This window comes from Malus domestica, chromosome 09, assembly GCF_042453785.1.
Source record: "Malus domestica chromosome 09, GDT2T_hap1".
NCBI lineage: Eukaryota > Viridiplantae > Streptophyta > Magnoliopsida > Rosales > Rosaceae > Malus > Malus domestica.
The window spans coordinates 13,316,083-13,388,171 of NC_091669.1; the positions used below are offsets into that span (position 1 = coordinate 13,316,083).

Consider the following 72,089-nt stretch of genomic DNA (forward strand, 5'->3'; position numbering starts at 1 on the left):
TACTCAAGCGATGGCATATGATATAGGGAGAGATCCTTGGCATGTCTTCGTATGACCAGGCGAAGACCTCAGTGTTCTCTTGCAAAAAAGATATCAATGCCAACCGAATGGGCGGTGACAAGATGGTGCCAATTTTAACCATGCGATTTGGATAATCTTTAGCGGGTTATGCTTGCTGGGTGAAAGAGTCATCTCGAGGATCGTCGGGTTAACTGTTGCCACCATGAGGATCCAAGTTGGCTTCGTCTGGGCTAGTCTTTATGACTTGGTCATGTATAGAAAAGGTTTCCTTGGGCACAGGCAGATGTTGTTGCTTGACCGAAATGTTGTAACATGACCATGCACTAAGTTGATTTCCTCTGATGTAACCATTGCCACAAGGGGTGGGAAATTTCATCGACAACATATGTGTGGATACAATGGCCTTGAGATCATTGATGCATGTGCGTCCAAAGATGACATTGTATGTCGTTGAGCAATCAACTACTAGGAAGTTAGTGGTAATGGTAGCTGTGTAAGGGCCTGTACCAATGGTGAAAGGTAAGTGTATGCTCCCTATAGGTTGCACGATATCATCGGAGAAGCTTATCAGATGAGAAATCGAGCGATCGAGCAAGTGTTTAGCTACATTAAGTGCCCTAAAAGCTTCAGCAAACGTGATATTGACCGAAGTCCTCGTGTCTACCAGGATTCGTCTTACTTCAAAGTTGGCTATGTGAGCCTCCACGATCAATGGGTCGTTGTGAGGGTAGATGATACCTCTTTCTTTCTCATGGTAGAAACATATTGGATCCCAGTTAGGCTTTGGATACTTACCCCCCATAATGTCTTCCACGTGAAACACTTGGTGGCCAAGCCTTAAAGCTCGTTCACTGTTTTTCATAGCCCTATTGGAAGATTCAAATATGGGTGTGCCACCGCTGATGGAATATATCACATTCACTTCGCGTTGGTTACGGTTATCTCTTGAAGGGTGAAGGAGGAATTGATCAATTTTTCCTTCATGCGCCAAAGCTTCAATATGATCACGAAGGGTGATGCACTTTTCGCCATCATGGTCATTATGTTCGTGGTAGCAGCAAAACGTGCCCGTGTTCTTCGTGGGCTTATAACCTGACTGCCTCGGCATTGGCTTCAGTATCAGGTGTGTTATGCTGGGGTAAATGGCCACGCATGTAGCGTTCAAAGACGTGTATGTCTCAGACCTCAGGGTAGGGCCTGTCCTGACACGTGCTTGGCCTACTGTGTTGACTGCCTGGGGGCGGGAATTATCGTGGCGATACCCTTGGTTATTGCGATAGTGTCCCTTACTCCTTTTACTAAAATGGGACTGGTGAGGATGTAAATCTTTCCTTTTGCCCTGAGATTGATATGTTTGTTGACTTGGCGAAGTATTAAGTAAGGCAGGAGGAGGCACCGCTGTCGTTTGGAAGGTCGAGGTCTTCTTATTTGGTTGGATCTGGCTTCCACTCCCTACTTGCTGATAAGGGGTGGTTGTGGGGGGTTTCCCTTGATATGTCATTGCCTCAACAGAGGTATGGTTGTAAGCATGTGCAATCACCTTAGAGTAAGTCTTCCAAGTGTTGACATTGCTCATATACTTGAAGAAACAATCATGTAGGCCTGCCGTGAAGGCTTTGAGGGCAGTCTTGTTGTCTGCCTCGGCACAATGGGAATACTCATGGCTGAAGCGGCCAGCATACATACGTAATGACTCGTCTGGATTCTTGTAAATAGTGTAAAAGTCATCCGCAGAGTGCAAGCGATCGGTCTGAAAAATGTGTTGAAAAACAAACAGTTTCTTCAATTCCTCAAATGAGTCTACTGTCTCAGGTGGAAGACAACAATACTAGTTTAGAGCTCCACTAGAGAGGGTGAAGGGGAAAAGAAGACATCGTTCTTCGTCGGTGTGCATCCAGTATGCCATAGTGGACTCAAAGAGGTTAAGGTGTTCAATCGGGTCCTCTTTTCTAGTATAGAGTTGCAAACCAAGCTTCTGCTTTATCTTTGCTTGGAGGGGGGTGTCGAGGATCCTCCTTGTAAGAGAGCTATGCCTAGGTTGGTTCCAATAAGGTATCTCAGCTGGTCGTTCGGCCTTCAACTTGTTTACTTCCTTTAGGAGTTGTAGGACAAGAGGGTTCTGAGTGGAGTCATGTACCACTGGAGTTTTCTTTCGTAAATCTTGATCTCCTCTTGGAAGTAGGAAGGTTTGATCAAGAGCATGTGATTTTTCCTTGGACTCGCCATACTGACTTCTAAGATATATCTGTCAGAACATCTCTGAGTCCCCTATACCATCATGTTTCTCTAGGACTTGTTGCCCCTTCCCCAAATTTGTAGCTAGCCTGGGACATGAGAATGGACCGAGTCTTTCAGAGACCCTTGGGTCATTGATCTTCGAGCTTACATGGATGTGATTGTCTCGACGTTGCTTTAGGAAGTCTCGACAGTCATGAAAGACTATTTTCAATCCTTCCACTCCTTCAGTAAGGAGGTGCCTTCCTCCACTCCTCCTGTTTCGAGTCGAAGCAGCTGGGTTGAGAGAAGTCTCATGTTGGTCGCCATTTCAATGAGTAGCTCGCTCCTCAACAGGAATACCCATGTCGAGGCCAAATGACCCTCCGTGTTGGGGGCACCCAGTTGATGGTTGACTTCCACAGGGGTGATGAGCTCGTGTGTTTTAGTATATCTAGCCTCGTGAAGCATCTTGAAGACCTTCTCATACCACTCTTGGAGGATCTCATTCTTCATCGCTATTTTGTTGTTCTGAGCCTCGAACTCATCGACTTTAGCCTGAAGAGCAAACTTCTTTTATTCCTTCTTTCGTTGCTTCACACCAGGTGCAAGATATGTGTTATTCTGTGTGATGTGGCTTCCTTCACTCCCTATGTTGGAAATGGATGCCTGGTCAAAAGAGAGTGTACGGATGGTGGAAACCAGCTTAACAAAGCTGAAAAGAGTGGGAATAAGTGTCGTTCCCACAGACGGCGCCAAATGTTGATGCACAAAATCAATGAGGACTTTGGTACAACAGAAAGTGTTAAGTTTGTGACCTTCGCTAGATTGCTTCGGTCACTAATGTGGATAAGTATGTAAATGGATAGAGACAGGGAAGCAAACACAAGATGTACATGGTTCACCCAGATTGGCTACGTCCACGAAATAGAGGAGTTCTCATTAATTGTGAAGGGTTTACACAAGTACATAGGTTCAAGCTCTCATTTTGTAAGTATTAGTGAATGATTTAGTACAAATGACATTCGGAAAATATTGTGAGAGAATGATCTCTATTTATAGAAGAGAGTTTCTATTTTCATTCTGACATTGACACGTGTTGTGCTGTGATTGGCCTCTGATGTCGACACGTGTCGCGTTATGATTGGCCTCTGATGTCGACACGTGTCATGTTATGATTGGCCTCCTGGTTGGAGGGAGACTCTTGTGGGTCCTTGGCGGTATAATGTTGATTGGTGCTTAGTAGTTTCGGGGTTGGTTAAGTATGGTACAAACAATTTTAATCAATGGAGTAGCAAAATGAAGGATGAGAACCGAATTTCTCCTTAACAAAATCTCTCCATCAATCAAGGAATCCAACCAAGAAGTCGACACCAAACGAAATAGGTAACATATACCTAATTTATGCATCATCCTAATTTTGAGTCGTAAATCCCAATAATGTCATTATCCTTCATAACTATGTTTTATTTTGTATGGAAGATGCTAAGGAGACTTTTAAAAGTGAGACTTCTCATGGACTCTCGCCATCTTATATTTTTTGCACAATATTTTATAATATTAGCACATAAATTGACGTTAAACTGTGAGGTGATATAAAATCCATGGAGAGTCTCACTTTGAGAGAATCTCGTTAGCATTTCTTGTACCAAGAAATATCTGACTATAAATACTTGATTATCCAACTATTTGTGAAAATTATTATCTTCTACAAATCCGTCTAAGACCTTTATTTATTAACATTTCATTTACTATTATATCAAGCCCATCTTTATTAGAATTAGGTTTTTGAGGTAAATTTTCATTTTCAATGTTCTTTAGAACTACTAGCTAGTTAACGTCTCATTAACTAGGTGCACCTCATGAACCTTGTTCATTTCTCTCTCGTTGAAAAAACATCTCTAAGTTTTTTTTTTTTTTTTTTAAAAAGTGTCTAACCTTGAATTTGTATCTCAACCATCCAAATCTTTGTAATATAATTGGATTTTACTTTTTTTTATTTTTTATAAATCACTTTATAATATTCGCTTCTTACCGTTTAGGGGTTAAAATTAAACTGTTATATCCATATTCTTGAAGTCTAGTTATACTTAAACTTTAATCCAACATATATATATATATATATATATATATCAAAAGACATCCTAATATCCAAAAATGAAAAATGCTAGCAAGATTACACTTTTATATCACATGATGTGGCAAGTAATCTGTACATGACACGTCAATTAATGGTTTTATCCCATTAACTAATGATTACATGAATCATTTACCACATCATGTAATGTGGTATAAATATATGGTCTACTAGCATTACTCTATTCAAATAACATGCAAAACTTTTGCGATTGATATCCTTTATTTTTTTAATTACAAAAGGTGTTGTTATTGACACTAAAAAAAAAATCATCCTACACTTCTTATAAGTATATATATATTTTTTTTATAAATATAAAAAGTTAATTTGACTCTCACAATGACCTTTGTCAATAATATATAAAAATAAACATTTTTTCTCAATAACCTTTTGGAGATATTTTTATAATGCAGTTCATGATTGAAGTGGAAATTGACTACCGCTTATATTTGAATATTTCTATCATGCAGTTCGTAATTCATGATTGATGTCAATAATTTTTTTTTATATTTGTATGGCTTTTTTAATTTATTATTAGTAAGGAGAGAGAGAGTATTCGAAACTATTATAATAATTTAGGAGATGGAGAATTTTGAACCGGCTATAATGCATGTGTGAAAATCCAATATCATGCCTACTAAAATATTAGATTACGTGCATATTTGTATGACTTTGAGTATTCGTCCAAATTATTGAAATGGACTACTGCTTTGTTAATTAATGCAGTTCATGATTACTTGAAATTGTTGGTTTCATGGTTTGTATGACTTTTGAGTATTCGTCCAAATTATTGAAATGGACTACCGCTTTGTTAATTAATGCAGTTCATACTGGCTTGAAATTGTTGGTTTCATGGTTTGTATGACTTTGAGTATTCGTCCAAATTATTCAAATGGACTACCGCTTTGTTAAATTAATGCAGTTCAAGATGGCTTGAAAGTGTGTGGCTTGATGGTTTGTATGCTCTCGATTTTAAATTAAATTTTAGGATAAATTATACAAAATTACTTCAATTATAGGTCAAATCACAATATCATATCCCATGTTTAAAAACTACAATGTCATACCTTATCTTACAAATTTGTTGCAATGTCAGACCTCTGTCACTTTTTTCTGTCAATTTATCTATTAAATGATGATGTTGCTTGAGACGGAGCCCACTTTCTTGTCCAACTAGATAAAAATATTAATTAAACATTTAAAAAAATTAAAGATAAAATTAATTAATATTTGATTAAAAAATGGAACCCACCCCTTACCATCACCGTCATGCCTCACCTTTCTTCTTTCCCAGTTCATTCGTCCCCCCTCCCCAAGATTAAATGTAATGACCCATTCCCAAATATTTTGGATTTTATAATTTTAAAGCATGAATTTAAGAAAATGCCCTTCGGGGCAAAAACGTTGACTTTTGTTGCCACCTTGTCATGTCATATGAGATTCATTTCCTTGGCGTATCCTAATAGTACTCATCGCTACGAACACGCGGGCGCAAAAGGAGTTGAAATTGGATCTAAAACGTGATTTTGTGGTTAGGTGTGTCGATTGGAAGTGGCCTCGTCCTCCCTAGTTCAAGCGGTTCCCCGGTAACAAAATAACTGTGAGTAGACCCCTTCTTAAATTGCATGTTGTTATAAAATATTAAGCTAGCATTCACGAGAAGCATGATTTTACATTTTATAAAATAACAGGTTATGGGTCAACTCGTTAATGAGTCGGATCATTATCAGGTCACCCATTAAGAACCCCTTCACAAGTCGGGTCATTACCGGGTCATCCGTTAAGAACTCGATAAGATATCGTTTGTGAGATCTAGACATAACATGTTCGTTTATTGCATGACCCATTAACCTAATACAAAACGACACGATCAATTAACAAATCTGGTCATTATTGGGTCACCTATTAAGAACACAATAAGATAACGAGTTTGATACAATATAACTCATTAAGATAACGGTCTACGAGATACCATAAAACTAATTAATACTAACTAAGGACTTTGGACCCTTCTACTCAAACATCAACTTCGTCCCTTTTCATCTTGTTAGATACGGCCCCACTCCAATAAGGACTTTGGCCTTTTCCTTCATATTAGGTGGAGTCCTAATTTAACAAGGTCTTGGATGGATTTAACTAGACCATAAGGCTGTGGACGTGCTCATCCCTAGTCAGCCATAGTTGTATTTAGTGTTTTATTTATTCTACTTGGTTGTTGGTGTCAAAACTCAGACAGAATCTGAATTAGATTTAACACGCATTTGCTTCGAATATTGTTTTCGATCTCAGTGCCATGAGATGGTTCAAGAGAAAAAGAGAACAAGCATGCCACTGTTGTAGGCAGTTAACAGACAATGTTTGCATTTAAGTGTGTAAAAAATGCACGTTAATCTAACTTCATAGCCAAATGATTGTAACCAAAGTAAGACCCTAGTTTGGTAAAGTTATTTTCTGTGTCTTGAGTGAAAGAGGGCTTAAAATTCAATGTAACTTCATGTATACTTGCCTAAAATGTAAATGAAAATAGAAACTAAATTGAGAAACAAAATGTAATCATTTCATGATAAAGTCAAGATTAAAAACATTCACAAAAGTTAAATTTAAGTTGATGGGCTAAGTTAAATGTCTTGAAACGTAGACTGACGAGAAATGTAATGCTAGAGAAGTCCATCGAGATCACTGGTGTCAAATTGAACTTATTTTAAAATATGCACCTTAGAGAGGAAATCAGGGTGAAAAGGATTGCACATCAACTAAATCATACCACAAGGTGGCCAAGCTGTAAAAGTTTTAGATCTCATGGATCATATGCAATGTTTGATTTGAAGAAGGATTTGAGATTGTAACTCAAGAGCTAAGAAAGTTCTTGTTAAAGGGAAATTCAACTCATGCTAAAAAGCAGTTAGGTTGATTGAAGAATCACAAAAGCTTTTGTTTAATCGTTGGGATTGAATTTGACGAAGGTCCTGATGGCGTTAGTGACATCAGCATATCGGATGACTCATACGTGTGCATTTAATGGAGCAAAATACTTTTGGTCTTTGGTTGTCTACGTGGCAGATGTCAAGCCTCGATCTCGGGATACGTCCAGGATTGGCACATGACGCCACAACGTACTTGTTTAACTATCTTGCCTTACTTCTGAGATATGACCAAAACTAAACCAACGTTTCAACAACGTAATACCATTTCCTCTTACTTTGTGTTTGCATTTAACGTTTATGTTAGACTTCCTACGTACAATAAGACAGGATCAAGCCATTCATAGGTCACCATTTTATTTAGCTCCAAAATTTATCATGGCATTAACTGGCCGAAAACATAGAGTTCTCCTAATGTGAGTGATGCTCCAATATATCATTTAATTTTCCACATATATCATATTTTTTTACCAACAATAATTCACATTTTAATGAACCAAAGATGCACAATATTAATGTTTAACCACATTAATGAATAATAAGATCAAATATCATTTCACGAAAGTTAAATAAAGCCAACCTCTGTATTTCTCTATGTAGATTCCAAGAAATATTACGGTAACTTCAAGTTACAAATACAAGAGAACACCTTTGAGAAACTCTTATTCATTAATTCATACAAAGGAGGGTTTTCTAACATTGCAACGAATTCATAAGTTGATGTATGACATTGCAATGTTTAAAACATGAGGTATGAGATTGTGGTTCGACCCAAAGTTGAAATAGTTTGGTGTAATTTACCTAAAAACTTTTGACATTGTTCTGTGCAATGTATTTTTTACAATTTAACTACTTTACACTAGTAAAAAAAAAATACACTTTGCGCGACGTCGGTAGCTTCGTCACACAAAGTCAAAAATCGTTGCCTAAGGGTTTGCGCGACGCAACCTCTTCGCACGCTAATCGTCATGCCAAGGCAGTGATGGTAGGGTTTGCACGACGCACGTCCTACCATGCAAAGTGGCTTTGCGCAACGAACGACGCGCAAAGTGAGGGCGTAGTTTTGGCCATTTTTTTTTATTTTTTGATAAATATTGTAATTAAATTCTTAAGAATAATTAATTAACCAAGCAAAAGTATTTAATTGTAAAATATATGAAAATGTACATACAAGATGTTCGAACAAAAAAGAAAAAACTACAAGTGAACTAGGCTTAATACATTAGGCTACTAGGTAACGGCAGGGTAAGGTGGCTCTGAGGTCGAAGGTGGAGCAAGATGAGATGTTGGTAGCGAGATTTGGAGGCCGGACATCTGTATGGCTTGTACAAGGTCTTTCACCATCCCGGCATAGGTCCTCATCTCCTCACCCTGGGCCATCAGCTGCACCCTCATTTGCTCTTCCGAAATTGATGATGTCGATGAGACGGGCACCTAGGACGCCATAGAAGTAGCCTCAACAAGGGGTGTAGGCTCCCTAATCAATGGAGCACTCACTGCTGGAGCAGTAGATGCTGATAATGAGGGAGGCGCATTGGTCACACTCTGACGACGAGTGATCAACTGCGACATCTATACACTTTTTGAACTATAAAAATATAACATTAGAAACTAATCATTTCTTGCATTTGAAACTAGAAGAAAAAAGCAAAGAAAATTGAACAAATAAGCCATGTGTGAAAAAAGCAAAGAAAACTGAACAAACATTAACCAAAGATTAAAAAGTGTAATGAATCCAAGGCAGCATGATTGATTAAAAAGAGTCAAACCTAAAAAGAGTTAACTTGTGACACCTTGATGCTTCACTGTTACATATACCCCACATAATATATGCATCAAAACTCTAAGTGACAGAAGCACATTTTTACCCCCACAAGTGATAAGGACTCCCCACCAAATTCCAGAAGAATTTGCAAATTATGACCCGGATTTAGAGTCCATGAAATGGAAAATGGAAAATGCAAAAACCAAAGAGATAAAGTAATGAACAGTTCTTTTGCATAAAACAAATGAAAAAGAAAATGTAAAGTCAATTAAAAAAACTGAGAGATAAAGTAATCAAAACCAATATATAGCACATCCCAGATACATGGTTTGCAAGAAAATGCACTATGTTCTGTTAAGGTTGAATCAAGCCTGAACAACCAGAAAATTGAGCAAACATACAACATATTTTGTGATTTGTAGACTAAGAGAAAATAAAAGTGATACTTACAAGAAAACAAATGTGATACTTACAAGAAAACAAATGTGATACTTACACGCCTCATCTAACCCAACATTTGAGTTCTTTCGATGGGTGAAATGCATCACTCTTTGAGGAAACACCCCCGCCCCTCCCCACCATGCATAAATAGTAAAACATTACCATTTTAAGAATCCCACAAAACCCACAACCAACTCAACTCTGCATTCAAATAACACATCTATCTTTTTCTTTTGGCACATTAATATATCATCTTTTACATGGTCTTTTAAAGTGGTGATTAAAGATCAGTAAACTTCAATTGCAAGAGCATTAAGTCGAGCAGATGGTGGACCTGAATAGAGGAGTAGTAGTTTCGTATAATTACCCAATAATCCAACTCAATCAAAGTTGTTGAGGCATTTCGTCAAACAGGTTAGGGACAACAATTCAGCATAGACAAGTCCATGGAGGATTATGTAAATGACCATATGAGTACATATCCAGAACACAGAAAAATACTCAAAAACACGTAAAATGTAGATGAAAGCATATAATTATTTAATTACTACTTATGAAGTTTAGCAGTTGAAAGCAAAAACCAACACAAATCATACATCCTAGGCGTTATTCTTGAAGAAACTGATTGGTCTGAGATAGGTGAGAGAATATGCCAAAGAGGGAGATGACGGTAGATTGTAATCCTAAGGATTAGGGTTTCTCTTCGTCCACTCGACTTTTTGAAATACTCCAGTAGCTGGAAGTAAATCCAAGAACAGGACCTTGAAGCATATCCCCTTCGAGAGTATGAACCAAAGCAAAAGATGGAATCCAATTCTGGATGCAATTAGATTTCAACCCCTAAATTTCAAGCCCTAAATTAAATTTCAACCTCTAAACCCTCAGTATACAGTATACTTTATCTTCCAAGTACTAAATTTCACAAACCCTAATCTAGAATTCCATCCCTAAATTAAATTTACCTGATTTGGGGGAGAATCGGTGCACAGTGAGGTGAGGGATGATAGGTGAGTCACTTGTCTGATGTGGGAGGATGAGAGAAATCGGCGAGGAGGGTGATGTTGAGAGAGAGAGTGACTGAGTGAGGGCGAGGAGGGTGAGGTGAGGGTCTAAGATTAACGAGAGCGAGAGTGCCTTAGTGAGGGTCCAAACTTGGGAAGGTAGAGAGAGAGTCTAAGATTAACGAGAGGAAGAAAGAGTTGGGCCAAACTTGGAAATTTGAAAAAAAAAAAAACGAATTTTTTACTATTGTCCCGCCAAAATTATCACAACTGACGCGATATAGGTATACAATTTCACGTTTGCACGACAACCACATTAAGGCGTCATGTAAGGTATTTTTTTTTTTAAATTATTATAAAAATTACTGAAAATGTGACTTTCTTCCTTTCAAATTCGATTTTTTTTTTACATAAATCCCACAATAATTTTTTTTACATACATACATATATATATATATATATATATTATTCAATTTCTTAAGTGTTATAAGTACAAAATAAATAAATTAAAATATAGTTAGTAAATATATGTACCATTAAACTTGATGGGAAACGCATTGTACGAAACTAGTTTCAAAGATCCAACCATCAAACTTGTTTGTATATGCTTCGAGATCGCATACGCCAAAAATCGCAAAAAAACAAATGTAGAGATCAAGTAACTGGACAAAACTTTTCGACAGTTATAAACGAAAAATCCCAATTTAACGGTTATTTTAACTCCGATTTTGATGATTTTTTTACAGCTACACTCCTTGACCCTATATGAATACAACGAATTGATTCGATCGTCAATTTAAAATATTTACACAAGTGAATACCACAAAAGAAAAATGTTATACTTAATGAAAGTATAAATAAACTCCAAGTGTTAGTAAATATACTGTTTTGATGGGATACACATTGTACGAAACTAGTTTCAACGATCAAACCGTCAAACTTGTTTGTATATACATTGAGATCGTATACGCCAAAAATCGCAATAAACAAACATGCAGAGATTAAGTAACGGCACAAAACTTTTCGACGATTATAAACGAAAAATCCTGATTTAACAGTTATTTTAACTCTGATTTTGATGTTTTTTTACGACTACACTCCTTGACCCTATATGAATACAACGAACTGATTCGATCGTCAATTTAAAATATTTACACAAGTGGATACCACAAAAGAAAAATGTTATACTTAATGAGTATAAATAAACTCCAAGTGTTAGTAAATATATTGTTTTGATGGGATACGCATTGTACGAAACTAGTTTCAACGATCCAACCGTCAAACTTGTTTGTATATACGTCGAGATCACATACGCCAAAAATTGCAATAAACAAATATGCAGAGATCAAGTAACGGCACAAAACTTTTCGGCTGTTATAAACGAAAAATCCCGATTTAACGGTTATTCTAACTCCGATTTTGATGTTTTTTTACAGCTACACTCCTTGACCCTATATGAATACAATGAACTGATTCGATCGTCAATTTAAAATATTTACACAAGTGGATACCACAAAAGAAAAATGTTATACTTAATGAAAGTATAAATAAGGGTAAATTACATAGTAGCCCCTCAAATTTGAGATCTATTACAATCGCATACAACAACTTCAAAACATTTCACTTTCATACCTCAATTACTATTTTATTTCAATATAGTACCTCCGTTACATTTTCCATCCATTAATCTGTTAAATGCTGATGTGGCTGCCACATATATGCCACCTGGCTGCCAAATGTTTGCCACGTGGCAAATAAATTTTTTTTTTTAAACCTTAATTTTCTCAACAAAAAAAAAATTGAATCACCCCTCACCCACCCCCCCCAGCGACCTCCCTAGAAACTTGCAACAAGAAGAAGAAGAAGAGAGGATAAAAAAAAGAGAAAAAAAAGCCGAAGAAGAAGAAGAAGGGAAAAAAAAAGGGATACCCATATCCCTCACCCCTCCCTACCCATAATCCATTCCTGAGTCTCTCTCGGATCTCTCACTCTTCTCTCTCACTCTTTCACTCTCTATCTTTCTCTCGGACTCTCTACCCGACAGTGCACCCACGCACGCACCCATTTACATAACCACACACGCACCGACGACACACCACCACCATTGAGCTTCAAAATCCCCGGCGGGAAATCCGACTTGAAGTCGTTGTGGCTGATGTTGAGGATCTTGAGGTTGTAGAGCTTGAAAATGGGGGGCTGGAGAGGGTCGTGGAAGGCGTTGCCGCTCAAATTGAGGTGGATTAGTGAAGAAAGGCGGCGGATTTGTGGTGGGATTTGGCCGAAGAGGTTGCATGGGAGAGGTCGAGGGAAACAGAGGAGGAAAGAGAAGGTACTTTCATGGTTTTTGGGGTGTGGGGAAGGTGCTGGGTGAGAGTGAGAGTGAGAGGAAGAGTGTGTTGGGAAATTTAAGGGAATTGGGGTCTTGATGGCTGCTTCTGGGTTTTCTAAGGGGATAGGGTTTCGGCGACTGGGGGGAAGAGGTGGGATCTAGGTTTTCTAAAGGTTTTTGTTTTTTTTTTTTTTGGAAGATTGAGGTTTTTTTTTTAAATTAAAAATTATTATTTTTGCTACGTGGCAGCCACATCAGCACAAATGTGGCAGCCACGTCAGCATTTAACAGACCAATAGATGACAAATGTAACGGATGTATTGTTTTGAAATAAAATAGTACATGAGGTATGAAAGTAAAATGTTTTAAAGATATTGTATGAAGTTGTAATAAACCTCAAACCTTAGGGGTTATTATGTAATTTACCCTATAAATAAATTCCAAGTGTTAGTGAATATATTGTTTTGATGGGATACACATTGTACGAAACTAGTTTCAATAATCCAATCGTCAAACTTGTTTGTATATACGTCGAGATCGCATATGCCAAAAATAGCAATAAACAAACATGCAAAGATCAAGTAATGGAACAAAACTTTTCGACGGTTATAAACGAAAAATCCCAATTTAACGGTTCTTTTAACTCCGATTTTGATGATTTTTTTACAACTACACTCCTTGACCCTATATGAATACAACGAACTGATTTGATCGTCAATTTAAAATATTTACACAAGTGGATACCACAAATGTCTTTTGCACAAAGCCACCTTCGTCGTGCAAAGTTCCGTTGCGCAAAAGACATTTGAGCGATGTTTTGTGTTTAGCATCGCGTAAACACACTTTTCGTGACGAAATTTGCTCCATTGCACAAATTTCCGTCGCGCAAATAGATTTTTGTACTAGTGTTATTTGTCAAACTGGAAGATATCATGGGTCGTATAACTGATGTGCACATTTGAAGCCCAAACAAGTTAATCAAAGAATCAAACCTAAGTGTGACATAGTGATTCAAAACATTAGGTTATTCCTTCCTTCTTATTGCTTGACAAATTGTTTATTATATTTGTTTTATCTACATTGCAAAATATTAAAACGTTGTCTTTATCAAAGAATTGTTTGATGCTTACATTGTTGGCCAACTCTCTTCCTCATAGCTTTCTTAATACAATTTCTCTCACAAAAAATAAGAGCTGACAGTTACGCTGTGGCCAGATGTTGCTCGAAATTTTGCTTCTTTGTCAATTGAAGCATTGTGTCACAGCCCGTCCCGGAGATATGTATTATTTTATTCTCGAGGACGTGAAAGGACGGTTTTATCCTTAGACGTTGAAATTGTAGTGTATGTGTGTGTGCATATTTTGGTACTTGGATGTCATGTTCTTGGTTGGTTGGTGACCATGTGGGACACACACACACACACACAAACCTCATTCTCTCTCTTCTCTCCCGTGCTTTCTCTCTCTCTCTCTCTCTCTCTCTCTCTCTTTCTCTCTCTCTCTCTCTCTCTCTCTCTCCTCCTTCTTCGTACGGACGACACCCAAAACCCATTGAAACGTGACAGATCGAGGGTGTGAAGCACACCATTGTGTTCATGAGGACCATACGAGTTCAAATGTACCATTTTCAGGTAAGAACACCTTCGAAATCACGTGAAAACTCAAACCTCGAATGAGGTATTGTTTATGCACTAATTGTTGTGAGGTTTTTAGGGGATTTCAAGCTCATAGGGAGCTTTAGAAGGCTGTCACGAAGCTCGGGGTGTATCGTTTGAGTGTTTTGGACGTCGGGATAGTGAGTCTCAACCTTGGCTGGTTTTTCTAGAATTTTCCTGGCGAGATCCCGTGGTTTTTTAGGCTTGAAAGAGGTATAAACTTATTCTATTCTTCATGAACTTCATTTTGGCATAAAGATCGTGAAAAATGGTTCAAAAATGGCCGAGATATCACGGTTTAAAATTTTTCCAGTTTTCTAGTGTCAGCGACGGTCATCGGAGTTCAGAGGTAGGAGACGACGGAATCTTCCGTCAAGTCTAACGAAATATTCCGATGTCATCAGTTAGTTTGGACGGATTCCGTTAGGATTTAACGGAATATTCCCGATATATACCTGACGGCTTTGACTGACGCCGTCAGTATGCCTGTCACGTGGCCGCTTGTGAGGGCGAGTATTGCCGTGCCTTGGCCGGTGCGTGGGTGGTCAAAAAATTATTCTAAGAATATGGGGATGTTCGTGGAGTTGTGTAGATCACGTTGGTATATTCAAACACCCCATTTGAGCATTGTATGAGAAGTTATTAGCTAATTTTGCCTATGTGCTTTAAATAACGTTTTTATAGTTAATTCGCATATAGGTGAGACTTATCTCAAGGACGAGCGCGTTCAAGGGCGACTCGGGGGCTACGACCCTTCGACATACCAATGAGTGGGCTTTTGGTTTTCAATATATATTTATATACTTGATATTTTCCCATAAATATGTGTTTAAATGAAAGTATGCCTTAAATGTCATGCATATGAATTTATATTTCGTATATGAATTGGTATATGATGCATTATATATATAATTGTGGTGTTGTGGATGCTCAGGTAAGCTCAGGTGAGTTATGTTTGGTTATGTGAATTATCAATGGTGCGATATGTGATTGAATAATGTTGAGCTCATAGAACTACACCTAGGGTGATTGTGATTTAGCCAGAGATATGGCAGGCCTATTTATTATGTCACCTCTCGCACCATATGCTCATATTGGATCCAATTTAGGTGCACAGTCCTATCGTATAGACCATCTTAGGTGGTTCTGACTCGTAGGTGACTAGCGATTTATCGCCCAACTATTATGTGTGAGTAGTATTGAGCATGATTATATTACACCCATTATTGTCGTACATACCTTTTCATTTGGTTCCGACTCTTGTGCAGTATAATGCCGTATAGGTCATTGTAGTGACTCCAGCTAGATTGACTTTTGAGCTATGAATTCAGCCGTACAGACTACCATAAGGGTTCTGGCTAACATGTTATATTTATATGAAATTATTCTCACCTGAATTGCTTACTTTGTTATATCTTGGCATAGCATACATATGAATATGATATTGTGAAGCATGATTTGAATTAATATATTTACATATATATTTATGTATATGCTTATCTTCTGATTCTAGGAAAAATTATACATGTTTTATAGCGAGGGGTTAGAAATGTTGATAAATGAAATGGTTTTGTAAAACATTTGTTTTTGCCCACTCACGTTTTCTGTTTTGCGCCCCTCTAGGTTTTAGGTAAGCTTGCTATCGGTGGCCTTGAGGATTTCGGCGGTTCTGACCTATCAAAATAATTGTGGGACATCTTATGGTACTGTATGATTAGTATTTGTCCTACTGGACTGCACCTAAACTTTCTATGCTCTGATTAGGAGTATTTACTTTTGTATCTTACTCCTAACACTTCTCGCTTTCTAGTGCACTCTAGTAGTTTCGATTTTAATTATTCGTATATTTCTTATCCTTAATGCTTCCACACTGTGCACATGTCTACGTCACCCTTAAGTGACGGCCAGCATGCCTTGATCTTGGTCGGGGTGTGTCACATTGTCTCTACCGATTGTCGTGATTTTTACAAGTTTAAAAGTCTAGATGTTCCCAGGTATTTAATTTAAGGGAGACTTTAGATGCGGTCCCTAGTTATGAACAATTTTTGACTGAAACCTTGTTGTTTTTCAATTTTTGATCCAAGTCCCTAAAATTAATTGATAATTTATTTCTATGTACGTTACTATATTTTTTAAATTAAAAATTAAAATTTATAGTTGTTTATAGTAATGAGATTTTAAATAAAAAACCATAATTTGTGGGATTAAAAATATTAAAATATAAATATACTATTGTGTGTGTGTGTGTGACACGTAAACATGGGTACATTCATAAAAAATAACCAAAAAATTATTGTATCAAAACATGGGTACATTCTTCAAAATGGGTACATTTAGCAAAAATAAAAATGGGTACAAATAAATAAAAAAATATGGGTACAATACAAATAAAACTTTAAAAAATATGGGCACAAAAAGAAATTAATATATGGGTACAAATTAAAATTGAAAGGAAAATTGGTACAAATTAAAAAAGGGTTGCAAATTAAAAATGGGTACAAACTAAAAATAAAAATATATAATAAAAAATTTAGCCATAAATATAAATATACTAATTGTAACATTTTTAATATTAAATGAATATATTTAGAAATAAAAAATATTTTATTATTGAAATAATTAATGATATTATTAATACAAAGGACTTTGATCAAAAATTGAAAAGTAATAAGGTTTTAATCAATAGAGTAGTAAAAATAAGGATGAAAACCTAATTACTCCTTAATTTAATTAGAAACTACTCTGTTTACTATTAAAGTTTTTTATTATATTCAAATAATATCTAATACATGCTCTACTAATATTTTCTTAACATGTTGGCCAAATAAATTCACTTGTTTTGATCACTTTTTTACAGCATTTCACAAAAGTAAGTTTAGTTGAATTTGCTTGCCAGCTCGTTTTCTGCATGTATACACACCAATTAAACAATGGTGTTAAGACTATTTCCTATCGCTCTTAGTATATGTTTGAAAATTTCGTAACAGCATTTCATTTAAAGGCAAGCATTTTGCTGAAATTGCATCACAACTCTTCTTCTGTATGTATGCACACAAATAAAACAATGCTTTTCAATTGTTTTATCACTTTCAATATTTATTTTTTTTACAATTTGGTAAACAGAAAATTAGAACATCATTCATTTCGCAGGAAATCAGTGACTTGATTAAAAGCTAATCTGTTTGCTATTGTTTTTTTTTTTTTTTACAGTGTTTTCAATAAATAAGTGTAAGTGTGTTTACAGCTTTTTTATATATAAAAAAAATTGTTATATGCTCTTACAATAAAATAAAGGGAACTTTAACGAAAAGCTTCTGGTACTGTTCACTTTAACGAAAAACCACATTTTTACACTAAAAAGTCAATCCTGGTACTATTCACTTTACCCTTTATTTTGTCCTTATCATTAAAACTCAAAGTTTTCAAGCTCTTTTCATTAGTTTTCCTTAAAATAAAAGCAATTCTCAGAAAATGTATGAACTAATGTACTGTTTTAAACTCTGCAGCTTTTCCAAGTGCACAGAGCCTCTAAAAATACTAGCACCCTCTACAAAACAAGACAGTGAAGCTCAAACCTTACAAACAGCAAAGAAAGTCACAATTGAAGAGCTAGCCCTTTTAGATCCGGATTTATACAAATTTGTTTATCTTATGTTAAAAATATTGATTGCATGTTCACACAATTGGTTAAAAATATTATTTATTAATCTTGCTCATCCAAATCTTTGTTAAATTACTTTAAACAACGAAATATTTCTCTACAAAGCATCTGTCAAGCGATTTGACACATAATACGATTGGTGGTATAATGCTTGCCCAAACTGTGCCAAACAAATGTACAAAAGATCTAACAACTGGGCAACTGATCTGCCAAAAACATGCAAACCAACTACCAACTCCTTGGTAATCTTTAACATCTTATGATTAAATTTTATCACCTGTTGTGCAAAATATTTCTTACATTGTTTTTTCTTTTTTGGTTGTCCCTTATACTACTATTTATTGGCTAAAATTGTTGGTTTGTGATAATTTTTAAAATCTCAATATTATACAATTAAAAATGCATTGCTTCTTATTAGTTAAAATTGTTGCTGTCATAACCTATAATAATGTGACAACCTGTCCTTAAAATTACGTTTTTATTTATTTTAATCGAGGGAATTGACGAAAATGCCCTAGAGGCAAGGATTTTGACTTCTGTTGACCATCGTCTAGAGGAACGTATGACTTATTCTATTGGCGTATTTGTGTAGTGCTCGTTGGTATGAATGCATAAGCGAAGGCTGTTCGCTAGTCCGGATTGTAACGGTATAGTTACAGACATTTGAAAGTGGTTATTTATATTTTAGTTTATAAATTATTTGAACTCCCACCTTGTGGGAAAGAAGCCAATAAGCTTCAAGGATAGATAAAGGAGAAACAATCAGGAAGGGAGAAGGGGAAAAAAATTAAAAAATAAATAAAAATAAACCTTCCCGTCGGGCAATGTACCCCCACACCCAAACCGATCAAACTCCGACGATTTTCGCCATTTTTTTCGTTGAACCACTACCATCCAACACTTGCAAAACACTTAGTGACCTTCCCTCTACCATCTCCACCCATATTTGAGGGTTTTTAGGTCCAAAATCATGAGGAACCCCACCGGAGCACCGGAGGTGCTCGATGGTGATTCCTCCGATCCGGCAAGTTTCACCACCTAAAACTACCCTTAATCAACTTCCCTTGCACCCAGGAACAAGACCCAACAAGTGGTAGAGACGTTAGAACACCGAGGAAGGAGAATCAAAGTTCACCCATTTTAGGGTTCCGGCGGGTTTGAGTGAAATTGGAGCCTTTCCCTGCCAAATTGAACTTGGTCACAGGTATAAAACTTGCTCTACTCTTTGAGATCTTCATTTCTGTAAAATTTGAGAATTTTTGGAGATAGTTAAATTTTTCGGCCAATCAGGGTGGCGGACCGCCGTGTGCGGCGGCGCACGAGCCGAGTCACCCCCTGACCTTTCTAAGCTAAGTTTGACACGTCAATTCCATAGGTGAAGTCCGATTGATGAAATCTCATCATTTGAACATAGTTTTGATAAAGACCGCTACTTGAACATTATGTGAATCGATGATCCGACCGTTGGATCGTCACCAAACTTTAATATTATAGTATGTAATATTTAAGGATATTAGAAACTTACGGATTGGGAATATGATGTACAGATCTTCCCGAATTGGATTTGTAATTTTGTAAAATAAAACGTTGACCGCCACTTGAATTGGCAATTGACGGAGATTCAACTGTTGGATCGTAATGAAACTTTAGTATGATGTTTTAGAAGCATAATGTGGATATTTGGAAGTTACAGATCAGAAATCCAAGATGCGGATCTTTTGGATTGAGTTACGTAGGGTTGTGGACCCTACTGTTGATCTTTGATCGACGGTTGACTTTTTATCAATGGGTCTCAAATCATTCTAGAACGTCCTTGGGATGTGTTTTATGTAGGTTATGTGTTCTATTGATAAGAGTTCTGAGACGTGACTGAATAATTGTTCTAGGTGAGGATCGTTCGTGACGTCTCGATGTTCGTGCTAGGGAGTCGTAGCGCGGACCTCAGGTGAGTGGGTCTTTTTTTTTTATCGTATGTATATCATTGATAATTCCACAAACGATTTTAAATTGATTTATGCATTTTATGCCATGTCATATATATATTTGTATATTCTAAAATACTATGATATGGTTGAGTTTTAGATTGCATTATGGTATAACCATATGCATATTACCTACATATAAACGTTGTGAATCCCTTGAAGTGCTAAGGTGAACGCATGATGTACAGGTAAGTTCAGGTGAGTTTATGGTGTTATTTGAAATGATTGATTGATGGCATGACTATATTTATATTTTATGCAACTTCGGCATTGTCATACATGTTGCAATGATAGGCAACTCCGACATTGTCGTACATGTTGCAACAATAGGCAACTCCGACATTGTTGTACATGTTGCAATAATAGGCAACTCCGACACTGTCGTACAGGTTGCCTATAAGTCGTACAGGTTGTATAGACGACACTGTCGTACAGGTTGCCTATGAGTCGTACAGGTTGTATAGACAACTCCGACTCATTTGTTGCCAATATGTAGTGATTTGGAATATCTTGAATTTACTGTTGATTTACATTTGATTTCATACTTATATGTAGTATGATTTCCTGAACCCTATACAGGTATTACAACGATGGGTTATATCTTTTAGAAGGTCTTTATTAAAGCTTTATTTTTAGGCCCACTCACTCTTGTTTTTATCCCTCCAATTTCTAGAAGCAGAGTTTTCGTATCGACGAGGATTCATGGCAAGTCTTGGTATTGAAGATTACCTTCGAATGTATGATTTTCAATGACATTGTTGTACATGTTGCAATAATAGGCAACTCCGACATTGTTGTATAGGTTGCAATAATAGGCAACTCCGACACTGTCGTACAGGTTGCCTATGAGTTATACAGGTTGCATTAGGCGACTCTGACTCATGTGTTATCATAGATTGATTTATGAGTCGTACAGGTTGCGTTAGGCAACTCTTGACTCATGGGTTACCATAGATTGATGAGCACTTGATTTATTATATTGTTGTCGATATGTAGTGATTTGGAATATTCTTGGATTTACTATTGATTTACATTTGATTTCATACTTATATGTAGTATGATTTCCTGAACCCTATACAGGTATTATAGCGAGAGGTTATATCTTTTAGAAGGTATTTATTAAAGTTTTATTGTCAGGCCCACTCACTCTTGTTTTTATCCCTCCAGGTTCTAGAAGCAGAGTTTTTGTATCGACGAAGATTCGTGGCAAGTCTTGGTATTGAAGATTACCTTCGATGGTATGATTTTCAATCCACTCTATTGTACTTTACCTATGCTCTGATGTCACGTGTGAAATGAGTTCATTCCCGCTCACAGCGCACTCTCGTATTTAGGCACTTTTAGGTTTAAATTTAAGGAAAACTAATGAAAAGGGCTTGAAAACTTTGAGTTTTAATGATAAGGACAAAATAAAGGGTAAAGTGAATAGTACTAGGTTTGACTTTTTAGTGTAAAAATATGGTTTTTCGTTAAAGTGAACAGTACCGTGGGCTTTTCGTTAAAACTCCCTTAAATTTATTCACATTTTCCACATCACTACACTTTATGGCTTCGTCACCTTCTAGGTGTCGACCAACACAGTTCGATTCGGAGCCTTAGTGGACAATCTGGATCAGGGTGTGTCAATAATGTGTTTTTCTTACCCAAAGTTTAATTATTGCTCTATAAAAATGAAAAACCTATACATCTCACTTTTAACAATATTAGAAAGTTCTAAGTTCATATTAGTTGACCAAAATATTGGTGTTATGACAGATTTATAAATCTGTGTTGTCCATTTATTTTTCATGCCACAGATTAAATTATCAATCGGTGAAAACAATACTATGAGAAAACTAACTATTTACTAGAAGTATTCAGCATTTGTTATTTACTCAAACAGTTATCCACCATCTGGTATAATTTGTTTAAATTATTTTCTTTCACTAGTTTTCATTATTCTTTTTCACTTACGGTTACCTCATATCAATTGATTTTAAAGCTATGTTAATCAAGAAAACTAAACACTGAACAGTATTTGTCAGTATTTGTCAATATATGAAACAAATTCTTTTCTTCCATCAGTTTTCATTATTATTTTTCACTTACTTCATATCAATTGATTTTAAAGCTATGTTAATCAAGAAAACTAAACAGTGAACAGTATTTGTCAATACATTTTCTTTCGCTTTGCTCAAGAAATATATATCTGATGATCAATCTTATTTAATTTAAACTTTTATCCGTAGGTACAAACTATACTTGGTCCTCGAGGACGAAACCAATGACATGAACGCTTTGATTATTGGTAAATCTGGTGAGAAACTCTTTGGCACAAGTTGTAAAGACTTGGTGATGAGGACACTCAAACAAACAAACAAATACAAGTACAAACTCTGCTCAAGCCAGATTTGCTTTCAACGAAGCTGTAGTCAGCCCAAGCCTTCATCTCTTTCGGGATCAACCTTCACCCAACGCCTTTGTAAAAGCTCTGCTACCTTGTATAAATCTTGTTGTAGTATCGATTTCTTTCTGTAAACACTCTTTCCTATCCTTATTTCTAAGCTCAAGCCCCTCTATAAATCACAAAGATAGGAAGTTGCAAGATGACCAGTCTTGCCCGACAAGGAGAAACCTTGCATGATCCTCTTTGTTTTTTGTCTTTTCATTCATAAGTCTAGTAATATGTTGTATACTTCCATTTGTATCCAAGTTAGTTCCCGCAAGTTGATAATTAAAAGACTCATCAGTGCTTGAATCCGATTGGAATATGTAGTCACAACTTAAATCAGATCTAAGTTTTAAACCCTCGGGCATGTAAGATTGATCATTCAAAAGTCCTTGGTCTCAAGGCATAAAAAAGAACATTATTCCAAGGCCTACACCTAAGGCCCTACAAAGGCACCTATTTGGATGCATTCTGCTCTTCGGGCTCGGGTAATTAGAAGTATAATAGTCATAACACTTCTGCAACCAATGAAATAAACAGTATATGTTCGAGTACTGGGTTAGTTATTGATGGGAAGCCTCAAGGCCTACACCTAAGGCCCCACAAAGGCACATTTCATAACTAAAACAGCCTCTCGGATATATATACAATTAAAACTCAACATCTGTTTTACATCTGCCATGCTAGAGATGGCAGTGGCACGCCTGAACACCTAAAAGTTAATATTGATTGTGAGCCTCAAGGCCTACACCTAGGGCCCTACAAAGGCACCTTTCAAAGTTAACCATGTCCTTCTCTTTCAGCCTTGCCCGACAAGATTTGCCCGACAAGCTTGCCAATAAGCAGAAGCCCGACAGAAAGCATTAGCCGGCACCAACCTCTCGGGGAGCTGTGTGCTCGTCGGCTAGGAAACATCCCCAACGGAAAATCTAGCCACAAACAAATAGGGCAGAAGAAAATTTTTCATTTGTGGTTTGGAACCAGGAAGAACATGTTGAACACGAACGATGTCTTGATTTACAATGTTTCTGAAGATTCAACTATAGAACCAGCAACTCCACAGAACTTGCTAAGAGATATCGCAGTGTCCTCAACCACAGTTTTATCTTCTACTTCTGCGCCTGACACAAGTGCCCAGTCATTCAAAAGAAAGAGAGAATTAGCTAGAAGATGTCTTTTTGCCGTCCTGAACTGTTAGGAATATAATAGAACCTATATGTAATTAAAGGTTTTACTTTACTTAGCTGTTAAGCTAATTGTACCTATTTATATGATATTGTATTCTTTCAGACGGTAAGATCAATTCATTCAATCAATACACTTCTCTTTCTAGAATCCTCTCTCTCTCTCTCTACCTTTATCCTTTCTCTCACAGAATCATAAGCTTCCACATGGTATCTTCGCCGGTGTCTAACGACCTAGATCCACCACTTCCGTCTTCTTGAATTTTCTCACCCTTTCTCTTCTCCCAAACAGATCTTATCTGCCTGAACTTCTTCAATTTCTTAAAATTTCTTCTCCAATCTTGCTTCTCTGATGGCGACTGGTGTGAATTATGCGGATCCTTCTTCTCTGGCTGGTTCTTCTGGTTCTAATGTCGCGCCCAATGCGTCCAATCCGTCTCTTTCTTCGATCATTGTTCAGAATATCACTGGCATGGTTGCAACGAAGCTCACTCGCCACAACTACATCACTTGGCGTAGTCTCTTTCTTCCTGTTCTAAAACGATTCAAGCTTTTAGGGCTTGTCAATGGAACTGATGTGTGTCCTCCTCCATTTGTGACTGATTCGTCTGGATCTCAAGTTTCTAATCCCGCATTTGAGACTTGGTGCGATCGTGATCAAATCCTGATGATTTGGATTAATTCAACATTATCTGAAGATCTCCTTCCATTGACGGTTGGCATGGACGATTCCAGATCTCTCTGGCACTCTCTCGAACGTCGGTTTTCTGGTGCATCTCGTACTCACATTCACAGCCTTCGTTCGAAGATTCAGACTATCCAAAAATGAGACTCTTCAATGACTGATTACCTCAACTCTCTTAAGGAAATCTCTGATAAACTTGCCGCGGCTGGCGAACCGATTTCTGACTCAGATCTTGTGGCCTACATTCTTTCTGGTCTCTCCACTGAGTATGAATCATTTATTGATTCTATTGAAACACGATCTGACTTTGTCAATCCTGATGAGCTGCATGGATTACTCCTGAGTAAAGAGATTTCTCTTCAAAAACGCAAAACCAGAGAACCGTCTTCTTCTTCAGCACTGTTTCATGCTTATACGGCTCAACCTGGTTTTTCTGGTTCCAACAATTTCAGAGGTAATTCCCGTGGTCGATTTCAAAACAAAAATCGCTACAATTCGAATCGCAATTTTGGAGGCAATCGTCATTACAACAACACTTCTGGCAGTCTTCTTGGTCCTGGTCCTAATTCCAGATCCACATTCTCTGGTCAGCATTTCAACAATTCCTTTTCTGGCCGCTCTCTTCAGTGCCAATTATGTCTCAAATTTGGTCATGAAGCTCTCAACTGTGAGAAGCTCCTTCAGTTTGCATCTCAAAGATCAAATCATGGACCTCCTGTTGGCATGACGGCTACGCCTTCTCCTCCACCGAGCTATTGGTTGACTGATAGTGGAGCCTCTCATCATGTGACACCTGATCCATCCTCTCTTAATTCTGCAATTCCCTACAATGGCAGTGATCAGCTGTTTGTTGGTAATGGTAAAGGTCTGTATATTTCTCATACTGGATCTGCCTTAATTCGTACTTCCAATGCTACATTTAAGCTCAATGATGTGTTGTTGGTTCCCAAAGCATCCCATAATCTGTTATCAGTTTACAAATTTGTCTATGACAATTGGGCTTCTCTGACTTTTGATCCTTTTGGGTTCTATATCAAGGACCCAAGAACTGGGAAGATGCTTTTCCAGGGCCTCTGTGAAGGCGGCTTATATCCTTTCTACTGGACTACATCCAATAAAACCTCAGGAATTGCTCTCTCGCCTACGGCATTAATGATAGCTAAGGCAGATGTTCATCTCTGGCATAAAAGACTCGGTCACCCATCGAGCTTAGTTTTACATAATGTTGTCCATAAACATCAGCTACCTATTATTGGTTCTGTCAATTCAGGGTCCATTTGTCCTGATTGTAAGATGGGGAAGGCATCTAGATTACCATTTTCTACTTTGCCTTGTACTTCCACTAGGCCTTTTCACTTACTGCATACAGATGTTTGGGGTCCTTCTCCCACTCTTTCATGTACTGGTTTCAAGTATTACCTCATTTTGGTAGATGACTACACTAAATACAGCTGGCTTTATCCTATGGTTTATAAGTCTAATGTTTACTCCACTTTCAAGACTTTTGTTCTCAAAGTTACAAATTTCTTTTCTTGCAAGATCCAATGTCTCAGGTCAGATTCAGGGGGTGAGTTCTTAAGCAAGAATTTTCAGACTTTTCTCAATGAACAGGGTATTACACATCAGTTAAGTTGTCCGCATACACCTGAACAAAACGGCTGCGCAGAAAGGAAGCACAGGCATATTGTTGAAATGGGTCGGACTCTTCTCTTCAGAGTGGAATGGCACCAAAATTCTGGGTTGAGGCTTTTCAGACTGCTGTCTACATTATAAATAGACTGCCTCCTCAAGCATCTTCTACTAGCCCTTGGGAAAAACTTTTCAATGCTGTCCCTCAGTATCACACTCTCAAAGCCTTTGGCTGTGCGTGCTACCCATGGCTGCAGATCGTTCCTCAGTTAATAATTTTTTTTTTTTTTTTTGGCAATGTGCAAACTTTAAACTATCTTATACTCATGTCTGCCAACTTTTGTCACAAATTTAAGACAGTGATGTAGAAGAGATCTCAGAAGAAAATGCGCAAGACTTTGATGAAGTTCCTATAAAGTTGTTGCAAAATATATCATCTCCGGCTGCTGCAAAAACATATTCAAGTCCCTCCAAAAAAGACTAGGTAACTACCCTTAATGCTTACTTGTTCTGCAAGTGTTAATTTGTTTGTATACAAATCAAACACATCTATTTTCACTTTCCAATTATTTAAGGATCTTTCCATCCAACTCACTCCAGTCGAAATTTAGCGTTCTTAGCATAATACTTTATTTCGAATTGATATAATATTGTTTGTTTAATTTTCCTCCAGAGCATTTTATTTGTTTCTATCTTATACAAAAAAAATACATACCACGTACTTTTATCTCATTGTCTTTCCCTATTTTCTTACTTGAAACAACACTTGGTTTTATTGTATTTTTCAGATCATGCAAAATGCGGTTATCAACTTTTTTCCTGTCCATTTGCCGCAGAAAGAACACTGAATCTTCCTTTTGAATTGATGTTATTTTGCTCCTTTAATCAAATATGCATCAAACAGTGTTTTTCTTATTTTTAGGTTTGTAAATAACTCTCTCTGATCTAGCGTAGACAATATTTTTTGCATGTACATAGCACAGCATTTTGTAATATTTTGTATGCAAATGCTGGTCCCAATCTGTTATCTAGGTTGATCAATATTTTGGGGCATGTACATAGGCGGTAGGCCAGCATTTTCCAATGCTTTCTGTCTAAATGTTGTCCAGAATGTCTATTTTAGGTTGGTCAATAATTTTTGCATGTACATAGTCCAGCATTTTCTGATCTTTTTTGTATACAAATGCTGGTCCCAATTTGGAATTGGGTGAAAACAATGAAGTATAGTAAATGGTCCCAATCTTTTGTTTATCTAAATTTATCTTGCTGTTTTCTTGCACTCTCTCCGTTTTTCAAGCATGGTAACCAACATACTTTTTAATTCCTCTTTAAAAAGATGATTGCACACAAACATGTAGTTGGATATTTTCTATTGGCTAACATGCATCTAGTCGTTGCCTAATAGACTAATTGGTTGGTAAGTCACATAGTACTATTACTTGGTAGAGAAATGCTAATTAAGAAGACTCTTTTCAAATAAGGACTTTCTATGGGTTCTCTGTCACCTTATTTTTTCGGCACAATGTTTTATAACGTTGACACGAGAATTGTGTCAAAAGCATGAGATGACAGAGAGTCTATGAAGAGTCTCACTTTTGAGAGAGTCTCCTTAACATTTCCCTACTCGGTATATAAACGTTTCTTGTGTGTATAATACAGATAAAATAATGATGAGAAGTTAAAATGCATGCATCCCTCTCCCACCGCACCTTCCATAAAAAGTGTTTGTTAGAATATTTTTAATCCAACATATACCAAAAATATCCTAATATCCAAATGATAAAGGTTAGGGAAATCATATTTTGTATCACATTGATGTAATTTCTAATGTAGCAACTGCTGTGTACTTGACATGTTAGTTAATAAATTCATTTCATTGGCTAATGATTGTATGAAACATTTGCTAGATCATGTGACATGGTATAAATATGTGATCCCCTAGCATCACTCTATTCAAATAACCGACAAAACTTTTGCAAATGATATCCTTTACTTTTAACGATAATACTTGGGTACTCATAAGCGTGTACTCAACTTTTAATTTTGTCCAATATTTTTTTACACGTGTTATTGCTCTAGTCAAGAATTGACATGTTATTAATTTTTCTTGTGCTTTAAAAACCAAAGAACATGTGACATTTTTTTTTATTAGGCCAAATCAGAAAGTGAGTATTATGTCGTTATCGGGTCAATTTTTAAGAACACGTTAAGATAACAAGTTTGACACGACATGACCTGTTAATAACGTATATGAAACAAAAACGAAAAACACAACTTGTTTACCAGATCTCCAAAATACCCTAAAATTAAATATACTAATTAATTTTGCAGTGGGCTAGGTGGTTTTTAACTAGGTCGGGACAATTCTAGTTCCTAGGCCATCTAGAAGTGGCCCCGACTCAACCTTAAGGTCTCTTGCAAGCATAGTGTGGCTAAACTCATCCTCTTCTTTTAATGTAAATAATATCATTTGTTAAAAAAAATAAAAATAAAAAATTCTCGTTTTCCTCGCGAAGGATTGGACCATTTTTCGCTTTGCTAGGCCGAGTTAGGCCCAAACAAGACTTTGATCCCTTTGCCTCTTTGCTGGGCTGGGTCCCACTCAAAGAAAGATTTGGACCCTTCTACTCAAACAATGACTTTGTCCCAGTTCATCTTGTTAGATACGGCCCACTCTAATAAGGACGCGTGCCCTTTTACGGGTTGTTAGGCCGATCCTTCACTGGTTTAGCAACTTTTTGGAGCGTTATTTATTTAGAGCATATTGTCTTGCTTAAAATTGTAGCATTGGCCAAACCGCATGTGAACCATGTATGAAGCCCTCGCCAAAGACAAACCATTTTAGCCACCACTCATGTGCCAAGGACTTGGACCAATGAATTCTATACAGTGTTTTTTTAGTTTTTTATTTTTTAATTTTACTCTTAAAGAAATAATTTTTTTAGTCATGTTTGTGCCCTTGGTAGTTAGAGTTTTGCTCCAATAGAAAGTGAAATCAAATTTCAGAGCTTGAAGATAAAGAATTTTAGAATGCTAGTTATTACGTCATAAATGACCTAGGTGTATTCAAATAATAAATTTTATTTATTTATTTGTATATCTATACATCGGGTCTTTTAAATTTCCAGAATCTTTTTATTTTAGAAAGATTATCTTCGTCTTTGTTTATGTCTCGGTTAGAACAAATTACTATAATTTTACTTGAAAACCTTCTAGGTCTACCAGTATATGTTTGACAAAATGTTTTCCTCTATTCAGCCTAGGAAGCCGCCAAGAAGGAATTTGATCATTCTTTGGGATTGGTGTACGGATGACAGATGCAACGTACCGACCAAGCTAAGCGATTGAGCGACCAAGGAATCACGTCTTGGTCTAGGTCTGATCAATACATTGGGGGCATTGGATTTTATGTTTTTTGTGTTTTTGAGTTCATATGAAAGACGATAATTGATTGAAGATGCAACAGTGAAGAATATAACGCAAATACAGAAATGCAGACGGAGATAGCCATTAAACTAATAAGAATAATTTAAATAATAAAATAACTTTTGTGATTCGGAAGGTTAGTGCACCCTGTGCCCTCCCCCTCCCCGGCAAGGTTAATTAATGAGTTCAAATTTTTCAATCAAATTTTATAAATTAAAATGTGTGATTGTTGATAATTAGATTATTATTTAAGTATTGTTAATATACTTATTTCTTATTATTGATACATTATTTAGTTTGTAAATTTGATTTAAAATTTTGGTCTACCTACTACCTAGCGTTACTCTAATTTGAATCCTCTTCCGGGTTGGTTGAAGTTGCCCTAGTCTCCTTTCATTTGTAAATACTGTCATGTGCAAGCTACCTTAATTATCCTCCATGCATATTGAATCCGAGCTTGTAAGCTTTTATTCGGTTCGGATCGCAAGTTCACCTTACATGGATTTAGGGTTGAGAAGGATCTTAACAGTGTCAGAAGCATCATCACATGTCCGAAATGCTAGGTCAGAAAGATTGATTGCGGGTCTAAGATGTCACTAGGACAAGAAACTCGTCATTCATTTTAAACCACTAGGCCTTTATTTTTTTTACTTATTTTCTTGGTGCAAAATACTAGGTCTGTCAATTTTTTGCATGATTGTTAACATGGCACGAACGATATGAAAATAATAGGTTACGGGTTACCCGTTAAGAACCGCTTCACAAGTCGGGTCATTAGCAAGTCACTCATTAAGAACCCGATAAGATATTGTTTGCAAGATGTAGACATACATGATCGTTTATTGCATGACCCGTTAACCTGATACAAAATGACATGATCTATTAATAAATTTGGTCATTATTAGGTCACCTATTAAGAACACGATAAGATAATGAGTTTAATACGACATGACTCATTAAAATAGCGAATACAACATGAAAGTAACAAATACGACTCGTTTACCAGGTCTACAAGATACCATAAAACTAATTAATACTAACTAAGGACTTTGGACCCTTCTACTCAAACAATGACTTTGTCCCTTTTCATCTTGTTAGATACGGACCCTCTCTAATAAGGACTTTGGCCCTTTCCTCCATGTTAGGTGGAGTCGTAATTTAACAAGGTCTTGGATGGATTTTACAAGACCATAAGGCCGTGGACATGCTCATCCTTGGTCGGCCATAATTGTATTTAGTGTTTTATTTATTCTACTTGATTGTTGGTGTCAAAACTCGGACAAAGTCCGGATTGGATTCAACACGTATTTGCTTCGAATATTGTTTTTTATCTCAGTGCCACGAGATGTGATAAACCCCACCCTAAATTAATTGTATTTTCATATTTACTGGAATTATGAATTTACATTTTTGCCCCTTATCCTCTACCCAATCCGGATCCCCTTTTGGATTTTCTCTTGACCCTCACTCTCTCTGACTGCCAAATGGCAGCTCCCCCACTTTCCTCTCTTCTCCCCCGAGTACTCTTTCTTCGGTCACACTCTCTCCCTCTCGTAGATCCCTCCCCCTCTCCCCGAACCTACGCATAAACACACACCAAAGTTGACAACGACAGCGAGACGGCACCACCATCACCCCCAGTGTCGACTCTCTCTCGCTCCCTCATCCTCTGTGAAGCACAGAAAGCTCAGGAAGTGAGTCGGCGAGCCCGTGACTTTCGAGCCAAAAATTCGGCCAACTCCGGCCACCACACGGTGTGTTGCAAGTACGAACCTCTTCCCTTCTCTCGTACCTTTAATTCTAAAGGTAGATCGTAAGGTAAGGTGGTGATTCAACGTCGACCGAAGCACAGGAGGCTTCGACCTTCTTCCTCGGCGAGAAACGGGCTGGCTTGAACCAAACCCACAAGCCTGAGTCCTTTAGCCCAAAGCCTTGGGCCGGGCATTCAAGCCCATTAGAACCCTAAACCCAACCCTTTTCACTACTACAATATTAGCTTTAGGTGTCGGACGATCATGGCAGTTAATAAGTCATCATGACGGATAAAAGATATCCGACACATAATTTATTTACTGTCGGATTAAAGTTACTTTATGTCGGATATATCCAACATAAATTCCTGGCGGATTTTTCCTAACGGATATAGCCACCATAAAATTATTATAACCCTCAGTATTTTTGAATTCTTTGTTTTTAATATTTTTAACATATTTTGGCAGTTTCTAAGTTAATGGTGGCGGTTATAACCGACAGAAATTGACTATTTTATTATTTTAAAATGTTACATTGATTAAAAATAAATAAATAAATAAACAAATGGTTTAAATTTTTTTTTCACTCACGGTCCCGTTACCTAATCTCTTAATGTTTTGTTTTTTTTTTTTTTTACAATTTTTTACACATGCTATCTCGGAGTATATACAAACATATTTGATGGTTGGATCGTTGAAACTAGTTTCGTAGAATGCATATCCTATCAAATTGATAGATTTAACAAACACTTAAGAGTTAATGTTATACTTCCATTAAGTATAAAACATTATCCACTAGTGTAAATATTTTAAATCGAAGATCGAATTCGTTCAATGCATTCTTATAGGGTCGAGGAGTGTAGCTGTAAAAAATCATCAAAATCAAAGTTAAAATAACTGTTAAATTGTGATTTTTTGTTTACAACCATCGAAAATTTTTGTTTCGTTACCTAATCTCTGAATGTTTGTTTTTTACGTATACAATCTCGGAGTGTGTAAAAATAAGTTTGACGGTTGGATCGTTGAAAAAAGTTTCATAGAATGCATATTGCATCAAAATTGTAGATTAAACAAACACTTAGAGTTAATATTATACTTCTATAAAGTATAAAATAAGATTTTTTGGTATCCACTAGTGTAAATATTTTAAATTGAAGATCAAATTTATTCATTACATTTTTATAGGGTTGAGGAATGTAGCTGTAAAAAATCATCAAAATCGGAGCTAAAATAACCGTTAAATTGTGATTTTTCTTTTATAACCGTCGAAAACTTTTGTTCCGTTACCTAATCTTTGAATGTTTGTTTTTTTTACGATTTTTTACGTATGCAATCTCAGAGTGTGTACAAATAAGTTTGACTGTTGGATCGTTGAAAAACGTTTCATAGAATGCATATTGCGTCAAAACGGTAGATTAAACAAACACTTAGAGTTAATATTATACTTCTATTAAGTATAAAATAAGATTTTGTGGAATCCACCAGTGTAAATATTTAAATTAAAGATCGAATTTATTCATTACATTCTTATAAGGTCGAGAAGTGTAGCAGTAAAAAATCATCAAAATCGGAGCTAAAATAACCGTTAAATTGTGATTTTTCATTTATAACCGTCGAAATTTTTTGTTCCGTTACGTAATCTCTGAATGTTTGGTTTTTACGATTTTTTACGTATGCAATCTCGGAGTGTGTAAAAATAAGTTTGACGGTTGGATCGTTGAAAAAAGTTTCGTAGAATGCATGTTGCATCAAAACGGTAGATTAAACAAACACTTGAGTTAATATTATACTTCAATTAAGTATAAAATAAGATTTTGTGGTATCTACTAGTGTAAATATTTTAAATTGAAGATCAAATTTATTCATTACATTCTTATAGGGTTGAGGAGTGTAGCTGTAAAAAAATCATCAAATCGGAGCTAAAATAACCGTTAAATTGTGATTTTTCTTTTATAACCGTCGAAAACTTTTGTTCCATTACCTAATCTCTGAATGTTTGTTTTTTACGAAAGCAATCTCGGAGTGTGTACAAATAAGTTTGACGGTTGGATTGTTGAAAAAAGTTTCGTAGAATGCATATTGCGTCAAAACGGTAGATTAAACAAACACTTAGAGTTAATATTATACTTCTATTAAGTATAAAATAAGATTTTGTGGAATCCACTAGTGTAAATATTTTAAATTAAAGATCGAATTTATTCATTACATTCTTGTAGGGTCGAGGAGTGTAGTTGAAAAAAATCATCAAAATCGGAGCTAAAATAACCGTTAAATTGTGATTGTTCGTTTATAACCGTCGAAATTTTTTGTTCCGTTACGTAATTTCTGAACGTTTGTTTTTTACGAATTTTTACGTATGCAATCTCGGAGTGTGTACAAATAAGTTTGACGATTGGATCGTTGAAAAAGTTTCGTAGAATGCATGTTGCGTCAAAACGGTAGATTAAACCACTTGAGTTAATATTATACTTCAATTAAGTATAAAATAAGATTTTGTGGTATCCACTAGTGTAAATATTTTAAATTGAAGATCAAATTTATTTATTACATTCTTATAGGGTTGAGGAGTGTAGCTGCAAAAAATCATCAAAATCGGAGCTAAAATAACCGTTAAATTATGATTTTTCTGTTACAACCGTCGAAAACTTTTTTTTCCGTTATCTAATCTTTGAATGTTTGTTTTTTACGATTTTGTATGTAAGCAATCTTGGAATGTGTACAAATAAGTTTGACGGTTGGATCGTTGAAAAAAGTTTCGTAACAAAATTTTGGTGGGGAATTTAAAATTTTTGGAGGGAATTTAAAATTTTGGGGGGATTTTTGCCGCCATTTTTTTTTCTGTGCAACTTTCACGCACACACTTGAACACAAACATTACCTATTGGTAGCCTCTAAGAGTGCCACGTCTATCTCTCTTCTCTCAAGGCATCTTCTGGCATTGAGACCGAAAGCAAAACTTGTGGCAAAATACTTGTTGAACCTAGTCCAGACTCTATGTGAGTTTTGACTCAACAAATACAAGTGGATGAACATTTGAAAAAAAAACTTCTTCTTATTATATTATGACATTTAATATACCAAACCGTTTTTGTTATACACTAAAAAATCTCTCCTCCTTCACATGCATAAAATGCAGGAAATATATATACAAATATATTCCTACCTCCCAAGCTCCAAGTTAAGGTGAATAAGTATTGTATTCTCTATTCCTCAACAGTTAATAATTAAATTGATATTTTTCCATTACCATATGTGTGCCTTGGTAATCAACCAACCAATAAATTATTCTAAGGAATGTGTTTATACAATAATTGTACAATAATCGTACATCAAATATTCTTCATTACCAGCCGAATAACTTAAGTCATGGATAGGTCTATTGGTAGGGAATTTAAAATCGTAACAAAATTTGGTTGGGGGGGGGGGGGGGGGAAATAATTTTGGGAAGGAATTTTGGGGGGAATTTTGCCATCATTTTTTTTTCTGTCAGTTATAACCGACAGTAATGAAAATTTTCTGTCGGTTTATATTTTAAAAAAATGTTTCTGTCGGTTTTAACCGACAATAATGAAAAATTTCCAAAATAAAACTCCTCAATCTCTTCATTGTGCCGGTGTTTCTCCCTTCACCCTTTTCTTCTCCTTCTCTTCTCCCCTTCTCCTTCTCGCTTCAATCACCATGGATGAACAAGGCAGAAGCTATGCAAGCCCTTGAGCACAGAGACAAGCAAAGCGTTGTAAGTCTTTCCAAAATAAAATCCCTCCATCACCATGGATGAACAAGGCAGAAGCTATGCAAGCCCTTGAGCACAGAGACAAGCAAAGCGTTGTAAGTCTTTCCAAAATAAAATCCCTCCATCTCTTCCTTGGAGCTCTCACACCAGAACCAGAAAATGGTGAGCTATCTCTTCTCCTCCACTCTAATCCACACACCCATTGGGTTTCCTTCTCTGTATACTCTTTTAATACGACTTCGTTTCGTTCTTCTTGTTTGATCTCACCTTGTTTTGTTTTGTTCTTGTTTCGACAGCCTTTCAAGAGGTATGTCGAGATCGGAAGGGTGGCTCTTGTCAACCACGGAGAGGACCACGGGAAGCTCGTCGTCATCGTCAATGTCCTTGACTAGAACAGGGTACCCTTCTCCTTCATTTTTCCATTTTTTTATTTTTTTTATTTTTTAACTTCATTGAATTTTATTCTTTGGTTGTAAAGTTCGAATTTTCTGCTGCATTCTATTTTTAGCTTAGAAAAATTGAGGGGAAATAGAAGGACATTTTTTTGGGACTTCATTTGGGTAGAGTTGGAAGTTCAGTGCTACATATTTATGCTTTTTCAAGTATTTTGGAGCTAGTAAGCAGATTTTGATCTCTATGAACTGCGTTGTTATTATTGTTTTCGGAATCTCGGATTAGAGATTTACGACCAACTCAACCATTCCCTAAACAATAAGGTCACTTACTGTGTTGTTTGGAGAACTTGATATGGAAAATGCAGTGGATGCCCTCCAGGCGAACTTGAATACCGAAAGAAATGATTCAGAGAGTGATTTATATTTTTTTTATTAATATATTTTATGTCGGTTTTATCTGACAAGAATGCTTTTATTTATTCATTATTAATAAATTCTCTGTCGGTTGTATCTGACACAAGTTTTGTTGGTTTTAGTAGTTTCTGTCGGTTTTAGCCGACAGAGAATGCTCTTATTTATTCATTATTAATATATTCTCTGTCGGTTATATCCGACACAATTTCTGTCGGTTTTAGAGTATTTTCTGTCGGAAAATTCATTTCCTAACGCTGGCAGATCTGTCGGTTATTATATCCGCCACTGCATCAATTTTCTGTCAGATTTAGCTTAATATCTGACAATAATATGTGCTTTTTGTCGGTTATCATAGCGACACTAATACATGGTTTCTTAGTAGTGTTTGAACCTTACCAAAAACGAAGCCTTCGAGCCAAGTTGACATGGGCCTTCAGCCCAATAAACCTAGGCTCAACCTTGTGGCCCAGTTTCTTTAAGCCCAGGCCTCTGGGTCTTAGAATCCGACCCAGTTGTGAAGGCCAGGCCTAATTAGCCCAAGTTCAGGACTCGAGCCCAAATCGGACCCGGATTCGGCCCAACCCGGTCGGATCCTAAAACCTTGGCTGCGATTGGTTAGTGTGTAGGCCTGTGTGTCGAAGCGTGTGAGGGCAAGCAATGGCCGGCACGTGGTGCATACACGTCTACGCCTACGGCGGCCCCATCGACCTATTTCGGTGCATGGCCGTTGGAGCCGCCACCATGCGACGACGTGTGGGAGAAACCAAGGTTCCCCCTTATATTTTTCGACGTCCTGAGTCCGTTTATGACATCCGTTTCCTGAAATTCAATCATTTGAATAAAGTTTTATAAATTGGACCCTTTATGTGCTTAGGTGCATTTCGTTAGCTGTGTTTCCGTCTTCGCTAGTTTGCATGGCTCTTCGACGGTGAAGTATCTGTTAGTTGATCCCTTCTAAATGCATATTTTATTATTAGAAATGCATACATGAAAAGCATGATTTAATGGTTACGTTTTATGAAATGTTTATGAGTAATTTGAGATATTATGCTTTACTGAGAATATTTTGGAACATCATACCTTATCGTTTTTACCGTTCTTTGTAGTATAAATGATTGATGACTATATATTATTTAAAACATGTTTTATGATATGTTGTTTGAGCTATTGAGCTCCTTAAGATATATGTACTTATGTTGGAAAGTATATATTTAATGTTTTTTTGCTTATCTAGTGGTCACTGTCCTGCTTACGGGCGATGTTCTACCTATGAGCGTATGTTCTGCCTACGGGCGTATGTTCTACTTATAGGCATATGTCCTGCCTTGCCTACGAGCGTATGTTCTGCCTACGGGTGTATGTTCTGCCTATAGGCGTATCTCCTGGCTTCGGGCGATATTGATACCACTATTTAGTACATCATATATAATATATGTTTTATGAAAGGTTTTATGGCATGTTAGGGTTTTTGGAAAACCTATCACTTAATATGCTACTAGTTTTCATAAACTTTGGGGGGTTAGTACATTGTGGAATATTTATGTTCATACTACTTATATATCAACTTGGTCCACTCATGTTTGTTTTGCACCCCCTCAGGACATAGAAACGAGGCTTACGGACCGAGCTACGAGGACTTCTCTTACCAGTGATCCTTGTGTCATCTCCTCTATGTTTGACATCACTTGTAATGGCACTTCTGTACTACCTTTTGCTTGTAATTTGTTTTAGTAGTATGCTCTGAACATGTCATGCATTGTCACTAGTTCATTGTTGGCAGTTGAATATTCTTATATTTCGGAAAGGTTGTATTTTGAATATTATATGCATAGTTGCGCGAAATTTATATGCATGTTTCATATGTTCTTGGCATATGCATTCATTAAATGGCTTGCGTCACCCTCGGGTGTTGGCCAGCACGTGGCCATCTCGCTATCCCCTGGACATCGGAATCGGGGAGTGTCAAGATGGTTCAAGAGAAAAAGAGAACAAGCATGCCACTGTTGTAGGCAGTTAACAGACAGTGTTTGCATTTGAGTGTGTGTAAAAATTGCACATTAATCTAACTTCATAGCCACACGATTGTAAACAAAGTGGGAAGCTGGTTTGGTATCTTTTCTGTGTCTTGAGCAAAATAGGGCTTAAAAGTCAATGTAACTTCATGTATGCTTGCCTAAAATGTAAATGAAAATAAAAACTAAAATGAGAAACAAAATGTAATCATTTCATGATAAAGTCAAGATTAAAAACATTCATAAAAGTTAAATTTAAGTTGATGGGCCGAGTTACATGTCTTGAAACGTAGATTGAGGAGAAATATAATGCTAGATAAGTCCACCTAGATCACTGGTGTCAAATTGGACTTATTTTAAAATATGCACCTTATAGAGGAAATCAAGGTGAAAAGGATTGCACATCAACTTAATCATACCACAAGGTGACCAAGCTGTAAAATTTTTAGATCTCAGGGATCATATGCAAACAATTTCATCATAAACTACAAAATAGAATGACATATATATTATGAAGTATTGGAACATAATGAAAACATGGGGAACAAGCCTATCATTTAAGTATTCAACAAGTCTCTTACAATTTATTGAAAAAAATAAAATTCAAAATGAAAGTTATCTATTTTCTGTCTAAGTGAGTTGCAACCTAGGTGGGTCTAGGTGGGTACTTATGCGGTCTAGGTGGGTGCCTTAGCAGGTTTAGGCGCCCTTTCTTAATTTTCAAACGCCTAGGTATTAATCGGAGCGGTGACCAGCCACGTAGCATTGCCTTTAGAACAATGAGTTCTATTGTAGGCAACGAAGAATGAGCAACCTCGATCATATCGTTGTGTTAGAGCAGGGTTAGATATGTCATTTGGTGTTGACAATGATCGTAATTCGTAGTTGGTGGCCTTCAATTATGTCTTGAGCCAGTTTACACAATGGCGTTAGTGACATCAAAATATCAGATGACTCATACATGTGCATTTAAGAGAGCAAAATATATTCGGGCTTTGGTTGTCTGCGTGGCAGATGTCAAGCCTCGATCTCGAGATACATCAAGGATTGGCACGTGACGCCACAACGTACTTGTTTAACTATCTTGCCTTACTTCAGAGATATGACCAAAACTAAACCAACGTTTCAACAACATAATACCAATTCCCCTTACTTTGTGATTGCATTTAACCTTTGTGTTAAACTTCTTATGTACCATAAGACGGGATCAAGCCATTCACAGGTCACCATTTTGTTTGGCTCCGAAATTTATCATGGCATTAACTAGCTGAAAACATAGAGTTCCAGACAACTCCTAATGTGAGTGATGCTCCAATATATCATTTAATTTTCCGCATATATCATAATTTTTTCAAACAATAATTCACATTTTAGTGAACCAAAGATGCACAATATTAACGTTTAACCACATTAATGAATAATAAGATCAAATATCATTTCACGAAAGTTAAATGAAGCCAACCTCTGTATTTCTCTACATAGATTCCAAGATATATTATGGTAACTTCAAGTTACAAATACAAGAGTACACCTTGAGAAACTCTTATTCATGAATCCAGACAGATGAGGGTTTCAGACCAACTTCAAATAATCGAATAAAAATGGAATTCCAGACTAACTCAAATAAATCCAAACAGAGGAAGGTTTTGGACCAACACAATGCAACCGAATAAGAAGTGGTTCTTTAGACCAACTCAACGTAATCTAGACAGTGGTGGGTTCCTGATCCACTTAACGAAACAATCCCTAGGATTCGTATAACCTTCCAATGCAAATTAACCAAGCGGGACCATAGGCAAGCATCCAATAGTGTGGTCCCCTAATACGGATTAACTAGGCATAACTACCTATAGAACGATGTAACTAAGTAGGTAGTGACCCCCAATGCGTAACAATTCAGAGTCATGCATATATGAATATGGGTATCTTAATGAGGATTAACCAGGCATAACCATCCATGATATAATAGTATGGTTCCCCAATGTGATTAACTAAATAGGACTATTCCTATAATGCTTATGGTCCTTCAATGTGGATTAACTAAGCAGTTCCATAGACATGCATCTAACAGTATAGTCCCCCAATGCAGATTAACCATGCATGACCACCTATGGAAACCACGCAATCAAGTAGACAGTTACCTATCAATGTAGATTAACTAGGTAGAGTCATCCATAGAATTCATATGGTCTTCTAATACGGTTTAACAGGTACGATCATCCATATACCACACTACTATTTGGCGCAGTCACACAATCACACATCACACATACATACCTCATACAAACCACTTCTTACATCAATCCATATGAATCGCAAGTGTAAGCACACACACACTATTGGTTCAACGTAACAATAGATATCTAGTCGCATAGACATACAAGTTCTACAGGATAATTCTAACATGATTCCCAACCCATCTCCTCCTATTGGCATTCGCACATGTCATTAACTCATCTAGTAGCCCAATAAGCACGTAAATCTCGGTAAGGCATCATTTACAGTTAAACCGAGGTGCACATGCCCTAGGATGAATTGTTAACCAAGATAGGCCCACTGGGCTCTACCAAGTCTCAAGTAATGCTAATTCTAGCATTTCAGAACGATTCGGGATATGTTAACCAAAATTCAACCCTCGATCAGCATGGTCATGACCGGTTGGTCAACAAGCCTACGTAATCCAATCAGGAAGATCCCCACAACGGATTTCATATTCGTGAATTCCTAAGAGACTCACATTAGTCACACGTCAACATACTATAATTTCATGACGATCCAACGATCGAATCTTTGCCTACCACAAAGATCAAGTGGATGCCCTTTGTGAAATTAGATTCAAACAATGAAATCTCATTGAATGGACCTAAAAATGAATTCAGGGCATCAATTTTATTCTAGGGAAACAAAGTCGGGTCACTGGTTGCGCGCTGCAGCACCAACATTCCAGCTCTAGCTAATTTGATTATGTCACACGTTTTATGTACAAAACGTTCTTGTTTAACTAAGTCTTCAATATCCCAGCTCCACCAACAATAAAATGATAAAAATCATTGCAAAAATAAATAAAGGAAGCAGAATCAGACGGATAAATCCCATCAATGAGAAGTACTCCAGATCCAGCACACCATCCTTGACTTCAAAGGTTCTTCTGCAATATCCAAGTAAACAGATATTTGTGGCACTAATCTAAGTATAGTGATTAGCATAGTTATATATGTGGCCTCAAGACAACTTTATTTGCATTTTGGGAAAGTTGCCGAGGGATGAGAAATTTGATGTGTTTCTTTGATTGTTTGCCTTATGCTTGAGGGACTTTCAAAGTTTGTGGGCCTTTTATTCTAAATTATGAAAAATGAACTACAAGAACATTATCAATAAATTACTTCCTCATCTGATTGATACACTTTTTGTATATTTTCTGTTTGAAGAAGTATAATTTCTCTGATTTCCAAATAGGTAAATCTTACTTCCTCATCTGATTGATACACTTTTGGTATAATACATAATTTCAACAACTGGCTTTTATGCGTATTAATATATGCTGCATGTAAGAGCTACACGATACAGAGAGCCTAATCACGCTTTGGAAGGCAATGGAACCCACTTGCGGTATTCTGCAAGAGCCCACAGGGGGTAGATGTTTCTATAAGCTGCATAATGTAGCATACAATTCTTCATGAACACTCCAGTGATTTCCTGCCATACATGATTAGTGAATGGATGTTATAAAACGTTGCAAGTAAAATTTTGAGCATACGTATACGCAACCGATATGTTATTTTGTGTTTCATCCGTTTTACTAGTCAAGCTTGCAATGCAAGTAAGGTTGGGGAAATATTTTTATTTTGTTTGGAATGGATGTTAAGGATAGGGTAAGCAAGATACCTGCTGAGGAAAATCACCATTTTCCATCTGAGAGTTGATTATCAACTTTGCTGCACGATGAAGAGGTGCGGGGTCTCTTTCGGCCTGTCCTGCATAAATCAAACCCATCATAGCCCAAGCTGTGTGTACTAAATTTGATCGGTTTCCTTCAAGAGGAACGTACTCCTGTATCACCCACCACAGAGTGAAATATTTTTAGTCTAAGACAATGAGATTTAACTAAGAAACTTGGAGCTAGCTTCAAACATAATCCACCTCCCATATTTTACCTTTTTTGGACATGAAAGGTAGCTCTCTCCCCAACCACCGTTCTCTTTCTGGATTGCGAGTAGAAAATTAATAGCTTTGCGTATAACTGCACAGTTGTTGAAAGTCTTGCCAGCAGCTGTTAACCCTCCAAGAGCAAACCAGGTACCATATGTGAAGCAAACTCCCCAATTCCCGTACCTGTGCAAATGTTTCTTAACTAAGTTGTTTCTCAGCTATAGTTGTTAATCAAAGAAATCAAATTTTTGATTTAATAATATGATATTACCATGAACCATCTTCCATTTGTATATTTTCAAGGTACTGTGCAGCATTGGTAATAAATTGATCTATCTCTTTCTTCCTGTGGCCAGGGTACAACTTCTTAAACAAAACTAAAGCCTGAATTGCTGATGAAGTGCATTCAACATATTCATGCTCAACAACAATGTCCGCGAAGAATTCCGTGGGATTCAACATCTGGGGAGAAAAAAAGTAGTGAGAATATCCAGTAAGTATATACTAATTAAGAATGCCTTAAAAGACTTTAGTTTCTTACACACCTAACTAAGTTCAACAACATTACTCCAATTCTTTAAAATTCTTACTTCTAACCATTCTGCTGCTCCAGCTGGTTCCCAGGCTGCTAAACCACCATTTTTACTCTACAATGAGCCATAAAATGAGATTTGTAATGAGTAGAGAGACCTGATAGACCTTGCAGTGAAGAACAAATGTCTTCAAACGCTACAAGTTTTTTAAGGTTTTTAAACTAAGGCAGCCATGCATTAGATCCAAAATTTGATTACGGCAGGGAAACAAAATGCAACTCGTACTCATATATATGACTGACTGACATAATAGTTGTACCTGCAGGGAAATTAGGACATTGACAGCATCGTATAACCGCTCAGGTTCCATTTTTTCACCAACCAGCTCCGGTGGCATCATCGATAAAAGCAGGCAACACTGTACAGGGGATTATGGTGAGAAAAATGGAAATAGCATTTAAGGTGGATAACTAAGTTGAAGTATTTGTTACCTTTAAACCCTCTGCAGTGCAATCAGAAACTTGCCATCCATGGTCTTGATCAGAGAAAGTCCACGATCCTTTGGAAATGTGGCGGTGCATGCTTTTGAAGTCACCCGATGGATTGTCCTTAACCTTTACAATTCGATTCCAAAACAGTCACTAGTTAGAACAAATTAATCGATGCACATATACATTTTACCAAAAATGAAAGTTCAGTTGACTATATAAAAAACGAACCTGGGATTTCTTGACGAAGTCATGTCCTCTAGCAAGTGTGGGTGCTATTTCATCGGTTAGATTGGAAGCAAGCAAAGCTTGAATGGCAAAACCAGTATCCCACTGTTGACTGCCAAAACTCTGCACGTATTCAGAAAATGTATCAACTTATAATGTTTTCCAATAATTTAGAAGAGTAAACTTTTGCAACAGAGAAAAGGGTAAAGAACAAATCATCGTATCATATACTGTATTAACAAAATGTGTACTAACTTGCATCTTCATCCCATCCTCAGCAACCCATAAATAATCTGGTATCCTGGCAAGATGCTTTTTAAAATAATCACCATTTGGGTCTTCAGCCCAACAAGCCAGCATGCATAACACCTTTTCGACACATCCAATGGTAATGTATCTGCTGTTTTCATCTTCATAATGAATGTGCTTCATTGTTACTTCGAGAGCCCTTTTCCTGATCATCTTGTTAAATGGCCAGCGAGTAAGAAGAGGCTCCGTACATATGTACAGACTATCCCATAGAAAGTCCTGTATCCAAGGATGAGGGTAGTAGATGTCCTCCTGCATTCAAATTACCGCAATCAGTTTATGTACCTAAACAAGAAAAAAATTGACTAAGTAGCCATCTTGTTCAAGTTCAACCTACTTTAGCACAGTGATGACGCACTCCCTTCCAGTTAATTTCGTCATAAGGCTGAGCATAGAGTTCTTCCCTTAATTGTAGTATGAGAGGTGTGATTGGACCAACAAATCTTTTCCCATATAAGTATGACATAGGCATGTAAACCATCCTACAGTAGCACCACATTTTTGCTGCATTTGCATGATGTAGAAGAGATTAAAAAAGAAGACTATAGGTAAAGAGAGACTAATTAAACCTATCAACATGTGAAAGACTGAATTATTTGTACTAGTGGAGTCCGGAATTGTGCTAACCTGGATGCATGGGAAGAAATGAAGGCAGAATCCAAAACTCTGGGGGCATTGGGTTGCTTCCGGACCACTCAAACACACCAAGTATCTGCAAGAATCAACTGAGCAAGATTAATTAAAAGGGGAAACCCTCTTAAATAATAGTAGTGTTCTCAATGCCAAATATGACTCAATCACTCTTTAATAAACCGAAATAGTTAAGGTTATATAAGATTTTGGTCTGCCATATGTAAAATCATATTTGATTTAATCTAGTTAAAAGGTGGGACTCCACCTTTAGAAGATATAAAGTAATAGTTAATTCTAAATTTCACTTCATCTTTCTCTACTGAACAAAAGCTAAAAGTTTAAATAATTATTTGATTATGTATGCATTGGATATATATGGTATAACTTACATTACTAGTTTGGAGTCAAATATGAATTTATAGCATTTTTCTTTTTCTTTTAGATTGCACACTAACAGAGGTAAATTTTAGTAGGGGGTCACCACTATTATAGAGTGTATCAACAATAAGGTTAATTTTGTTAATATTGATCCGCTATCATTAACAGCTATACATCTTTATATATTGTCGATATTGACCTGTTATCAATAACGAATAATCTCAAATAATTCGGTTATATATGGCATGTGTAAATTACCAATATGTTAGACAATTTGCTATAGTGATAGTGCTATTTAAGAACAACAGTTAACCAGGAGCCTAAGCAGTTTGTCTTAGTGCTGCAGATAGGCATACCGAAAGCCAAGTTTTACCCCATGAGGGGATGTGGGTAACACTGCCATGATCAAGAATCCACTTTCTAGCTCTTGCACAAGCATTGTCTTGGCCACCATCAGGTCCTTCTCCAAGAATACGCATACAAATGTAGCTGAGAGCTGTGCAGAACATGGTGCTGTGTCCTTCAATGTGTAATCCCCAACCACCATCTTGGTTCTGAATTACCCAAAACATTAATGCATATTAATTAGCATTATTTATTCAGTATTTTTATTTATACAAGCGGGATTTTGGATGCAGAAATGAAAACTGTTGGCCAACTTAACTGCAACCCTTGTTAGTAGTTTAAGACAAATAAGCACATTGTGAAATTTTTTTAATTTTATCCAAATTGTGTGAAAAAATAACAAAATGTATATATATGTACCTGATGATAGTATATGTAACGCAGAATTTCTTTACGGTGTTCTGCATGAAATACAGTGTTAAGATGCCCTGTAATGTAAACACACATGACCTGCAAATTTTGGGTAAAAAATTGGAAGAAGCAATTAATAAAAACCCCAAATATTTGGAGTTAGGTAAAAACTCGAGAAAATATGTTATTTTTAAGCCCCAAAATGGGAACATGGGATTGCAAGTAAAATATTTTCATAGTCGGTTGCACATTTTTTTAAAGTTGACATTAGGTGTAAACTGTGTAGTCATAGAGAAACTTAGTAATTCCTCTCAAATTTTGAAAGTTGAAAGACTATATATTTAGAGTAATGCTAGGGATATTAAATTCGTAGATAAAATTTTGTAAATTAAATAACATGAAAATTGATCATTGGATTATGTTGATAAACGTCCTCATTTCTACTGGTGACACATCATTTAGTTTGCAAATTTTGTCTAGAAATTTAATCTCCCATATACATTGGGGTGATGCTAGAGAGATTATCTATTTAAACCATAAGACATAGTCGTTAAAGATTGGATTAGTACTGCTTATTTTCTTTTAGTAACACATAACATGATTTACAAATAGGTCTTAAAAGTTAATCTACCTAGCATTACTCATATACATTGGGTTCAAAACGTGACCTCGTAAACTTTAAGAAGCTGGTGTCAATTTATCCATTAATATAAGTAGGGCATTGCGTGGGTATATAACATGATAGTAAATGGTGACAATGTTAAATACTGACCAAAGGAGGAAGGAAAAACAACGGGCCGGCATTTTCGGCAGGCCAATGGCCATCGCTAGCCTGCAACGCTGAAAAGAAGTGGACAGACCTTCTCAATGAAGCTGTGGCCTTTTCATGTGTGATTTCCTCTCCATCCTCAACTTTAACTGGGGGAATTGTTTGTTTGAAGTTATTCTCCCTTAGGAACTGCCGATAAGTGAACAGATAATTAAGTGCGATACTAATGAGAGGATTGAAGTTATGATTAAACAAATTTATGATGACGATATTATAATTAATAAATTTAAATAAACCATAAAGATTTATTGGTGATGCCCATCATATAGGAAAATGAAAACTTTGCACAAGAAACAAGACAGACAAAAAATCTGATTTTTTATATCTCTACTAATTAATAAAACACTCATTGTCAACCAAAATCTTATGAAATTACCAATTTAACCATCTAATTAAAACATAACATGAATAAGAAATATGGGGTAAAAATTTAATTTCACACAACCAAATTTTGCTGTTTTTTTTTTTCAAAACCTCACCTACATGTAATCCTAATATATCTCTAATTAAAAAATAAATAAAAATATAAAGATATAAATAAAATAAAAAAACTTCTCGTTCCCACATTCTCTATCACTCTCTTTCTCTCTCCTTCTATTTCAAAAAAATAAAAAATAAAAAATTTTCTCACACACTTTGTGTGTATCCATATCACAAGAGTCAATTTTAAGTGAATAAGAATATTACTAATCCTAGTATTAAGTGGCAAGAGGAAAATCAATTAAAATAAAGATGTTATTCGTACTTCACAAATATCAATCGCACTCCTTCATAAAACCAAGGAAGAAAATATACATCGGTAAGTGCTAGATAACATATGTAGAATGCTAATATGTTTATACAAAAAAAAAAAATTAAGGTGGAAAAATTAAACTAATTAAAAGTTCGAATGCCATGATGGATACCATTAATCAACTGAGTAACAAATGAGTAAACCTTTTGCAACAACTCCCAAAATAATAAGTCTAACGGTGACTACTCTTTCTTAAGTAATATTTTCTCTCCTCCTCAAATTATTTCACTTTAAAAATAAAAATAAAAGTCCAATACAAACAGATTATGAGAAATGAAATTACTCCCCATAGATCAAAAGTTAAAACTTATAAGGGTCCAACGCTATTCACATTGTCTCCTCTCTATGCATTTTTAAGTGAAGGATATTGTTTGGGTCTTTGGGTGGTTAGAGTATGTTATGGTGCATTCAAGGAACACGCGAGCATCATGCTAGCTTGTTATGGAACTTGTGGATTTTATATACACACGTCATACGCTATATTGGGCTTCCTCATTTTATCTTCTTAGCTTCATTGCATGTCATTCATGATAGAGAATATTTTATGGGTGTACTTGTTCACTTGTAGTTAACGCATTTTTTACATACAAACTTCATTATTAGAATTACGTTTATTCACTTTATATTCTAAAAATCAATTAAGTTAGAGAACATTTAGTCGCTCATACGCATCAAATGAATGGATGATTGATAAATTATTACCAAGATCGTTGATTATGTTTGATATATATATATATATAAATAACTAAATAATCTCCAAATTGATTGATTTTCTATAAATATGATCTTTAAATAATGTGGAAAAGTAAAATAATGTCTTTGATTATTGTATGGTGCGTTAATAATAAGTGGGTGGATAATAGGCAAGTGGACACAAGTATTAATTGCTTCTAATAAATAACTACATCGGTGAAACCAAGTAACTAGAACTCACATTCATTAGAAAAATGGTTTACCGTTTACGTTGCGTAAACTAATTGACGACATAAGTTTGGACGAACTAAAGCATACCTGCATTCGCCATACGAAGTCACCACTGGGCTTAACCTGATAGCGGTTATTGTAGAAATGAAGACGAGCTTCTTCCACCTCAGCTCGCTCTTCAGTAGTTCCTGCTTCAGGATCAAACTCAAATATCTGCCTTCCCACGAAGTTGTTTGTGCTGTAGATGTATGGATCATTGCCACCATCTGCAATCTTAAGCTTCCACATTCTTCAATATTCTTTATTTCTTTCTTCTTATAAAGCACCTGTTGCATGCATGCAATCTATAAGTCACAATATATATATTTATATCATCACTTTAAGGGGAGAGAGAGAGACAGAGAGACCTGTGTATAGAAACTTAACTATGTTTTTAATGGACGAATATATAAATGATCACCTTCCCTTGTGTATATATAGTATATAGATCGGAACCTTAAAAAATATATACCCAGCAATTTTTATTAATGTTTTACCTAGGTATACAAGGTAAGTCAATGAGTGAGTTCAATGCAACACGGCAACCGGAAATTATTGAGCATACAGTCATTGAAGGCTGCGGATCTGTTTCTTGCCAATTTGGTCCTTCCTTTCTTTTTGCTTGATCTGTCATTAATAACCATGTCAACTGGCATTTTGTCGATATTCAGTCGAGTTTAAGTCGCATAAAAGGCTGCAACACCTCGATCCACACTCATATAGATAAGAATGCATGCGGTAGAACTTTATTACTATCAATCATGCCAATTAACAGCCATACCCAGGGACGGCCGCCCAGGCCCAGTGCTGTCAGGGCGACCGTTCGGGATTCAAAATAATTAGGAGCATCAAAATTATTAGAATGATATATTTATATATGTTTTCATAAGATTATAAATCTATAAAATTTGGTTCAATGACAAAGAAATTGAACTAGAATTGGTGGTTTTGTTGTTTGAAATTAATGAAGAGGTATTGGGTTCAAAACGCATGTGTGCTTATTTATTTTTCAATTTTTACAAATTTCTTTTCATCATAAGAGTATAAATATATAAAATTTGACTAAATGATCAAGAAGTTTAATTAAAAGCAACGATTTTTGTTATTTAAAATTAACGAGAGGTCCTATGTTCGAAATGCTAAGTGCATGTTTATTATTTTCAATTTTTACGAATTTTTGTTTGGTTGTTAATTTATTTTTAATTAGTAGCTAGTAGCTATGTAGATTGTTATTTTTAAACATTTGTTCCAATTCAAGTCTAATCTTCAACAAAAAATCATGTGTTGACCAAATTTGCAAATAATATGACGTGTCATTAAAAAAATTAATTTAGTACCCATTTATTACTTATACATATTAATTAAAGACTCAAAAACATCATTATTTTTTTAGTCTCATATTGACAAGGTTCCGTGTTTATAAATTATTAAGTTTGAAGTACTTTTCTAATTATAATTTTATCAATGTCTTACGTGTGAAAACAAATAATTTTCTTATATAAAGTGAGGGCACATTTTTTTGCATCACCCTAGGCCTCAAAAATCTCTAGACTGGCCCTGGCCATACCTCAAAGCTTCCGAGAGATTTTTCAATGTGTCCAGAGAGCAGCAAGGTGTATGTCATTACACAATTAGGGGGAAGTTTTAGTTTTTTAATTTTTCCAAGCGCCCCTCCACTTGTATGATGACATATGAAGTATGTATTCGTATTTCGGATACACTAAAAAATCTCTCCAAAACTTCAACCTCCACTATGCGTTTCAAGGAGAAATTTTTTATTGTGACCGGAACACGAGAGGTACATCACATGTTTTTATATAAGTGGTGAGAAATTTTATTTTTTAAGCTATTAACATTTTAAAACACATATCTCACCATTTATATAGTGACACGTGATGTACCACCCCGTGTACCGGTCACACTGAAAAATTTCTCTGTTACAAGTACCAACCATTATTATCTTGGAAGAAAATGCTGAGTGCTTTCATTCTACCAACCATTATTATCTTGGAAGAAGAAAATGATAAGTGCTTTCATTCTACTAACCATTATTATCTTGGAAGAAAATGATAAGTGCTTTCATTAATTCTATGAAAATCACTTAGTGCTTGTAATCATGTTCATATTATGTACACATTATTGCTCATTGCATTTGGGGCTTAATGATGTTACACATTATTTTCTCAGAGACCACTAGTCATCGGGCTCCTGAACCCTCATAAAACAGTTCTCCACGGTGGGTCTTTTATGTTGGATGAGTTACACAATACAGTCAGTGAAATTCGGGGTTTGGGTGGCAATGGAAGCCGATTGCGGTATTCTGCAAGGGAAAAGGAATCCGCAACCCTTGCCGGATCCTTTTCCTAGGGATTTCATGATCGTAATCGTTCATCGTGCATCGTGTGGTCAGAAATCATTTCAAAATTTAAAATATAAATAGTACCTAACGAAAACTGACCACGCGATGTACAATGAACGATTACAATCACGGAATCCCTAGGATCTCTAAAAAAAAGGATCCGACGAGAATCATTTTCCTTCTGAGCCCACAGTGGGTAGATATTTTTGGGCAGCGAGCAAAGCAGGGGCATCAGAGGAAGGATGGAGACGCAGTCTGTGCCTCATAGGTGAGGAGCCGGCTAACGCAGATCAGCAAAAGGTGGGTGTTGTTCTAGGATAGCACCAAACCAATTGAAAGCCAACTCAAACTAACCCACATGATATATATTAAATAAAGGAAAAATTAGTATCCGGTCCCTAGTTCTTACTGTTCATTGACTAAAACCTTATTAGTTTTCAAATTTTGATTCAAGTCCCTAGTATTAATGTGATAATGAATTTACATGTTTATTATATAATTTTTTAATATAAAAATTAGTAATTAATTTAGGGTTTAATACTCACACCTCTATTAAACTTCTAATTAATTTTCAATTCAAACATTTCCAAAATAATAAAAAATTAAATTAAATTAAGTTTGTACCTATTAGTTTTTTTATATATAAAAAGATTCTCAATTTTTTAATCTTAAATGTACCCATTCATATAATTTTTCAATTTTTTTAATCTTAAATGTACCCATTCTCAAATATATCAATTTGTTATATGTAAAATGTACCCTTTTTTAATATAAAATCCATTCAATTTTTTTAATCCATGTTTAAACTTATATGGGTACATTCTTTTTGGTTGATTTGAGAATGTATCCATGTTTTGGTACAATAACTTTTTTTGTTAATTTTGGTTAATGTACCCATACATATATGTACACACTCACACACACACAATATAATAAAGAGTATAATTTATATTTTATTATTTTTAATCCCATAAATTATGGGTTTTATTTAAAATCTCATTAATATAAACAATTACAAATTTCAATTTTTAATTTTTAATTTAAAAAAAATATAGTAACTTACATTATTACATTAATGTCAGGGACCTCAATCAAAAACTAAAAATTAATAAGGTTTCAATTAAAGAATATTGATAGATAGGGACCGCATCTAAAGTATCCCTTAAATAAAATACAAGAACAAAAATAGAAAAGACACCAAGATTTAAATAGATTCTTCGACAATCAGTGTAACTAGAGTAAGTCCTCGAAGCAGTAAAAGCTCACCCAATAATCCACTATCAATCAAATAAGAGTGTTTAAAAAGTGTTGGTATAGTGTCAATAATATATCAAAAGAAACATTTTTCTCAATAACCTTTTGGACATATTTTTATAATGCAGTTCATGGTTGAAGTGACAACCGCTTATATTTCTATCATGCAGCTCATAATTCATGATTGATGTCAATAATATTTTGTTATATTTGTATGGACATATTTTTATAATGCAGTTCACGATTGAAGTGGAAATTGACTACCGCTTATATTTCTATCATCCAGCTCATAATTCATGATTGATGTTAATAATATTTTGTTATATTTGTAAGACTTTTTTTAATTTATTATTAGTAAAGGGAGAGAGTGGATTCGAAATTATTACAATAATTTAAGAGATGAAGAATTTTGAACCAACTATAATGCATGTGTAAAAATTCAACATCCTAACCATTAAAATATCAAATTACATGCATATTTGTATGACTTTGAGTATCCGTCCAAATTATTGAAATGGACTACCACTTTGTTAATTAATGCAGTTCATGATGGCTTGAAAAGTGTTGGTTTCGTGATTTGTATGCTCTCTATTTTAAATTAAATTTTATCAGAAAATGCTACAACTTCTGTTAAGAGCTCCTTATTTCTGTTACGCGTTACGATCCAGGTCTAAAATATCGATATTATTTTGATATTTTCATCGAAATTTTCGTGTTTTTAGACTACCAATATTTCCGATATGATCGATATTTTAGACCTTGATAGGAACTCTATGTGGTACTAAGTCACTCATGTATCTTACCATGCAATGTATAAAGTGTAAAATATTGTACTAATTCATTATATATAAATGATTATGGTGTGTTTAAATTTCTTTCATTAATTACTACATATTTTCTACACTCACAATATTTGCCAGCTCGCTATATAATCAACTTAAATTAGTTAAATCCAGCATGCAATGCATTTCCTTCTAATTTTTTTGTGATAAACTAATAGATAATTGACTAAATAAACATCCTGCAAAGTTTCAATAAAAATTTCCATGTTTTTCTTACAATTTCCGTGGTTTTTATTCAATTTTTATCGATATCGATAATATCCTGATATTTCCATCGAAATTTTCGTGTTTTTGGACTACCGATATTTCTGATATCATCAATATTTTAGACATTGGTTACGACCATATGTAAGCTCGTGTAGCGAGTGATAAATGTTTTAATTATTATTTTAAATTCAACTAGCAGAGAGCACATATTTTGTGTGTGTAAACAATTTCTCTTAATAAGTGCATATTTTTTTTTAATATTACATAATTAGTGTTTTGTCCTCTTTATGTAAATATTGTGTATCAAAATTAAGGGTAAAATTAGGAAAAATAAGGATATGATTGTCATATTGTCAAAAGGTACAAAATTACTATTTTGCCCTCCTTTTGTCAATAGTGTGTATCAAACAAAAGTGAGGGCAAAATAAGAAACAAAGGGTGACAAGGAGTGTTCTCTTAATGGTATAGAATAGATATAGATATTAATGTTTATAGCCAAATAAATTTCTAGAGCTGGCTCTTACGTTTAATCTTTTACGTTGGATGAGCTACACAGAACATTTCACGCGATTTACACTCGGGAAGGCAACGGAAACCGCTTGCAATATTGTGCAAGATCGCATAGGGATGCCAGAAAGTTTTCTAATTTTTCTGTTGGAGTGACCGACTCCAATACATTTTAGGTCTGATGCCAAAGGCGGCTTGAATGAGTACGGATATCTACGGATGATTCTGTTATTCCCATCGTCTCCCATGACGGTGGAAAATGAAACAACAGGTGTACAGGGAGAGATGGTCTGACTGGGAACTAGCCTTCTTGCTTCTATCTTTGACCTTGGTGGCTTGATATCACTGTCCAATTTATGCCGTGTTCAGATTTTAAGCTGATGGCCAACAAGTAAAAGCTGTTATAGTTTGACCAAAGCAACCATCTCAGCACTCGCATCGAAAATGGGAAACCAAATTCGCATCTAAAATGTAAAAGATGGATTTCATTAACTTGAAAAAATTATAGATGGTTGATCCAAAATAAATAAATATATATATATATATATATTTATTATAGATGGAAACCCATTACCATGAGATACAAACTCATATGTAAAAGGTGAAGCATATTGTTACAACCAACTTGACTACTGATATATTAGAATATCATAAAAAAAATTAAAAATTAAAAATTAAAAATACTACATTATTTAACTTTAAGTAACTAATGTTTAACTGCACTGGGGAAGGAAACATATCCCCAGATATCATCCAACGTTGAAGTCCACAAAATTCATTATAAAGCAATGAAAGGACGGTTTCCAAAAAAACAAGCAATTAAAGGACGGTTTCCAAAAAAAAAGCAATGAAAGGAAGGACATGCCAAAAGGATTCCCCACGAATGAGCTGTAAGTTCCAAGTCCAGAACGCCATTCTTGACATCAAAGGTTGTAGAATTTTTTAGGTCGACGGGTCAAGGGTCCACTCTAACAGCACCGATACGTGTTAGTTAGAATAGGATAATCCTATGTAAATTGCTTTCCTCCTCTCCCTTTGGCTGATGTGGGATGGCTAGCTTTCAACACGCCCCCGCATGTGAGACCCTATTTTTGTGGGTCACATGTGGAGATCCACACATCGGCAACCACTGGAGCCAAATCGGGGCGCACCCAACACGCGGGGCCAAACGAGGACCCACCCAATCACATGACAGTATGAACCCATCCCCTAGCTCTGATACCATGTAAAAAATTTCAAGTCGATGTCGACAGGCCGAGAGCTCGCTCCAACAACATCGATATTATCCCACCTTTACCACCTACTCAATCCGTCAGGTGTGAAGTTTTATCACAAAAAATCTCAATGTTAATTAGAATGAGGTAATCCTATTTAAATTATTTTTCTCCTCTCTCTCTTGCCGATGTGGGATGGCTGGCTTCCAACAAAGGTCGTCTGCAGTACGATTCCAAAATAAACAGAGATTTGTAGCACCAAACCAAAATAGAGTAATTTTCAGTTTGTTAAGTGCATTTCATTGATTGCTCAATAAATAAAACTTACTTCCTAATATACTGATTCGCACAGCGAGGAAAGCATGGGCAGCAGATGAAGCATGGAGACGCGTAGCCTGTGCCGCATAGGTGAGGAGCCGCTGACGCAGATGAACAAAGGTGGGTATTGTGCTAGGATAACACCAAACCAATTGGAAGCCAACTCAAACTAACCCACATGAAATATATCAAATAAAATATAAGAACAAAAATAGAAAAGACATAAGGATTTAACCAGGTTTTTCAACAGTCAGTGTATTTGGAGTAAGTCATCGGAAGCAGTAAAAGCTCACCCAATAATCCACTATCAATCAAATGGGAGTGTTTACAAAGTGTTGGCAATCTCACAACCCAAAGCCTCAATATTCCCAATAACTCTCACTCACCAAAGAAACAAATAAAGAAGGAAATATAGTCAATAATTTTCTCCCTATACAAAACTCAAAGCTAATACATAAATACAACTTTGATTGAGTAAGTGCTAACCAAATAAGAGGAGCACCCTTTCTTCTTCTCTCCAAAATAGGGCTGCAGCACCCCTTATCAAAAGGCAACAAATAGCAACGGCCAATTAAAACCCTAGCCACCTCCCGTGGCTTTTCAAATGGGCTAAATAAAAGGCCCATTGATTGGGCTGGTGATATCAATTAAATCCCAATAGAACTTGGACACATATCCAACAGTTGGCAACGCAGGCATATTAAGAATAGAGACCACAAACATAAGATAATCATTGCCCAGCCCACGAAGAGTAGAGGGAAGTAGAAATGTTGCCCGTCCGTTACTGCAGGAATATAAATTGTATGAAATATTATGTTTTAAAGATATAAATTGTATGAAGACTTTCACATACAAAAATATTTAATCGATAGAGTCCAATTGAAAATTGTAAAATTTTGGCTATCTATGTACAAAAGGGATTAGATCAACACATTCCACCTAAGTAGTTTCTTCAAAATGGACTTTCCTATGAAACTAATAAATTAGAATTAACCAAACTGATGTCATGGATCCCTTTTTAACATATACCAAAATAGCCATATATTTATGCTGACAATAGGTAATCCACGACATAGATAAATTATACTACGACATAGCTTCAATAATGAGAACATAATCACGACATTGATAAATTTCTCGCCCTCCCTTTTTCGGTCTCATTTCGTACTTTCGCATGCAGGCTGCACTACTAAACCCCTTGGTCTTTATTTACAATAGTCAGAGTCGGCAAAATTCTATAGATAGTGGACTAAAAGCCTTTTATTGATATGTGGTTTGTGTGTTGGTTTTCGTCTCCAAAACACCAAGAGATCAAAAATCGAAACAAATTGGAATATAAATCTTAAAACTTTTGAGCCGAAAACACTCTCTCTATAAATTTGAACGAAAATTTCATACAATTATAATTACAAAAACTAAATCATAGTGAAAACGAAGACGACTCTTGCAGGCCGGCCTATACATTAGGCTTGTTCGGACCCTTGCAGCCTTCTTGCTCGAGCCATTGCTTTTGCTCTTCAACCTATCAAAATCAGAAACCAACACAAACACGCAAATAAAGATGGGACACGTGGATAATATCCAACTTCTGTTTGATGGTGACATTTTCTACATGCCGTGCTTGCAGAGAAGGTTAATACGACCACCGTCCAGTTTACCAATAATATTGCATGACATACGCTGGCTGAAATATCGGAAAAAATAGTCAAAATTCTGCTTATGTGGTATGCATGCGGGCAACCACGTCATCAAAGACGGTATGTTAACACGAATGAAAGTTGTTACCGACTTTTGGGTGGTTGCTTTTAGTCTTATGAGTTATGAATAGAGCGAGTCCTTTTTCGCAGATCAAGGAGGAGGAAACGTCATGACCAGCGTCAGCTAGGGTTGGGCAAAATACTGTCTATTTAAAGTTAATGTTTACGGTTATGAGTGACTGTTTAGACAAATAAATGGTTATGGGTATAACCGTTTATTAATGAAATTTAAATGGACGGTTATGGATATTATCTGCAGTTATAATGGGTATCCATCGGTTATGGGTAGTACCCGTGGTTATAACGGATATCCATTTATCCATTTAATTTAATATATGTAAAATTAAAAATAAAATTAAAAATTAAAAACCCTCAGAGAACTCACAACTCAGTCACTCTCTCTTTGTCTCTCAACTTCGACTCGACCTCACCTCAGCGACCTCATATAAAAATGTTTACCAGTGCTTCAGTTATAACGGGTATCTATCGGTTATGTGATGCTTACCACTACATTGGTATATAAAGATGTATTTCCTCGTTTAAAGCAGTGTGAGCCTTCATATAAAAATGTTCCAAGTGAAGAAGATTGGGCGAAGACTAACATGATTGCTGAAAAGTTGGAGATCTGTCACCAAGTGACTGAGTTATTTTCTCGGATCAAGTATCCCACATCAAAAGTTTATTTTCCAAATGTGTGTCAGATTGGGATTGCAATCTGTAAGCGGCTTGAGTCTGACCATGTTGAAGTTAAGTTAATGGCAACAAAGATGTCAATCAAGTTTGGAAAGTATTGGCATAAACTTCATGGTGCTATGGCAATTGCAGCTATCCTTGATCCAAGGTTCAAGATGATACTTTGTGATTGAATGTATTTGAAAGTGTTTAGTTTCATAATATTTTGGAGCTTTGAATTCTAGTATTCAAGATAATGACTACTTTTTGTTCTTAGAAGCTTTACTTTTTAGTCATATGGATTATAATTAAAGACTTGCTTGGGTGTAGCAGAAAAATATTATTTGTAAACCATTATTTCAATTATTGGAATTATATGAGGACTTAAATGATTAAAATAAGGAAAGTGTTGATGGAGACAATCGTAATTAGCCTTAACTGTTGCCCATCCCTAGCGTCAGCCACGGAGACTTAAGAAAAGTGTTGATGGAGACAATCGTAATTAGCCTTAGCAGAATCAAAGCCAGCCACCAATGAGAGAAATGGACTCAGAGAGAGTAGAAACAAGGTGGATGCACACCAGTTGATCAATTTTATACCACGAAACATATTCAGGATTAGGCTTGACGGAAGCATTATCAGTAGCAGGAAGCTGTTGTGCTAGGATAGTACCAAACCAAGTGAAACCAACTCAAGCTAACCTACAAATGATATATCAAATGAAATGCAAGAACAAAATATAAAAGACCCCAAGATTTTAACGAGGTTCCTCAACAGTCAGTATAACTAGAGTACGTCGTCGGAGCAGTAGAAGCTCACCCAATAATCTACTATCAACCAAATGGGAGTTTACAAGGTGTTGACAATCTTACAACTCAAAACCCCAATACACCTAATAGCTCTCACACACCAAAGAAACAAATAGATAATGAAATATAATGAATAATTTTCTCTTTATACAAAGCTCAAAACTATTACAACAACTACTTTGATGGATGATTGCTAACCAAAGAGAGAGCATTTTTTTCTTCTCTCCAAAAACTGGGCATGCGGCACCCTTTTTTCTTTTCCTCAGCTGCTCTCTATTTTCTGCTCAAACAAAAGGCAGCAGATGCTGCCAATTAAAACCCTAGGCCACCTCACGTGGCTCCCACATGGGTTAAATAAAAGGGCCCATTCAATTGGGCTGCAGGAAAACATAAAGGCCCACTGAAATTTGGCCACATGTTCAACAGAAGCTTGGTGTTAGGTGCAGAGGAGGAGCCATCAATATGAGAGAAAAGATCATGAGCAATCAAGAAGGGACGTATCTGACACGTCCAGTTGAGAAAATTAGTCTCTGTAAGCTTGAAGAAGTGAGTCACATTAGGTCCATAAGGAAGAGAGGGAGCGGAAGAGGATGAGGAAGGGGCTGCCATGATGGAAGTAGACGGTAAAAAAATTTAGGTCCCCGGGAGGAGGGGGGGGGGGGCTGCGGCACAAGTTGCAACCTTAACTCGTTCATACCATAAAGAAATTATAAACTTGGTAATTATATTCATAGCACAAAGGCCTATATATACAATCACGTATACTTAACATACAAGTAAGGATATGTACAAATTATGAATACATTCAGAATTAGATGACAATATTAATTCCTAACCTTAGGCGAGACGGTTTCCTTGAACAAGACTCTTCCTCTAAAACAAAATTCTTAAATCACACCCCAAACATGTTTTACTTTCCCGAATTTCCCATTGTACTTCTCCGCCGTGATCAATTTCCAGTAACCTTTTTTTTTCGTTCTCAAATCTGCTTCTCCTAAAATGAACAAGCTAGAATGCCTCCGAGAACTTTTAGGGCCCAGAATTCATGAGAATACTTTTGAAGTAAGTCTGTTTAAAAATATTGGGCAGCTAGAGCAGACAGAGAAAAACATTTAAAAGAAATGACTCAATCTGTCTCTTTTAGGCTTACATGATATTGATCAAAATGAAAACCATTCCCGATCGTCGTTACCATCATCAAAAGTCAGTCAAGCGACGAGAAGCTGCAAGATCTTCTCTCTTGCTGCTCACGGCACTAGAGTTACGAGACCCGATACCAAAATCCTCCCTCATGTTCGCAGTAGAGCTCTGCACTAACCGCACCAACTGTTGCACCACCTCTGACATTGGTGGCCGAAATTCTGGCTCCCGCTGAAAGATGCAAAGGAATAAAAGTTAGTTATGAACAAATCCCAAATGGAAAAGAGTAAAAGCATAGGTGAATCACTATTGAAAAAGCAGTTTATTTTTTCCAAGAGAATTGTTCATGTACAGTTCGAATAATGTTATCTGTACTACATTTACTAACTACTTGCGACCCACCTCTATTAGAGAAATGTTCAAGATGGTAATGATCCGTAAATGTGGTACAAATCGCACTACTATATGCCAAAATTACAGTTAAGCCTAGCCAGTCGCTTTAAGGCATCTAAGTCACTAGTAATTACCTGAACACAGATTGCAACGATATCAGCAAACCGCGAGACTGACTTGGGAGGGTAGAGTCCACGCAGTGCAGGGTCAACCATTTGTGACAGTGCATCGAGATCATGAAGCTGGGGAGTTGCCCAACGCACAAGGCACTGCTCCGCTGGTCGTTTTGAACTAAAGAGAGGAACAAAACCAGTTTAATTGCATGACATTGACAATGTTAGCGAATGGAAGGGAGAGTGAGAAGCAAATCTAACGTACCTGTCAACAGGCATTCGACCTGTCAATAGTTCCAACATGACTACACCAAAACTGTAAACATCACTCTTTGCCGTATATGCTGATGGCTTTATGCATTCTGGAGCATTGTATCCCATCCCAAGGTTTTGGCTAGTACGCTGAAAAAAACAGAAGGAGAAATCATCATCAGTACATAAAAATGATCGTATTCTCTATAGACAGCAAAGCCTGAATATCTTATCTATGAAAGATTGCATTTAGTTTTAAGAGTGACGGGAATTAACCTGGTGAAATGTTGCCAAGCCATGATCGCAAAGACGGGGATTGAGTTCAATGTCAAGCAAAATATTGGATGATTTGATGTTCTTGTGAACTGTGGATGGAGAGCAACCATCATGGAGGTACCTGGAAACAATTTACAAAGAGTTTATCAAATTATTACAAGAAATCCTGGTAAATGAAAATAGCAAAATTGCTAGATATACAAGTATATATATTCACTTACTCAACAGCCCGGGCAGTGCCTAAAGCGATTCTGACTCTTGTGTTCCAAGTTAGGGGATTACTGTAGTCATCCGACATGTGTAAGAATTCGTGAAGCGAGCCATTCCTGAAGTACTCATAAATCAACATGTTGTGACCGTGTTCTGAACAATAGCCAACAAGTTCGGCGATGTTGGCATGACGAATCTTGGAGATGTTTACGACAATGTTAGAAAATTCTTGCGGTGGTGAGCCTTGAAAAAGTGAGGAATCAATCTTTTTAACGGCTAAAACCTGATACACATATGTGGCATAGAATTATTAGAAACAAAATTATAACATGAACATATACGTATAGCTAGAGAAATAGCAATCATATAATGATAGTAAAATATACCTTCCCATCATCATACTTAGCCCTGTAGACACGTCCAATGGAGCCCTGCCCGAGAAGGCGAGCTGGTGAAAAGTTAGCAGTAGCAACCTGCAAATCTGCCAAAGCGTAAGTGGTAGCTTTTACAGAGGTGCTTCTTCTGGCAAAGGATTGCAAACGGCCAGACAGTGACATGAAACCAATTGATGGAGATTTTGAAACAGGCTTTATGTCAATTGAAACGGCTGCAGAATCTATCAACAGCATATCTTCTAGTCAGTCGAGAGTGATCCCACGTTACAACGTAACAAGAAAACTATAGTAGAAAGTTAATTAAATCCATGTAAGAATAGAGAAATGATTTACGCACGCTCTTCTTGTCCCCTTCTGCACTCGTCCCTTTTTTCTAGCCTTTGGGTTGAATAAATCAAAGGACACTCAAGGGACAGAAAAAAGGGGAGAAAGACAGTCTGAAGACCATACTGGTTATATTATCCACCAAAAAAAAATTTCTTAACAAACAAATTACCCTTGTAGTCAGAAGTCAATTCTTTAGATAAATCCTTAGATGAATAGGTGCGAAACGACTTGCGCTGGCTAAGCCTGTCATCATCGAGGAGATGCGAAGAAGAACGTTTTCTTCTTGAAAACAGCGCAATTATAATTGCAAGCAGCAACAATACGCCAAGAGCTATCCCAGCTATGGTTACTCCAGTGACTACAGAAGAGTTGCTGCTGCCACTCTTTTTGCCTGACCCTCTATTGCGGTGTGCACCAGGAGGAGAAGGCGGAGATGGTCCAGAAGACCAGGAGTTTCCTCCAGACCTTCGATTAGATAAAGTCAGAAAAAAAAAAAAAAATTCTTAAGCACTGCATACCTACATTGATCTTTGAAAGAGATACTCACCTTATGTTTATACCCTTCAAATCGTTGGGGATCCAGCCAGAAAAGTGGTTATTTTCGATATTCCTGCCAGCACAATAATGAATTCATTGTGTGAAAAAAAGTTACTAAGAAGTGTTTAAGAAGTGTTTAAGAATCAAAGCATGTTATAAGATGTTTTGCTAAATGAATTTCATTTGTATAACAAAAATCTAGATCAAAGACACTTACAATTCCTCAACGGGAGTGTACACAAGCACATTGATTTGACCGGTAAGTTGATTGTTCTGCAGATATCTGCACAAAGACATAAAGGGCTTGCCAACCAGGAACCTAGAAAACGTATAAATATAAATTTAGAGGATTTAATGCTTCTTACAATTTTTTGAGGCTTGAAAGCTTTCCAAAACTCTGAGGCAAGTTGCCAGTTATTGAGTTGTAAGATAGATCCCTGCACATGATTTTGTGATATACGAGTTAGTCACTAACCCTTAAAATATAGCAGCAAATATCTGTCAGAACTAAAAAGAGTATACCGGAGGGAAAAATCAACTGTCGAATACGAAAGTAGAACTACTACTGATTACATTCTGAATAAATTTCAAGTAATCAGGTTAAAATATGAAAGTGGGACCTTTGATGCAAAGTTTAGAAGAACTTACAGCTCTTTGAGTTTCGTAAGTTTGCCAAACATATCACTCAACTGTCCGTTAAGCTTGTTACGACCAAGATTTCTGCATTAACCGAAAAAATGTTTAGAAATGGAAGTGACTTCGTTAGAACATTATGTGAACTCAGAGCATGTTCTACTTACAGAGTTTCAAGGCCAGACATCTGGGACACTGAATATGGTACTGTGTTCGAAAAACCATTTTGAGAAAGATCTCTGAACATGAAGGTCATGAGATTAGTATTGACAACGATGGAAATACTCTACACAAGTGCGCGCACAAGCTATAACACAGTGTAATACAATATGAAATGTTTGTCTGCGGACTTACATGTACTTTGCACTAGGAGGCAGTTGATAGGGTATATCACCGTTGAGGTTGTTCTTGCTTAAATCACTGTACTATGACGAAGAATGCACATCTGTCAGCTTATGCGCTTTGAAAAGAAAACCGAACAAAAAGAAAAATGCCTATTCTAATGAGCTAAGCCTTACAATTTAGTGACAGATGTTAAGCTTGCAAGCTGGTATCCCATTGATCCGCTGAGCCCTAGGTCAGACAAGTCTCTGCAAAAAATTTCAATGGAAAATAGGTTGAACTTGTGAACTCGAGACATGTAATGGAAGTCTTAATGTGCGTGAGAAATGAGAAGTACATTTCGGTTACAGATGAGCCTGAGCATGTTATCCCTTTCCATGACTCGCCGCAAGGGTCACCGCCACTTGATTTCCAACCTTTTAGTTTAGAACGAGATTGAAAGCTGTTATACATCACATTAAGGGCAGATACTGCAAGATACACAAAAACATCAGAATGTCGATATAGGAAAATACGTAAGTACCTATCTTCATTAGATCTTTTAACGGAATGTAAGCCTATAAGAGGTAAAAGCCACCCCAAAAATTGCAGTAATCGACTAGTAATGCCCAATTAGCGTATGTTTCTAAAAAAAAAAATCTCAATACGACAAAGAAATTCTCATCATTGTAAGATTGAGCCTAAATTTTAGGATCTAAACACAAAAAACTACGCACTAACATAAATCAGACCAAAACAAATTTGAGACTTACCATCTTGAGAATTGGTCTTGGAATAAACACCGGTTGCAAAGAACCCTAATAAAACAACCCACAACACCAGAATGTTGTGGAAGTGGATCATCCTTTCCGACCCGAAAAATCGAAGCAAAACCCAGAAACAAAAAAAAAATTAAAAAAAAAATCACAAAAAAATGATGGGTTATGTTGACTCAACATTGATCGATTAAGAAGCAACAAGGATAAAAAAGACAACCCTAAATAACATTAAATTTGTTTAATTGTTTTGGTGAATATTGTTGGAATATCTGGGGTGGTTTTTTAATTTTTAAGAGGGATTGAGTTTTGTTTTAAACGAGAGACAAAGAGGAAAAGGAGCAGAAGACATTAACCAATGAACAGTTAAAATTGATCGAGAAAGACAGCATTTGCAACAGGCCCCAGCGAAACGTGAGGACACAATCCGCCCTTTTCAACTGTTTTTCAAAATGTCCAGCTGAATTTCCCATCTTGCCCTTTTGGGATATATAAATATATATATGCATTTCATTTTGTAAATATGCTATTTACCATGCAACCAATATATCCAAATGTTTTTTCTGGACAAAGTAAATCATGTATACACTCGTATGCAAGACAATTATCATCTCGCACCCAACTGACAAGTGTTTAGTTGTTTACATGACTAAAACATGCGCAAACACCTAAATCTAAAAGACTTAGGTATTAAGTTTTTAAATATCTTTTTACCCCATTTCAGGGTCTTGGACTTGAGTTTATTTTCCCCTTCCCTTCTTTCTAATTGTTTGAAATTCGACCATTCGAGTCCATTCGAGTAGAATTTATCCCAAATGGAGAAAATTGGGCCAACCTAAAAAAATTGACATTAGTAATTTTAGCATTAATTAAGGAAAAAAAATCACTTATCAACGTCTAATGTCGGGTGCAATAACATTCAAGGGTTAATTATACTAACACCCTTTGAGATTTATTGTGTTTTCACAAAAACTTTTTACGTTTGAAACATTACACTAACACCCCCCTAATATTCTAAATAACTTTCACAAAACTCCTTTAGGGCTGACATCATTTTAAAATATTTTCTTAAAGACAAATTTATCCTCACTATTAATTACTTTCAAAAACAAAAAAATAAAAAAGCCCTTTAAAACTAAATATAATAAAACTGGCTCTTTCTGAAATGGCATTTCTTAGACTCGCGGTAACGTTTCTTCTTTGGAGTATGAGTATCATCCTCAAGTTGGGATCCACTCAAAGAGCTTTCAACAGCTTTTCTTTCTTTCTTCTCATCTGTGTTTGTTTGCGGATCAAAAAGTACACATAAATTAATTAATACTAGATATACTTACTTAGGTAATTAACCAGTCAAATTAAAGGAGCAGGGTACAAGCCACTCGGTACTACGGTCTTATGGTATTCCTCTTCACTTGGAAGTGAGAGGCTTTAGGTTTGAATCTCGTAGATGGCGAATTCGATACCAAATTAGGTTGCGCATTGTATGACTTAGCCGAACTTTTTCTCCCTTTAGTGTAAAAATATCTATGTAATTATCTAAAGGGTAACTCTCGCACAGTGACCAAAAACAGCAATTTTTGTTATAATATGTTTCCTCAAACTCGAAATCTTTGGGTTTAACTGCAGTTAAGCTTCAACAGTTTTGGTTAGTATGCAGAATTACAAATAATTTATCCTCCTTGACACAAACCTTAAAACAAGAACCAAACGCATATACGCCAAGAAAAATCCGGATCTCACCTTGGAGCTTCGGTGGTTGGGGTGGATTCTTCCCCAGCCTTGGTGATCCTGCGAGCCAATTGGCCATGGCTCTGACTCTGATCTCTGGGTTAGCGGAGCATGGTTTAGGTTACACTTTTGAGTTTTGACAAAGGGAAATTTTATTTAAATCTATTTAACCTATTTCTACATCCAACTTACTCTTTGCACCGATTTAATTTTTAACTAAACTATTAATATCTCTTTAAACCTAAATTTAATACCTAATATACCCCATAAACCTAATTCAATATGTAGATTTATTTTTACACCCATTTGATTTTTAAAAGCTAAATTTGATGGGATGAAGCTCAGCGTAAAATTCGGTTGGGTTGAGATCCCCGGTACGGTGGACTGAAGAGTACGGTGAGGACAACTTAATCACACAAAGCGAAGCCTTTCTCAATGAAGTAGTTCTTCGAAATTGGAAGGACTCTCTAAAGGCACTTCAAACTTGTGATGACATTCTCCCTTATGCTGAAGAACTCAACATTCCAAAAAGGCGCATGGAGTCACTTGCCACAAAAGCATCCACTGATCCTAATTCGTTTGGGTGGCCTGTCAAGGAGCATGGCGGCCTCATGCAAAGTCCTGGTGGGAGTGTCCTGTGGAATGGAATAAGTACGGGGGCCAGACCAAAGAAATCAAGTTCAGATTGGTGGTACGAGGATGCATCAACCTTAAGCTTGCCTCTCTACCAGAGGCTGATTTCGGTCATGGAATCTCGTGGCATCAAACAGGAGATCATTGCAGCCTCAATCACTTTTTATGCAAAAAAGTACCTTCCCGGGCTCAATCGGCGTCAAGGCAATGATTATAGTACTAATCTTAAACCAGTGTCCTTGGGGTCCCCAATGATTGTAGTACTAAATTTTTGTTTGGTCGATTCGTTCTCGTTGCCACTGCTGATGTCGGAACCTGTGATCAATGGCTTCATGTCATCACCACCGCTACTTCCTCCTCCTTCAGACCTCGGCAACCAACTCAAATGTTTTAGCCCCACCAGGAATATCAGGGAATGTTATGACACGTCATTCTTCTCCTTCAAATGTTTTAACCCCACTTTTTGAGAGCAAAGGAAACTGCATCGAAAGGCCATTCAAAGGTGAGCGTAGCTTTCAAATTTTAAGCATAGACCATTTGATTTTTAGCTGCTGTTTGTGTCATGGCGATTAAGCCAAGGGCTATCAACAAAATCTAAGGAGTAAAACATATTCTGTCGTTGTTGCTTCTTTTAGCCGGAAGGTAGGATGCTTTCGTTGTATTTGTTGAAAAAAATTACAATAAAGTAACTTCTACACTCTAAAAAATTGAAATCAAACGAACAAAAAATTCATAAATTGAGTCATACCTTGGTTTGAGGATTCAAAACTTCAAAATCACCATCCATCAATAAAAAAACTTATTTTTCTCTATGAGAGCTATTAGAGTTTTAGTCAGAATGAACGAGTGATCATAGGATTTAATTATAGTGTTTAAGTTTATTGATAAATATGAGTTTTATTATTAACTTCATTTGTACTTAATAGTAATTATGCAATAGGGTAAAATAGACAATTAACATTCAAAATTTAAGTTAGGTGTAAAAAGAGGTTAAATAGGTTTAAATAAAATTTCCCTTTGACAAAACAATAGAATAAAAAAGTTTGGAGTTTTTATTATATTTATTTTTGAAAGCTTCTTACTCTTAAGTAATTAATAACGAGGGTAAATTTGTCTTTAAAAAAATATTTTAAGGTGATTTCAGCCCTAAGGGTTTATATGAAAATGAATCAGAACCTCAGAGGATGTTAGTGCAATGTTTCAAATGTGAAGAGAATTTATAAAAACATGATAAACCTCAAGAGGTGTTAGTGTAATTAACCCTAACGCTCGATCAACAGGTCCTTCACTTAGAAGACAATGAGTGTTTTTACTGTGAAATATAGTTTCGCGTTGGCGGCTTAGTTGTGAAGATCCCTTGCATTATTATTTCCAAAGATAAATTTTCCACAATAGATGTATAAATGCGTAAAAGAAATTGGGGTGGATGAGCGTAATACACCAAGAAGCCAACACATATCCTCAGGGTCATAACTGATACGGAAAATGAAGGATGTAAGTATAACACTCCCATACAAATTTAATCATCAAAGCACAAACACCTTAACCTTTCCAACGGTTCCGAGAACTTCAAAAGCAGCTTGAGTTTATTTATTGCAGATAGATCTGAGTTATCATACAAGAGCAGTGACATCTTCTGCCCGACTGCAGCCACACAACGTTATACTCTGTATCCCGCAAGAGGTCATAGAATGACCAGTTGCTGGGACGACAACGAAAAAGTTGCATCGGAGATTCAGAACCAATAGGCCTTTCCCATTGATCATTGTGCAATCCAATTGCTAGCCATCAGGATATAAATATGGTAAAAGGGTAGGCAGATATTTATACGATATGGAAGGCATGATGAACAATTAAGGAACTACCCTCCACCCTTCTTCCGTTTCTCATTTTTGCACAAGTAGAGCGTAGTAGTTGGTTTCCATGGTAGATGGCCCATCAATGGTCTAGATAAGAAAACTGTACTCCGCCGTCCAAAATTATTTGTGATGCCAACAAGGTCATGCACCAGAAATTTCACTTCTTTGACTTGATGAAGCGCCACGCTTACTCCACTTCGTTAAGATGTAAGCCATGGCAACCTTAGCGCCCAGGCTAGAGTGACCACGAGACAGGCAGACCACTCCCCCAAGAAGCAGCAGGCCATTGGCCAACAATTTCGTTGAAGGTGTTCTTGACAATTCCCTTCCCTCGCCCGTGGTTGGTCTGCAAACAGACGTTGCTACTGAGGTTGCTTGAGAGGTCATTTCATCCGTGGCTTCTAATCCAGGGGGAACCTGTGTGGAGGAGAATTACAATCAGTACCAACAGCATGCAGATTACAAATATGTAGAAAGATAAGATATTTTGCATCTCTAAAATTAAAAGAAACGAGCATGAATAGTAAACTATAGACATCCTTCAGAGACTTCCTTAGACTCCTAGTTACTGATAGGGGAAGGAAAAGCCCAGTACGGTGACTAATTGTTTCACCACTATAAAGCACCAGAGACAAGCATGAGCGGAGTAGTTGAGTAAAGGCAAACATTCAAATTTTCATCTAGGCTGCACAATGCTACAAACATGTAGCAATATAAGCTCCGGATGTAAAATAACCTTGTCTAGGTGAACAAACCAATTATTATCAGCATTCAATGTTGGTCAGAACCTTTAAGCCAAAAAACACGAAACCCTTACCAAGCAGCACAATACCGACAAGATATACAAAACATGAATCCCAACATGAATCCCAGACAAAGCCCAAGTTACTTGAGACAGACCGATGCTTAGACAACTAAGCATCGAGTGGAGGTTTACTAAATAAGACCAAGAGAATTCAATCTACCTCAACTAACTCTCTAAAGAAATTAATACATGAGAAACCAGCCAAATACCCTGATAAGTTGGATAAAGCTCCATCAAGAAATGCCTTAAATGTAGCATGAGTCCAAGACAACCAATGTATATTAAAATCTAGGAGACTAAAATTTAAACAATACAACTCCATCGAAGAAAGTTGTCCTGACCCTTTTAATTAACGTGACAGCAGAAGCAGCAGAACTTGATTGATGAGAGCTGATTGTCGAATATCTGTTAAGTGCGCTGCCCATCTTGCACACATAGCTCCATATGCCCCTAGAAAAGGCCAATTTTGCCATCTCCACATTTAAACCAGCATCTTCTTGGTGAAACATCTTGATCTCACAAGCATTAGTACTAGGCACTGTAACAGATGATTAAAATCAGAAAATTATAAACAGTTTCTGTTTCATAAAATTCAGTCTGCCAGAATTTCAGCCAAAGAAATCTTTGAAGTGTAAGTGGTGCTTTTGTGTTTTGCCTGATATGTGCAACTAGTGCCTAAGAAGAAGAAAACTCATTTCTTTATCCACCACAAGTACATTAAAGAAAAGTGGAAAACTATAGATCCTTATCAGAAATTACTGTGTCATGTTCAGCAGTATAGAGCTTAGTTAAGCATATGTGCTATTTGAAATAGGCCTTATAGTTCACGGTACTAGTTTCTGAATAAATATGAAAGCAGCTCAACGTGGGATAAAATGATTAATTGAAATTAAACATAAAGACAAAGGAAATTTCCTTTTATTGAAATGGTAGATACAAAATAAACAACAAAGTTGGACTCATTGGCATCTTGCCTTTTCGGATTCGCCAACCAGATCTGAAGGTAAGAACACGCACATACTTCTTCTGGCGTGGTGCCAAAGGATGTTCACATTCCTGTCATCACCCATTATTGGAAAGCATATCAGGTAATTTATGAAGAGAGGCAGATAAGTGCTAAAAGGAAGAAGAGAACCAAAAGAAAAAACTTAATGGTAAAAAAATAAAAGGGAATTATGCTAGAGAAAGCAAGAGATAGAGAAAGAAATGCAAAAGATATTACGTGCATCACTGCATATATGATATATCAACTCATTAGATAACATTTGGACCACCAGCACATGGAAAATCTAAACTTCACACAACTCAAAACTGCCTAGAAGTAATTTACATATGAATAATTTTCAGGTAGCAGTTACCTTGATAAAACAATAAAAGGTTTTATCTTTTCCCTCCCACAATCTCCAAGCTAATACATATTCTCTAGCTGTCAACAGTGGAAACTTTTTTATTGTCCAACCAACTTCAACCCCATTGTTTTTGTCCATCTGTAACTGCTCATGCTGAATCAGCATCTTGTCCCATTGTTTTCTGTAATCATTGTCCATGTAGAAGTCTCTCAGCTTCTCAGGAGAGCAATTCTCAAATATCGTCACACTCAAGTATGTCAAAGGACCATCCTGAATGCAAGAAAATAGATACATAAACTCAATTCCATAGCCTTTATTTGCTAAAACCAGTTGAGTTAAACAAGGAATCAAGTATTTCATGTGACCAACGGATTCTAGAACAAGAATAAACGCCACTGGTAATTTTGGGGTACAGAAAGGATAAGTTAGCATATCATAATCAATTCAAAGACTAAGACAAGATGAATGACCTTAGGCTTGCAGCACTTAGCATAGTAAGATAGAATATCATTTCTTTTGTCTATGACATTTTCCCATTTCACATTTTCGCCTGTCTTCTCCTCCAAGTTATCAATCAGAAACTTCAAATCTGCATCTGTCACCGGTTCTGAGGTGCTGCAGAAGTAAACAGAACGAACACTTAAGTAACACAATCATAACTTGATCCCACAAAATTTGATTTCTAAAATCTCAATTACCAATCACCCCAAAGTTCTACTAGTTTTTAAACAAAATTGAAGAACAAGAAACCCAATGAAATTTGACATTTACACATTGAGAAAATGAAGAAAAACCATCCATTTGATCAAAACCCAATTATCATATAACTTAAATGGATCGAATAGAAAAATTAATCGAAACCCAATTGAATAGAGATAAAACCCAACTCAAAAACCAAGAGAACAAAACCCAATCCGCAAAATCTTAGATTTAAAACCAAAAATCACCAAATCAGAAAAAAAAAAAACAAGACAAGACGATCCCTACTGAACACAAGGCAAACCCCAGGACGAAAATCACCTGAGCTGCGGACTTCGAGAGCCAGAAGTGGGGGGATCAGAATCCGATAGAACCGGAGAAGCACTGGAGGCAGAGGATTTCCGAAAGAAAAACCTCTTGGCACAGTGGCAAGCCAAGACGAATAGCACAGCAACGAGAGTGGCGAAACCGCCATGAATGTTTTCGCGCCAAAATTCCTCCGACGAACCAAGGAATAGGCCGTGAAATCTACCGGAATCCGCGAATTTCACCATCTCCGTCGATTTGCGATTGATTTCCGGTTCGCTAATCGCATAGTGATACAGTCACAAGGAGCTTCGGGGTTGTGGCGCTTCTCTGTTTCTGAGTCATACTATGCACGCCCTGGTTCGTTGTGCTTTGCGAACAACTCAAGCCTCAAGGCATCGAAGTCACCGAAGGAGGGGGGGGGATAATATCGTCTTTTGGAGAAATTTTCCATTATGGCGGAACATGGTAGTACTCCACATATTTTTACGTAAATGGTAAGAAATTGTATTTTTTTTAAGCTATTAATTTTTTAACACATATTTCATCATTAATATAATGACACGTAATGTATTATTTAGTGTTCCAATCACATGGAAGAATCTCTTGATCATTTCATGATGGACTTTGGGTTCAGTATTGTTTGACACGTGGCACTCTTTGTTGACCAAACAATGGTAGTGTACTGAAATGAATGGACCCGGCTTCTCTGCCCTCCCACTTCCCATACACTCTCATCTCCTACTATTTTGTGCGGTCACGGTTAAGCCACGTCAACATTTTATATTGATTTTTTTATAGAGATAATAAGACAAAAAGTAATAGTAATATAAAATGTTGACGTGGCTTAATCATGATTGCATAAATAGGAGGGAATGAGAATGTATGAGAAATGAGAAGCTAGATCCGAAATAAATGGTCTATCCTTTCCTCACATCTCAATTCCATTCCCATTACCATCCTTTGTTTTCTTTTTTCTTTTTTTTTTTTTTGTCAAATCCTTTGTTTTCTTTTTTATTAGGGAAATCATGAATGAATGGTAAATTGGGAAGAGTGGTATGATCCACATACTTATTTTTACCTTTTACATATATTTAATAATTTCATGTCGTCAGGTCGAATGAATTGAATAAGATTATAGATAAAAATTAGCAAAAGTATGTAAGAGGTAAAAAGAGATGGATAAATAGCACCACCCAATTCGAAATGATACTGGTTGTTCAGGTATGAGAGTGATATGATATTGAATGAGCAATTCGATACCGGTTGTTTAGGTATGAGATTAATCTAATACATAATTGTTCCAATATGAAATAATTGATTGTAATGCAAATTTTAATGCATAGTCCTTAACTTAAGAGATGTGAACAAAGAGAATAATACTTAACATTATATGTCACTTTCTTGACAGTGCCCTTGAAAGATTATTGACATTCAACATTCAAGATAATCTTTCTTTCTTAGCAAGTTAAAGTTTGAGCTCTTATGAAGTATTTAGGTAATTCACAAGAGATTGGTGTTCAACCACAAAGGACCCCAAAGCTTGATGTGACAAC

At 36.3% G+C, this 72,089-nt stretch overlaps 4 protein-coding genes and 2 long non-coding RNA genes across 12 annotated transcripts; 2 read left to right on the forward strand and 4 right to left on the reverse strand.

Annotated features, from left to right (window-relative positions):
- Window positions 1-8,415: 8,415 nt before the first annotated feature.
- On the reverse strand, window positions 8,416-10,702 carry LOC114826753 (uncharacterized). Its single transcript, XR_003775804.2, has 2 exons — window positions 10,462-10,702; window positions 8,416-8,881 (listed from the first exon to the last, which is right to left on the reverse strand). It is a non-coding gene; the product is annotated as an uncharacterized lncRNA (long non-coding RNA).
- A 13,388-nt stretch (window positions 10,703-24,090) lies between these two features.
- LOC139187782 (uncharacterized) lies at window positions 24,091-24,567 on the forward strand. Its single transcript, XM_070804374.1, has one exon. The coding sequence runs from the start codon at window positions 24,091-24,093 to the stop codon at window positions 24,565-24,567; it is 477 nt and encodes a 158-aa protein (XP_070660475.1).
- Window positions 24,568-34,923: 10,356 nt separating this feature from the next.
- Window positions 34,924-37,632, forward strand: LOC139188052 (uncharacterized). Its single transcript, XR_011571197.1, has 3 exons — window positions 34,924-35,124; window positions 35,259-35,360; window positions 37,371-37,632. It is a non-coding gene; the product is annotated as an uncharacterized lncRNA (long non-coding RNA).
- A 3,509-nt stretch (window positions 37,633-41,141) lies between these two features.
- On the reverse strand, window positions 41,142-48,358 carry LOC103429285 (beta-amyrin synthase). 5 transcript variants are annotated; one of them, XR_011571562.1, is made up of 16 exons: window positions 48,211-48,249; window positions 47,891-48,129; window positions 46,030-46,215; window positions 45,267-45,356; window positions 44,858-45,055; window positions 44,118-44,202; window positions 43,828-43,994; window positions 43,437-43,742; window positions 43,185-43,304; window positions 42,957-43,079; window positions 42,785-42,883; window positions 42,478-42,579; window positions 42,204-42,394; window positions 41,938-42,115; window positions 41,669-41,833; window positions 41,142-41,479 (listed from the first exon to the last, which is right to left on the reverse strand). XR_011571562.1 is itself a non-coding variant. In XM_070805479.1 (16 exons), exons 2-16 carry the CDS (start codon window positions 48,089-48,091, stop codon window positions 41,360-41,362), a joined length of 2,286 nt encoding a protein of 761 aa, XP_070661580.1. In that variant the 5' UTR covers window positions 48,092-48,129; window positions 48,340-48,358; the 3' UTR covers window positions 41,142-41,359. The 5 variants fall into 5 exon arrangements, 3 of the variants coding, with proteins under 3 accessions (XP_070661580.1, XP_070661579.1, XP_070661578.1); XR_011571563.1 differs by having other exon boundaries at window positions 48,230-48,248; XM_070805479.1 differs by lacking the exon at window positions 48,211-48,249 and adding an exon at window positions 48,340-48,358 and having other exon boundaries at window positions 42,523-42,579.
- A 10,130-nt stretch (window positions 48,359-58,488) lies between these two features.
- On the reverse strand, window positions 58,489-63,560 carry LOC103443368 (protein STRUBBELIG-RECEPTOR FAMILY 5-like). Of its 3 annotated transcripts, none has more exons than XM_008382203.4 (16): window positions 63,152-63,560; window positions 62,737-62,869; window positions 62,576-62,647; window positions 62,412-62,477; window positions 62,225-62,296; window positions 62,073-62,144; window positions 61,790-61,861; window positions 61,642-61,707; window positions 61,435-61,497; window positions 61,057-61,352; window positions 60,552-60,781; window positions 60,177-60,448; window positions 59,956-60,076; window positions 59,693-59,829; window positions 59,449-59,605; window positions 58,489-59,152 (listed from the first exon to the last, which is right to left on the reverse strand). In XM_008382203.4, the coding sequence occupies exons 1-16, from the start codon at window positions 63,240-63,242 to the stop codon at window positions 58,979-58,981; spliced, it is 2,094 nt and encodes a 697-aa protein (XP_008380425.3). In that variant the 5' UTR covers window positions 63,243-63,560; the 3' UTR covers window positions 58,489-58,978. The 3 variants fall into 3 exon arrangements, with proteins under 3 accessions (XP_008380425.3, XP_028964071.2, XP_070661581.1); XM_029108238.2 differs by having other exon boundaries at window positions 60,552-60,772; window positions 63,152-63,554; XM_070805480.1 differs by having other exon boundaries at window positions 62,412-62,482; window positions 63,152-63,470.
- A 3,523-nt stretch (window positions 63,561-67,083) lies between these two features.
- LOC103443388 (uncharacterized) lies at window positions 67,084-70,997 on the reverse strand. Its single transcript, XM_008382221.4, has 6 exons — window positions 70,549-70,997; window positions 69,999-70,143; window positions 69,538-69,798; window positions 69,154-69,235; window positions 68,521-68,717; window positions 67,084-67,791 (listed from the first exon to the last, which is right to left on the reverse strand). The coding sequence occupies exons 1-6, from the start codon at window positions 70,779-70,781 to the stop codon at window positions 67,516-67,518; spliced, it is 1,194 nt and encodes a 397-aa protein (XP_008380443.3). The 5' UTR covers window positions 70,782-70,997; the 3' UTR covers window positions 67,084-67,515.
- Between the last annotated feature and the right edge of the window lie 1,092 nt (window positions 70,998-72,089).

Coding starts and splice junctions, on each gene's coding strand:
- LOC103429285 (XM_070805479.1), bottom strand. CDS start 48,091: ATGTGGAAGCTTAAGATTGCAGATGGTGGCAATGATCCATACATCTAC. Junction 43,995..44,117: donor ATTTCTTCCCATGCATCCAG/GTTAGCACAATT, acceptor ATGCAAATGCAG/CAAAAATGTGGTGCTACTGT. Junction 42,116..42,203: donor CAAATGGAAGATGGTTCATG/GTAATATCATAT, acceptor ACATTTGCACAG/GTACGGGAATTGGGGAGTTT.
- LOC103443388 (XM_008382221.4), bottom strand. CDS start 70,781: ATGGTGAAATTCGCGGATTCCGGTAGATTTCACGGCCTATTCCTTGGT. Junction 69,799..69,998: donor CTAAGTGCTGCAAGCCTAAG/GTCATTCATCTT, acceptor TCTTGCATTCAG/GATGGTCCTTTGACATACTT. Junction 69,236..69,537: donor CCTTTTATTGTTTTATCAAG/GTAACTGCTACC, acceptor GGGTGATGACAG/GAATGTGAACATCCTTTGGC.
- LOC139187782 (XM_070804374.1), top strand. CDS start 24,091: ATGGCGACTGGTGTGAATTATGCGGATCCTTCTTCTCTGGCTGGTTCT.
- LOC103443368 (XM_008382203.4), bottom strand. CDS start 63,242: ATGATCCACTTCCACAACATTCTGGTGTTGTGGGTTGTTTTATTAGGG. Junction 59,830..59,955: donor GCTTGGCAACATTTCACCAG/GTTAATTCCCGT, acceptor TGTTTTTTTCAG/CGTACTAGCCAAAACCTTGG. Junction 59,606..59,692: donor GGTCGAATGCCTGTTGACAG/GTACGTTAGATT, acceptor TCCTCTCTTTAG/TTCAAAACGACCAGCGGAGC.